This window comes from Silurus meridionalis, chromosome 27 (assembly GCF_014805685.1).
Source record: "Silurus meridionalis isolate SWU-2019-XX chromosome 27, ASM1480568v1, whole genome shotgun sequence".
Lineage (NCBI taxonomy): Eukaryota > Metazoa > Chordata > Actinopteri > Siluriformes > Siluridae > Silurus > Silurus meridionalis.
Window position 1 is genome coordinate 7,229,273 of NC_060910.1, and position 70,897 is coordinate 7,300,169.

Here is a 70,897-nt window from a genome sequence, read left to right on the forward strand (position 1 = left end):
AAGAACAGCTTTAGCTGATTGAATTCCTGAAAACAAAAAAACAACGGTTTCTTTTCTTACTCACCATTGTCCAGCAATGTTCAATGTCATATTGATGGAAAAATTTATTAGTAATTTTGTGATTTTCTGTTCTAATAATTAGTGGCAGTTTGCTCAGACAGGTTTATAAACTCAAAGAGTGCCACAGAGTTGCAGGCCCATAGCTACAACAGATTCAACTTATCATATAATAAAACCTTTCAGCTTCTCCGGTTAGGGGTCGCCACAGCGGATCCTCCGCATGCTTCATTTGGCACGTTTTTTACGCTGGATGCCCTTCCTAACGCAACCCTCCCCAATTTATCCGGGCTTGGGACCGGCACTGAAAGTGGCTGGGGTTGGTTCCCCGACCGGGGATCGAACCCGGGCCGCAGTGCCGCATCCCAACCACTAGACCACCAGGGAACCAGTCAACTTATTATATATTATTATTTATTCATTTATTTATGAATTTATTTATTTTCAACTATTGAGTCAATCCAAAATTGTTTTTTGGGACCAATGCCCAAGCATTACTGACTTTCTTCCAAGTCTCATGTTCTCAGCCTAAAATGGGTCCCCTAGAAGTATTTCCTTGTATTGTGTACTTTTTATGCTTCTTTCAGCTTCAAATAGTTGCCATTTTTTACCGATTATAAAGCATGGTACCACCCCCATACTTTATTGTAGGAATGTTGTTTTTTTAGGCATTAGGACTGTGCCTCACAAAGTGCTTTCAATTTTAGCCAAAAGCCTTTGGTCTGATTTGACTACAATGAATTTCCCACTTTGTAACTAGGTCTCACTCTCATACCTACTTTCAGAAAATACTCCAGATGTACTTTCACATGATTCTGTTTGAGTAATAGTTTCTTCCTGGCACCCTCCCACACAGGCCAGTTTTATGAAAATCTCTTACTTTGGACTGGTATACCTTTACTCTTCTTTCAACCGCTGAAGTTACTTTAGCTCATTCGAAGTGATTGTTGGCATGTCTGTGGTTTCCCTCAGGTTCACATGCTGAGTTTTGTAGGGTGGCCTTTTCTAGGCAGTATCTTGGTGGGGAAATATTGTTTTTCTTCCAAACTATTGATCCAAAAAAGCTGGAAAATGATTTTGGGTTGTACGGGCGTGCACATTTGTGTCACATTTTATTGGTCTGCACACTCTACTTTCTGATCTAATAGAAAATGTGTCCTTGTTAGAGGATTTTCATCTGTATAAAGACAAGAGCATGGTTTTTGAGCCCATTCGCATTATTTAGGCTTTGGAACAATGTAGCTCTAACAAATATTTCTTAAAAAAATAAAACACTGAATTTATTAAATATTAATACCTTTTACGGACCTTGAAAACTTTCATGGGGCGATGTATTATTAGAGCAGTTTCACTACACCTTTACACACTTTCCCAAATATTTTCTCTAAATCATAAACCCCTCAAACATCTCTTAGAGGGGCAAACCCTAAAAAACCCCTTAGGATAATTCTACCTTTTCTTTCCATGGCATATAATGAATGCCATTCATTCATTCACATCTTCAGTAATTGCTTTATCTTTGTCAGAGTTGTGGTGGATTAAATACAGTGGGTAAGGTTGAAGACTTTACCACAGAGAGGATGCCAGGGAAATATTTTCTTTTCATAACCTGTAATGGATGACTCATGGAAAAAGGTGGTTTAAGTATGAGCTGGTAAATGGATTGCACACATTGATCCAAAGATAATAAGATTTTAATGATTATATTACAAGTAATAGTGGAAGTATCCTTGGCTTGGACCATGCTCTAGATAGGTTTCTATAAATGTTTTATATTATCGATCTAAAATCTGCTCATGCGTGTTACGAAGGACAATTTATCTGTGTGTAAAATGGATTTTTGGTATTGGATTTTGATATGGATTACTGGTATTACATGGACACATGTACATGTAATACCAGTAAGACACATATGGCATCCCAATCATGAAAACAAGTATATCATGATAAACTAACACTGAATTATAAGATTATTGAAAAAAATCATCACAACGTTGTAATCCTTCACGCTTCACGACTTCTAGTAGTACCTAGAATAGCAAAGTCCACTAAAGGTGGTAGAGCATTTTCACATTTATCTCCTAAACTTTGGAACAGTCTTCCTGACAGTGTTCGGGGGTTCATAAACCCTCTCTCAGTTTAAGCACAGCTTTAGCAAGACATACACATATTACATATCAAAACCTTGTGTTTCAGTACATCTGATCAAATGCACATTATCAACTTGTTTAATATTATGAACAACAGCTATGCTAATTCCTCTCCACTGCTTTTCCTTTTCAAGGTAAAGACACACCCCACTTCATGGACTTTCAAAGAAGAAGATGCTGACCCCACAAACATCACACACTATCTAAAGACTTACCAGCGCCACTGGGATCCCATTTCGTGTAGAGTTTGGACATTGGACCTCAAAATTTGAAGGGTTTGGCATGGAGGAGTTGGTGTTGGATCTATGATGATCTCAAATGTTGAGCTATTTTATGAGTTGCTCAGTAGCTCCTGGTTCTACAAAGTCAAATGACTGAAAGGAAATAATCACACACTTCAGTACTCATGTTAGTTCTTACTCTCCAGTGTTTTGTATTGATTTATGATTTATAATCACACTCTTGATGTCACCCAAATGAAGATGGGTTCCCCTTTTAAGTGTGGTTCCTCTCAAGGTTTCTTCCTCATTCATCTAAGGGAGATTTTTCTTGCCACAGTCACCCCAGGCTGCTCATCAGGGATAAATACAAGATAAGTTCTGTAAATCTGTTCAGAGACAATGTCCATTGTGACAAGCGCTATAGAAATAAACTTGAACTTGAACTTAAAACTAAAAAACTCAATTCATTTTATTTATATAGCGCTTTTAACAAGGAACATTATCTCAACGCAGCTTTACACAGATAATGTGGTGATAAAAATGAATAAAATGTTCTTTATAAGTGTAAGTCCCCGATGAACGAGCCGGTGGCGACTGTGGCAAAGAAAAACTCCCCGAGATTGCAAAGGAAGAAACCTTGAGAATTTACCACAGAGAAAGGGGAAAAACCATCCTCATCTGGGTTGCACCGAATGTCCATTTATTACAGATAAACAATGTTGAGGTGTGCAGTGATGGATAGAAAAACTTTTCTACTTGTTTTTACAGTTTATGAAAGAACGTGTAGTTTTTGCATAAGCCGTTCTGACAGGATCTTTCATCAGGTATCTTCTTGTGTGTTTTTGGATCCCGTTCTGGATTTTCCCGTTTTATGGCTCTGGCTCTTGTACAGCCCTTTTGTGCATATCTATGGACAACTTTCTACTTGCACCGATAAAGGTGTGGCGCTCAAGGGGGGAAACGGCATTCTTCACTCAGCACAGAAGGCCCTCATTTAGTCATCAGCCTGTCTGTCGTTGTTATGCTTGTCTTTGGCACCTATACCAATACAGCGATAATGGCCTTGTGCCAGTGATGCAAATAACAAGGCAAGGAGCCATTAAATGTTATGCACTATAGCCGCTTTATGAAAGGGCACAACAACAAAGCAAATGCTTGTAATAAGTGAGCAGTGTGAGCGTCTTTGCCAGTGTTTATGTCTTGTTATCTGTTCCCACACACACCCCTTAGCAAATCAAATAAAAGTGTTTATAGTGCTGGTGACACTTTAAGTGTAACAATAATAGCAAAGCACATATTGAATAAAGACTAATGTAACAGTGCTTACTCATTTACTGTGTTATTATCTTGTAATTGAGCTCCACAGCTGTGGAAAAGCACTTTTAAAAATAGTTTGTATCAATTCAGTTCAGTTCAGTGTTTTTTTGTACAGCGCGTTTAATAACGGACATTGTCCCAAAGCAGCTTTACAGAGATAAATAGGTTGTAAAATTTCACTTTATATGTAAGTTTAGTGCCTATAAGTTTGTCCCTAATGACGGAGCCAGTGGCAGCGTTGGCAAGGCTGCCACTCTCTATGAGACGGTATAAGGAAGAAACCTTGACAGACTAAAAAGGAAACCTGTCCTCATCTGGGTGGCACTGAATGTCCATTCGTTATAGTTTTATCATTGTTGAAGTGTGTTCAGGGATAGGAACTGGAACACAGAACCATGAATGCAAATTGAAAGAAAGGTGCTTTATACTTGTCATGTGTACATTACAGCACTGTGAAATTCTTTTGTCGCATATACAAGAGATGTTAGGAAGCTGAGGTCAGAGCACAGGGTCAGCCATGATAAAGTGCCCCTGGAGCACAGAGTGTAAGGGGTCTTACTCAAGGGCCCCAAGAGTGGCAGTCTGGCACAAATAAAAGCATACTGTTTGAATGAATTACGTCCAAAAACCATCCTCATAGCTTCTGAGTTGTTTATGGGTTGATCTGATAATGTAACCTACCCCCCTAGCTACGAATATATTCCAGTAATTGATGCATTTAACTTATTTACTGAATAATACGTATTTACTCATGAATACACAACCAGACCCTAAAGACGGCGTGAATGCACGGTGCTGTGCCGCAGAGCGGACAGGTAGTGGCGCTAATGAGCAGGTTCGAAACACAGCGCGTGTTTCTGCAAGATCATTATCAGGGAAAAAAATACTGCTGCGGGACTCGACACGCACACACACACGCGAGCGCGCGCGCACACCGACTAACACACAGATGGAGTCCAGAGGAGAAAGATCTAGCTGTCTGTAAGTCTGATCGAACTCAAATCCAAACCGAGGAAATACCAAAATCTGGATATTTTTTTTGCACGCCTGCGACACAGGCCTTGCGCTGTCCGAGCGGCACTTTGGATGTTACGTTGATTTCATTTTATTTTTTTATTTTCCCTCCACCGTGGAAAAAGGATCCGCTCGATCCACCACCACCCCCCGAGTGTGGGATTCGAGATTGAAGAGAGAACCCGTGCATTAGGACGGTGGTGTATTTATATTTTTTTAACCCCTGCATTTGAACTCAGTACAAGAAAAAGAAAAAAACACATCCCTGCAGCTCGCGCCGCTTTCTGATTTCTTGCAGTGCGCCGCGTGCTGCAGCTCCGCGCGCGCGCATCCGCGCTTCGATTCCCAATCCTTCGCATCGATTGGTCATCGGTAGTGTGTTTACGTGTGCGCGCGTGTGTGTGTGCGCGCGTGTGTATTTTTTTCTCTCTCTCCCGGTTCACGCCCTTTTACCCTCCTAAACACCGTTTTCTTCAATTTGATCAGGTTGCGACGTGATCACGTTCATGTCACAGGATGGATTTGCTCTTGAGGACGTGAGCGCGCGCTTCGGAAATGGGTAAGTTTCCTCCACTGCATCGCTTTTTCTACATAAGAATAACCCTTTTTTTTTTTTTTTTTTTTTATACAAATCTCTGCCTCCAAGCAAGATCATCTGGAGGTTTCTCCACATCCAATAGTGAAATTGGTGAAATTCAGCCGGAAAAAATGTGCACAAAGTTTTATTTTTAAGGAAGAATAATATCAGGAGTAGCAGAAAAGATATGGGTTTGTGCGCGAGCTCGTGTTTCAGACAGCGTGTTTAATATGTAACAGGGAATTGGGAAATACTGTAGCATGCAAGCGCAATCCCAAACCCTGAGATTTGCATTGGTTTCTGTCTTCGGAGCATGGTGTGTGTGTGTGTGTGTGAGTGCATGCACAAAGCTGCAGTGTTTATAATCTGCCTAGGATCTCTTCGCAATTTACTGTCATTACGCGTGGGCGCGCAAACACGACACCGAGTGTCATTTCCACTCCATGCCTCAAGTGTGGGCAAAATTTCCACCACGACCCCACCCCCACCCCAACTCGTCGCTGAAGGTTTTGTTTAATTGGTGAAATGTGAAGAAATTGCGTGGAAGAAGTTTCGCCAACGATATTTTGTGGTTTGCGTGTGTATGTACTTACGAATGATATCCTGGTGAACACCTTCCTTATTGAGAGGCTTTTTTTTTTTTACGATCTAGGACGTCATAGTTTTGCCACGCCCCCTTTATACTAAAAGGGGAGGGGCCACTACCATGTGTAGGATAGATTTTCCAATCGAATGTCTTCTGATGAAAGTGTAGGAAGTGGTAGTATGCAGGTTTGGACTCAAAAGCAAATAACATTCAGTTCTGTTATGAAGCTCTATCATGTTTAATGTGGCACCCGGGTTCTGGAGGAACGTTGTCTCATTTCGCTGTGTACTGCGTCAACTATATATGGTTGAAATGACAATAATAGCTTCTTGACTTGACTTGTTCATCAGTATTCGCCAGAGTTTAAGAGTGAAGGTGAACAATGTGTATGTGCCACGGTGACCGGGGGCAAGAAAAAAACTCTCTTAGATGTTCTTCTTAAGGAAGAAACCTTGAGAGGAACCAGACTCAAAAGGGAAACCCATCCTCATTTGGGTGATCTCAAGAGTGTGGTCAGGGTCATGGTGAAATCGGAGAACACACCCCGAATGGGCTGCCAATCGCAGGACACCGTGCACACACACTCATTATTATAACATGATAGAGAAATATAGAGACCATCAAAAAGAAAACAGGCAGTAGTTCTGGACTCAGCATGCAGTTAGCAGGTGATAAGATATTCCATGCCTGTTTTCCCCTGATCTACAAGTGTTTTTTTTTCTCATGGCACAGATCAGACATGTAAACACCGAACTCGGCTTGTCTTAACACACACAGCCATCATGCCTGTGAGGTTTTGCATAATTAAGCAACAGAAGATCTCAGATCGTTAACTCGAATGAAAGGATGTTATTATCAGTTCGGGATTTAGCCAGAGCCATTGGAAAAAGTGGAATAATGGCGTCGCTCTAAATTTTACAGTTGAGCTATAAAATATTATGTAGGCATGCTGACCTAGGTACCCATTTTTTAAGATTGTGCACATTAAGTGTACTGTACACACAGGAAAATCACTAACAATACATTGGAATGCGGAAAAAAAAACTTCCTGGTTCTATGAAAAATCCAGGATATTAATGATATGAATACAACTATGTATAAAAGAGCATTCTGTGTAATATATTTCAATGGGAAATATCCAACTCAGCACCTGTCTCTGTAACGATAGCTGAAAAAGTACTTGGTACAGTTCTTAAAATAGGTATTTGCCAGTAATCATTTTCATGGGCGGTTTTATAACCTGAATAAGGCAGTAGTTTAAAAAGAGAGGGGTTACGCAGAACGCGGCCATTACGCACGCATTAACGTATCCATGCGGTAATAAAGTCGTCTCTAAAGCAGCGAATGTGCTTACTGGTGTAGAAAGACTGTGTAAAAATATGAGGCAGTATATGAACATCTGGTTCAATATTCACTCAGTGAGTTACACCAGTGTTTAGGGAACACTGTTAATTAAGCATGTGGTTAATGAAAGGCGGGGTTTTGCCCCTCAGATTGCCCCAAAGCAGCGAGAGTCCTGCTGAGATGATTCATCCTGTTCAAGTAACTAGAGTTTTATAAGCTATGGTTGCCATAGTCTTGGAGATGGAGACTAATGCTATGTATTAGCCTGGGGCAGGACTGAGGCATGCATGAAAATGATTTACATTGTTTGCCATAATTTTAGTTGCCATGACAACCCGGTTTCCTGCAGTACTCGAGGTTGGCTATGATTGGGACATGGGGGGCTATTAGTAAAGGTGATGGAGACCTTCATATTTCTGTAACCATTCTGTTTGAGGAAGACGAGTGTTGAGTGCACTGTGATTGTTAACCTGTAGTCATGAATGACTGTGTGAAGAACTACTGGAATCGATTATTAAACCAAAGTGAGATAGTTCCTATCATCAAAGTTGCTACTAGGGATGTAAGTAAATATCAATATATTGTAGAGAATGAGTAAATGTGATTTTTTTTAAAGATATAACATAAAACATAGAAAGGAATCTTTACTGTTCATTGTAACAAACCAAGCAAACATCTCTGGTTTTGATCAATGTAGCTGATGTGGAGGAACTGAGCCAGATGTTACAGAAGATGCTGAGGCCTTTCTACATCTGCAGTTTCCCCCAGTGTTCCAGGGGCACAGGGGGAGGATTCATGTTTAATTAAAAATAAACTCTAAAAAACTAATCTCTCACTGTCTCAGAGCATACGCACAGTAAATGTATATCCTAACACAGACAGGCAAAATAGTGGGACTTCATTACACACTTAATTCCTAGAGTTTTGTCCCCATGAATGCATAGCTAATAAAACCTTACTTCCACATATAGCATATTTGATTTGCACTACAGGAATGCAACACTGTTTGACTAAAGAAGAAATCCAAGTGATGTTTTATATGTGTAGATAGATCTCCCTCTTTCCTGGCTGGGATGAGTTTTGCTGGAGGACATCCAAGCCCTGACAAGAGACAAAGGAAGAGCGGCAGATATCCAAGGACAAATCTCATTTTTGGCAGTCGCTCCAAATAGACTATCAGAGCAAGAACACCTTTTGGCAGTGAGACGTGAAGGAGGAGGGGGAGGAGGATTTTTTTTTTCAAGCCATTTTGTTTTCCACACTGTGGTTGAAATTCTTGTCCCATCAAATGGAAAAAAAATCTATCTTAACAATAAGGCAGTAGTGATTCTGCGAAAAGAAAAGTAGACCACAGGAAAAGCAAGGCTTTGGCTATTAGATAATGGCACCAAAAGTAAAAGAAATAATGGCATGAAGTTATTCATGCATTGCTGGAGGTATAGAGGATGTATAGATTGTTCAGCATCACTGGATTTGTTACCAGATAATTAGACGGCAATGCTGAACAGACACATTGATTGAAATGAAGGCGCTGTTATATTTTGACCTCTGTGTCCATGAATCATTTTGTTCCACAAAGCCAGAAAAAAAATGTGGTTTTGACAGTGAACCAATTTTGCTTTGATTAAATGACTCACTATTGGTGTTTTCACTATTGGAGCCAGACAAGCTTTCTTTTAGGAAGATTTCCCAGCTTTAATTGGATGAGAGATGTTCTTGCTGCATTAGCTTGCTTGAGCAATCTAGTCGTTCATATTCAGCACTCAGTGTTCCTTCTCAGTACCATAAGCCTCTGAATAAACCAGATTTGCCAGACTGGACCGTACGTCATTTCCCCAGCCATGCCTAGTGTCTGTCCGAGCTCCAACAATGAGAGAATGTAATCATGGACAGCTACAGTGGGATATGATAGTCATGTTTAAACCAACCAACGTCATCAAGCCATGAAACCAGAGATGGATTATATGTTATTTTTCAACCTCTGACGCAATGTGTACTGTATTTAGCTGGTCTAGGCCACAGTATTGCATCTGTGATGCATTGCCTTTATGGAGGTTGAGGTCTGCCTTGAACAACTGCGGCTAAGGAGATGAATCGAGGACTATTTAATGGAGGCCTTCCAGGCATTTGTTTGGCTCCTCTAAGAGAGCTGTCAACCCTGCCACTCCATAGAAACTGAGCTCTAGACAGGGAATACGGTCAGTTCTCCCTTGGTGGTGAGCTGCGTATTCTCCAGACAGCTTCCTTTAGAGAAAGTACCCATCGAGGAGCTTATGAATATGCCATTGGGCTTGTAGCTGACAAGCGATCGAATGCTTGCCAATATGATGCCGCTTGTGATGAATAGACTGCAATGAGACAAGCAATGAAAGGAATCGTGTCTTGTCAGCTGTAAGAGGGCTTCCTGTGTTATATCATCTTTTTTTTCCTGCTAGTAGCCATCAGTATTCATGTGTATGTGCCGTCAGCTGGTAAACACTTTTGCTAAGCATTAACAAAAAGATTAAATAGTGAATTTTGGGTTGGGCTCTGGAAACGGCTTCCTTTGGCATCCTGTGTTCAAAGGATACGGTGTTACACCTCGAAGGTTTCCCCAGTATTTATTACTGCACTGGAGCAAAGTGTGAACATGTCGACTTTTTGGCAGGGCTGCCTTTTTTTTTTTTTTTTTTGCGAGTCTCTCTCTCAGTGTGCTCTGTTCATCGCCTTAAAAGGGGCTGAGTTACTGGATGGAATCTTTTCACACTCACAGTATGTGTGATAGCCAGGCCCAGGGAGGAGCAAACACTGTTAGTCTGTTTACTTAATCAGCCCAACGATCATGTTCATTCCTTTATTTACTGTCAAGTATTTTCCGGCACTTCAACATACTATTAGGTCTTACGTCTAAGCCTGATTTTTCACATTGCTGAAATATTACTCGGTGTTTTTTCCATGCTTGTTAACTCGCCAAAGCCAGAAAACATCCATCGCATAGCTAAATCGGGTGCGTCACGATTGTGCCAATTAAGGGCTGTTTTTTTGTGTTGGGAGCAGTGAATGTACATTCGGATAATTGCAGCACAAAGCTGTGATCGTCCTAATTGAGATGCGCCCAGAAAAAGAGGATAGAGCAGATCAGTGCACAAAGGCCCTGAAGGACAAACGTCTGAATCTGTTCCCTTTAGAAGCAGCCAGAGGCGACATTGCTGACACAGAACTCTTTTCGTGCAATTAGCAGAAAATCCAGCATATGCCTCTGGCATGTTTGTGAAAAATAATAAAACCTATTTTTGAACAGACTGTAGTCTTGGACAATTAGCTCGCAGTTGGTTCGCCTGCAGGGCCAGATAGAGGTTATTGTTATATAAGCTTTGGACTTAGATCTGATTGATATTCATTAGAGAAATTCAGGATTTCTGGGCTATTTGAAATGTACTATATAACGTGTATATAGTAAAGGGGTTTCTAACTATCCATTTTAATTCATACGATTGGAAACTCCAGGAGTAATGTAGAGAAGTTGCTATTGTCAAACCAGCAATAACATAACGAGTTTAGTCTGTTCTTTCCATACAGACTGTGTGTGATTGCCTGCCGTGCTGGCATCTTGTTCTGTCATATTTTTATTCAAATCCTGTAAATGCAACAGCCATCTATAGCAGGAGTCGAATAGAGGAAAACATTGCTGTGCTCTCTGGGTAGGAGGAATGTCTGTGAGGTCAGGTATGGAGAAGAGGATAGCGTTTTCCTCGTACTGTGATACACAGAAGCTGAAATTCACAAAGATGCGGAATGCGGTAGTTGAATATTTCTCTGAGAAAGCACATACTAGCTTTTACTCTGGGAATTGGCAAATGATCAAATTGAGAGAAAATAGGCACACACAAAAAATCCTCCCAAAAGAGCATGCTCACGTACACAATGACCATCATTTTCTTTTCATCTATTCATTCCTTTCAGTAACTGCTTTTCCCTGATCAGGCTTGTATTGCAATTTTAGTGTTATTAGATCCCTCGAATCAACTATAAAACTTGTTTTTTGACAAACAATACATTCAGTATGCTACTGAAATGTATTCTTTGATTTTTTTTTTTTAATCCTACCAGAACTGCCATGACTCTACAGGAATCTCCACAGTAATAGACTTCTAATGATGCATCACGACAGAAACGATTTATTAATGGCTGTGTTTGACTCATCATGAGTTGGACCAAGCCTTACACCATTACAATTGTCACCATTTGATGGATAGACAATAGATGTTTAGTCTAGTGTGGATTCAGGCACGTAGGTGATGGCTGTTGTTTTTAGTGGCTTCTCATCTGTCACCTGTCAGGCAGCCGAAACAGAAAATGACACTGAGGGCTGTCAGACACCTGGCCAGCAGCAGTTAAGCAGGATAAAAGAATGAGCTTTGCCAGTGAGAGAAGTAAAGTGTTCAGTCTTTGGGCAGTCCTCATCAATGCACACACAAAATGGGCACCACTAAAGGAATAACTTGAGACTATTAGGTACAAGTATTGTAGGGGTGGTTCGTGCAACGGTTTATTGTAACTAATCGAGCCATCAGTGAAGTAAACTTCCATGACATGCTTCTGCTTGTTGTTTGGTTTAACTCAGAACATTTCAAGATGTGGTCTTCGCTTTTTTTTTCTTCAGTTTTAAGGTATTTGGACTGTTAGCTTACAGGCAGAAGGAAGACGGCAAGATACTTGTGTGAGTTTCTGAGAAAAAATGTTTGGTAAGCCTTTCCTTGTTTCTAGGGTGGCAACTTTCAAGGATATTACTGCAGGACCTTTAGTATTTATTATCGTTTAATGTTTATCGTTAAGAAAGAAGTGAGTACGTTTAAAGCTTTATGCCAAAAACGAATTATAATCCATTTCTGAACATTATATCAGTTTTAATATCAGATTACATACCAAGGTTTCCAATTCCCACACTTTACAGTACATACATGTGTGCATACAGAATCTCTATGGGCTTGAGCATCTTCTACAGCAGTTTTCTACCTTGCAAAAGAAACATCGTTTATTTTTTTTTTAAACAAGACACGTGCAGAAATGTCTATCAGTACTTTCATTTTTCTCAGCTTCTCTGACCGTTTCTGGCTCAGCAAGCTACTGGTTTGTATCTATTCCATCACTCACAATATAATTGGCCCAAAGGAAACGAGTGAAGCTCATTTATGCTTCCCTTTTGAAGCCTAGTAGCCTGCAGCAGACATGTTGTGTTCATGCCTAATTGGGTTTTTTTTGGTCCCTGACTGTGCAGGTTGTGGTCTGTCTGAAGTCTGAGAGGTGTTTATCAGTGGGCTAGAGGCCTCATTTGTTCACTTTCACACCAGGACTGGGGTTACTCAACTGACCACCAAAGCAAATGAGCTGGTCAGTGATGTAATTATGGTATCTGGAAGTTTGCCCGGGGGTGAATGGTATTTACCGTTCCACTCATCCAGTGTAAGGTAGATGCTTGGACTGCCATTTAGATTAATTTGTTGTTTTAACACAGAGACATTTGTCTTATTAGGCTAACTGATGTTGCTTGGTAAATGGGAAATGATTATACAGTGGGGCATTTTTACAGCTGGACTTGCTAAAGCTCCATTCAGCAATGAAGTCTGTTATTAATTGCACTCATTACAGATTTGACGAGGATCTAGTCCAGTCTCTTTGACTTCTCTGGACTCACTCTTGCCTTTTTTTTGCCTTTTTTTTTTTTTTTTATATAAAAAAGGCATGTTTCAATTGCTAATTTTTGCTTTTTCTTTTTTCTTCACAGTTTCACACCAGGAAATGCATACATTTGCAAGATTTGTACGTTTCAAGGAGCAGTAGCGTCAAGATCCATCACTTCCCTTTCTGACTGAACACGATCCACTGACCCCCATTGTGTCATCTTGGCTCCCTTTTGGTTCCTGCACCTTGAACCAAGTCTTAGGTTCATTGATGGAGCAAAGGGACTTAACTCGCCCTTCGAGGCCCAAAGGGAACGAGGAGTTCTTCTCCACCGTGACCACCATCAACAGGGCTGATCTTACCGAGGTGGGCCTTCTAACCACTCCGGTGAAAGGGCTCGGTTTGGCTGGTGAGCAACAGGAACATGAGGAGGATGAAGACCTCGGCCTGGGTAAAGACATGGATGTCACTTCTAACGCGGACAGTGAGAAGTGGGTGCAGGGAGACAGCCTCGAGGAGCAGGAATTCTCCATCAAAGAGGCAAGTTTCTCAGAAGGCAGCCTTAAACTAAAGATCCAAACCACCAAGCGGGCCAAAAAGCCACCCAAGAGCCTGGAGAACTACATCTGCCCACCTGAGATCCGCGTCACTATAAAACAGCCCGGTGAGCAGAAGACTTCCAGGCATGGCAAGAGCACTAAAGGTGGAAAGGATGAAGGACCTCTTAGAAAGAGGGTGAGTATTTGTTCGTAGTATTAGTTAAAGTATTAGCTTGTTTTCTATTCTATTATTATTGTATTATTGCATCAAATACCATTTAAATTCCAGACAGAGTACAAAAATACGAGCACATGTTTTTGTTGTACCCTGTTTTTTCGGTACGTCATACCGATACTGATACCGAAATATGTAAGTTACTCACTATTAAGCATTCAAGGACGTCTCAAAACATTCAATTGTGCTCTGTGCACAGTCTTATCCTTTAGGATGTTATTGCATGTAATGAGTATCTTTAATATTCATGAATTGTATGAGGTAACACAGGAATTAATCTGTCACGTTATTGTGAAATACATCCAGGTCACTGTCATTAGCAGGACTATGTACGCTAGGCATACTTCACGTACTAAATGACTGCTACCTGATACTAGTATCGCTATCGATAACTCCCTAATTATCACCTCTGTATACATAATGATAAGCGGTGAAATTTAGTGCTCAAGGTAAAAAATTTTATTGTTCCATTGTTTCACCAGCAGTTTCAGAGCGAACATTACAAGCTGCCCTTGTTTTGTTCGCTTTTATCCCTCCACATCTCTCTGACCCTCTGCTGTGGCAGAACTCATTACAGAACAGTATAACATTTGGCTTGTTGCCAAGGCACAAACCACTGTTTTCTGCATGCTGTCATACTGTCTGTAACTGTTCAGCTGGCTGCGTGTCAAATGAAGGGTGTCCAGCTCTGCTGTGGTGCAATGCAACTCTGCCTTTAACCTTTCATGGCATTTAGACTCAATGAGTTCATTGACTTACATGTGGATTAAGTAACTGCAAGCGGGCTCTTTTTGGGGATTTTAGCCTTTTGAAATATTTATGATGTTCTGAGCTACAATTTAAAATATGCAAAGCAGAGTGTGTTTCGCATCTGCATAGTAATAGCTCTTCTTCAGGCAAGTGTTTACATGTTAAAAAAAAAAAAGTTTTAAACATTTCACTGTCATTTAGTTGGAGATTGAAACGAGCCCTGTATGTATTTTGATTAAATGAATCACTGACTTATTGGTGTGCTGGCGATTTTTGCAATAAATTGTGAGGCAGTATTTTCATATCCCCAGTCAGGGAACCGACCCCAGCCATTAGGGTTGCACAAGCCAGTGCACTCTTAGTGCTGGTCCCAAGCCCGGATAAATGGGGAGGGTTGCATTAGAATGGGGCATCCAGCGTAAAAACGTGCCAAATCGAACATGCGGATCATGAATACGGATGATCCGCTGTGGCGACCCCTAATGGGAGAAGCCAAAAGAAAGATTTTCATATGGCACATGATTTATTCAATAAAAACAAAAAGTTAAGTTTAGTGCATTTAGTTTGCTTGTACGGTTTTCCATAACATACATCATTTCTCCTCTTTGCCAAATTCCAGGCAGTAAAGTGGCACGAGTGAAGAATTCTGGGTAAAGGAGGGGAGGAGTATCTAGTGCTCTCACAGTCAGAGCATATAATTTGACCATAATTAGGGAGAAAATGCATGCTTACTGAATGAAAGTCGAAGTGCAGGCGTCAGCATTTTTCAGTAAGCAAACCACAAACTGAAATTGATTGCCTTCTTTTTTTATTCGATAATACTGAGGAACTAGTGGAGTTGAAATCTAATGCTATAGTCCACAAATAGTGTTCCTGTTCACCTATATGTGCCAGCTGATGCAAATTCATACAAGAGTTTATGGTTTCTTTGACAGTTTTCTTCTTTAATTAAAATCAAATTCAAAAGTTTCAGGTTTGACATTTTATAGGTTTTTCTGCTATAAGATCTTCGATGTGTTTTAGTATGTGGGCTGTAGGTAGATGAGTGGCGTTATAGTTATAGCCCTAAATACATGAAGGCACATGAAAAAAAATTTAGCCTCCTTGGTGGTCAGTTTTGTTTTCAAAGCATTTGATGCGCTCAGAGGGGGAGGGAAAGAAAGTGACCAAGAGGGAGAGGGGCATTAAAAAAGAGAGAAAGGCTCTAGGAGCAACAGGGGCTGGAGGCGGGAAGCCTGAAGTGCAGCTGTCTCTTTTTGGCAATCTCCACATTGACCACAGACAGAAGGTCAAAAAGGGCAGAAGGAGGAACAGAGGAGGTGTTCCCTCTAAAGGATGGCCATGTCTATAGAAAAGCGTTCCATGGAGGTGTAAAAACGCCAAGCCCCTGCCCCCTTTTACACACACACACACACACACACACACACACACACACACACACACACACAAAACCCTCCTCTCCCACAGTAGAGATGAAACCCCATTTACTACACTGACAGAGAATGAAATAAATTCCTCATTTGGAAGTCCCATCCTCGTCTTTTCTGTTTCATGGGCTTAAGGCGTAGAGGCCACCACCTCCTCACATCTCACAGTTCCAAGCTGCGTGGGGTCAGGGGTTAGTGCGTAATTGAAACCGGCAAAAGCTTGCTGAGAATAGGGCTTTACCTCAGCTCGCTTGGCGCGTGACAGCTGCTACCCGGAACAGCCTTCTTTCCCTCCCCTTGCTAATGAAATCATGTCGCTGAGGCCCGCAACCGTTACGACAAAACTAGCCCTTTTGATGAATTAGCCCGATCGGGTTTTTTCCCCTTTTGCAGGGATTACCAGTGTGAACACTCCACTTCTCTATAAGATTTATATTTATAAGAGTTGTTGTTCATTAAGGTGGATTGGAAAATGAGCATAATATGACAGAAATGTTCTTTGCACACAAAGGTGCTCTGTGAATGCAAGGCCAGGAATAGACCTCTGCTCTCGCTGCCGGCTTTGTGTAAAGCCCTGCGTCTGGATGTGCAATTAGGCATTACGAATATGCAGAGGTTGGGGTGCTCTCTGTTTGTCATTTTCATTAGCTGTGTTCCAAATGGTCTGTGTTTATCTTTATTTATCTTATTTTTAAAGCTAAGGACATAAATTCTAGCCACTAAGTGATCCTGACTATTTTGGAGAGCATCGGTTTTGGTTAGAATTTATGCCAAAATAGAATTGGCCAGTGTTTGTAGGAAAAAATAGTGTACAGAATCAGAATCACAAATCTGGTTAATAAAAAATGTATGTGGAGGTCCGGCGAGACCAACTTGTGTTGAAGTCTATCTTGTATTTGTCTCTCGTATCACCCCTGTGGTTTAACACTGTAGAGGGTTCATTGCGATGACAAGCTGGATAGAAACCAGATCGATGTGTGTGTGTGTGCTCACTATATATAAGGCGGACGGGGGGATGTTAGCCCCATTGCTGCACCGTGTTTGACGACAACGCTTTGATTGTCAGCCGTTTCTGCCACACCGCCCTGTGCTCAGTGGTGCTCATTTGTCAAGGGGAGGGTAAGATCGACGCCAACTGACCTAATGCTCCCAGGGCATTTTGATAAGAAGCTGAGTGGGTCATTTCCTCTTTCCTACCTGTCACTTTTGGGAAAGTTAGGGCTATATCATGCCTCTGAGCCGAGTCTAACACTTTTGCCAGTTAGATACAGTGAGTTCCACTTTGATTTTAAAGTTACATGGCCTGAATATATTAATGACAATGTTGACTAATTAATAAGTTTTCTCTGAATGTTTCCACTTGACATGCAGGCTAAAATCCTGTTGGATGTTTGTTGCAAAAAAATCTCTGGTATGTGGTTGATTCATTGTAGTGTCTGTCAGATTGTGTATACATTGAAAGAAGGTGGTTCAAGGCCACACTGACTCTAGGTTCCCACTAACAAGTAACAAAACCATTTATTTTCTTTGTACATGTGGGGTTGATGTTTCAGCAAAAGTGGCAAGCTTACAATTACCAGCTCTCACCTTTAGTTCAGACCTGTATTAGTTCCTAGACCTGGAAAAATCATGATCATGATAGTTACATTACTATTACTATGGATATGCAAACATCTGACCATAAGATTCATATGTGAACATTCCATGCCACTGAAGACTTCTCCTCTAACCAATGTACAGTATATTTTGTTGGAGTTCGATTTAAAGGAAGATGTAATACTACTGCATTCAAAGACCCAATTGTGTGCCTCCTAATTTGTGGTAACAGCTGGTGAACCCCAGATTGTTGATGAGTGTTTGTAGCATCGGCTAGCATTGCTAATCTGAATGCAAAGCTAGTACAAAGTTCAGCTTGTAATATATAAACCAAATAACGTTTTCACACAAGTGCATTATTTTATGTATGTTTATCTAGTTAGCTTTAAAAGCTATATAGTATATAATGTATGTGATATTCTGTTATCTATGCCAAAGCTAGAGTCTATCGATATACTGTAAACTATATACTGTCATTCAGTACTGTTACAAAAAGGAAATATAATGTTGGACAGAAAAGTGGTGTGAAAAGAGTAAGACAAACAAAAATACAGATATACAAGTCTGACTTATGAGGCTAATAGTATAAAGCTTCTGCTGGCTTCAGTATTTTGTTGCCCAATTTAGCATTTTCTGGTCAGCATTTTTCAAGTGAAACATTTCTCTAAGATTAGGCTAGGATATGGTTAGTTCCTATATAAGGACAAACAGCAACTTAGATCCAGGTGAAGGTAGTGGACAGAAACAAGGAATGATTTTTCTACTGGGTTAAATGTTTCTTTTGTGTAGTAATGGTTGGGGAGTCTGGCAGGGAGCAGATGGGCTAGCTCTCTCTCATTGTGTCTCTCTCTCTCTCTCTCTCTCTCTCTCTCTCTCTCTCTCTCTCTCTCTCTCATTCTCTTTCTCTTTTTTTCATTTTGGCTGAACTAATATGCCAGATGGTGGCAAAGAGGAAAGGCCAACAAGTGAGCCTGGGCATATGGGGAGCCTGGTTAAAATGGGACCCCACTGTGGCGGGGGATGGGCAGGAGACGTGTGATACAATAGCAGGTAATTAAGGGAGGGACTTGACTTCACAGCCGAGCCTTTGTGCGTGGAAAATATTTTTCAGAGAACCTGCCGTCAGTATCAGACAACACTGCTGTACGTTAAACGATTTCACTGATTTTGCCCAGTCGAGCGTGATTACATTCTCAACACTCACATCTGTGTTTGTCTCCTCATTAGAGAGATACCCTTTTGAACCGAAAAAGAAGTCAAAGGCTTGACAGTACAATGTGCACTGGTCAATTTTAACGTTTGGCATCCTTCTGTTGTGCAGTGCTTTAGTGGTATATTAGATATGTTTGATTTACTGTGATAGGTAGCCATATGTTTACTAGACTGGCTGGCTGGGTTTGAGTGGTTCCCTAGAATGATAATAAGATAGACGTCTGTGTGACCACAGATATGAAAACCGTATGTTCAGAAGCTGGGCGATGACAACACAACATCAAAATTGTTCTAAACCGCATTACTATACAGTCTTGCTAGTGTGATTTTTTTCTTTTTGTTATTACTTTTATACCACTTACTGAAACCACAATTGTTCATAGTAGCAAGTACTGAATGATTAATTGTTTTCCTGCTTTGTCATCTGAAATGATATATTTTGTGGAAGGGATATGCAAGACAAGTATGACCTTAAATAAATACTGTAAAATATGTATTGTATGACAAAATGAAAATAATGTAATATGCATTTAACATCTTTATATTTGAACAGAAAAAAAAAACTGAAATATAAAGACCATATGCAAAAATGACTATAAATGATGACTCACATTACAGTGATAAAGGATATGGAATTGATTGATTGATGAAGATCTATTCCTAGGATTTTTATGTTTCACTTCAGACTTAAAAAGTAATAATTACTGTAAGGTCAGTTTTAGTTGTTTAGTTATCTTCTTTCATTAGCATGTTAGTCCATTTTAACTCTGGTCAGTTCCTACCTTTTCCAAAATTCCATACAACTACATGCTGATAGTGGCATCAGCCTGATTCAGATTTTCCTTCATCAGATTGATGCAGTATATACACACTGGAAAGATTAAACTTTAATTCTAGCATACCGTTCTATTTGCCATAACAATCCAATCTAGCTTTTGATGCAGATTCAGGATACATCTCAGTAAAATGGCTTAGTATTAGACATTTAGTGCAAATGCAGGACACACATGGAGAAAAAAACTTTAATAAAGCCTACATTCCTGGTGCAATTATTCCAAGACTATGGGTTGTAAAGTTGGTGACATTAGGATAATTTGTGCATTTTGTTATTTTCAACAATCAAGGAGTCCCCATTGGTTATATATGATATAAGAATGGCAACAAATTCTTCTTTTTGCTATTGCTTCTGTAATCACACTTAAATAAGGACAGAAATTATAAAAAAAAATGTGTTCAGTGCCATTAAAACTTGAACGTGCTGCACATAATTTTAAAATGTGATTGAAACTGAATAACATGTATGTATGTATGTGTATATATAAATCATCTGAGTGATCTACTGCCATGAAATATGTATTATAATTTCTTCTGTTCTTATCCATGCCATAACTACTAATAATGCAAGGTCAACAGTAATTAGAACCAGAGTCACCAACCCATATGCATATTGCACTTTGACTCTAATTTCTCCTGCTCCAAGCTTTAGGACCTGTCTGTTTTTTATTTCCACATTACATGTTCATCTACCTCATCATCAGTGGGAGCCAAATTTAAAATCTATTTAAGCATGTGCAAGGTGCGATAAGGAAAGCCCCCTTTTAAGTGAGTCCTAGCCCTGCTGCCCTTGTACGCTGGCCGTTTTTTTTTTTTTATGTGCGCTGATGGCGTGTGGCCATGTGCTTATCTCTCCGTCGCACAACCCCTGCTCCTGAAGCGGCACTCTGCGTACTATAATAAATGCAGTGCAATCATTAAGAGCTTGTCTGTTGTAGTCAACGGAATATTAATGCAGCCACGCTCGACAGAGTCGATATGGGACTCCCACAGGCCATGGATTTGTGGTATTTATAACAAGCTATTTGTCTTTGAGGGAGCGGTGTTGGTGACTGGGGAGGAAATTGTAGGCAGTTGAGGGGTCAAAAAAGTGACCTTTGTGTGGAGGAGAGTCACCGAGCAGGGCAGTGGAATGATCTGAACACGGCCTTGCCACGCTTATTTATTACTTCCCACGGTTTTTGGTCTGTAGATTTGGGATCGTCTTTAAAAGAGGGAGAGAGCATGATTCATTTTATGTCTGGTTAGAGTAGCACATTCTGAAGATAACAAGTGCTTGTACAATTGGTTAAATCAGAAGAAAGAAATTCACAGATTTCAAAATACCTAAATGATCTGATTTATTATTTGGTCAGGTCTTTACTCTTAGACAATTCTAAACATTTCCATTCAATAAATGATTGGTTTGTACATATCAAGATACTAAAATGTAGTATCTGCATGCTAAGCTAGCTGAGTTCAAATAGAATATTCAAAACAACATTTATAGTATGTTATTTGGTTGGTTTGGTAAATTGTCAATAAAAAAATAAATTACAATTACAAAATATGACAAGCTAAATTACAACTTGAATGCCTGAATGTCCGTTCTTGTCTGTTGTTTGCCCATGACAAATGACATGTTTGCCCATGATAAATGTGAGCATTTAGTAGCTAGTTAACTAGATGGTTTGCTAATTTGACCGAGCCATCTATCCAATCCGAGAGAGCTAGCCATAAGGACATTAGCAAGTTTCCACCTGATCTATTGTTTAGACATTTCTAATAAATTGCAATAAAGATGTTTTGTATTTCACATACATGATTTCTGGCGATGTAAAATGGTTATTTGTATGATATTTACCTAGCCATATTTTTGGTGACTTCTCAGTGATGATAAGGGCAGCTGTCTGTTTGTTTTCCTCCCTGCCTGCCTCTGTTTTTAGCGGAGCCTGGCTTTATTTATTGGGCCACTGAGCTGGAAGGAGGCTCTCTTTTTCTTTTCCTCTCTGAGATATGGGGGTTAGGAAGAGAGTGAGAGAGAGGGATTTGAGAGAAATGGGGGTGTAGTGAGGGCTGTGTCTTTATGATTTACTACCGCTGAAAGACCAGCTGTCCCCCTGTGTCTGTCCAGCCTAAACCCCCTCCCTCCAAACACACACACATACACACACGTATACACACACACACACACACACACACACATGGCCTGCCCAGCTACCCTGCCATTCCATGTGTTCCTCCCATTTAAGTAGACACTACACTGCTCTGTAATAAAGCCATATCCATCAAGCCACTTCATTACCATTGGCTAAGGTGCTGAGCTTGGTGGACTGATGTTAACATGGTGTCAGCGTCTTGTAAAGGTTAGGCTGACACAGACACACACACACACACACACACACACACACACACATATACATACGCACACACATTTAACATCATATACCATATAGACACTCTACTGGCATGCACATTAATCTTTTTCTTTTTAATGATGTAATAAATCCTAATTAAAGTGTAATTATGTTAAAAAAAGAAATCAAAAACAAGGGCATCAAGTTGGCGGTGTTTTTATTTAAAAAGAATTTGAAACATTTTATATGTCATTATCCGGACAGTTTCAAAATTTGCATGCTCTGTTTGACTGAATGAAGAAGAATATTATAGAACTTTGGTTGACTTTACCACAGCCGGTGATGCAAAAATAATTGGCAAAGTTGTGGGGAATGTGGGTTGTAGTTATTGTTCTTTAAAAACCACTCAATTGACATGCTATAGTTCTGATGCCCTTTAAAAACAAAGCATTTCACTGCATGTCGTACTCTGTATGTGTGTGTATGTGATTGATTTGATTTGATTAGAAATGTCTTTAGTCCACACAGTGCAAGCTGTGTTTTTTACAGTATACATGTTTTATACAATATCCACTAACTGATTTGAGCAGATGTGCAACAATTTCTTTAAAAGTTCATCAGGTTCTTCCATGGTAATGGAGGATTTTATATGTGCAACCTTATATTTATACCTCAGAGAAACAAAATATGGTTGAAGAGAACAACATCTTATCTTAATAAAGGTATATCTTAGTTCTAAATAAGGAGTATTCATTACTTGTATTCCAATTGAGCGGTTGGTCTGATTATTACTTTCTCCTATTGCGTAAATGGAAAAAAGGGATTTGTGTTTTATACAATCGGACCCACTCGTGTTTCCAGAAAAATGGTTCAGATCATTCTGCAGAGCCTTGGAAGTTCTGTTGAATGAAGTTTGGTGATTGTGCTTACCTTAAGTCCACTTAAACCCTCTTCAAAGAACTCTCTTTAATATCTTCTGATGTCTCTATGAAGGAGACTGACATGCACAATATTATCTGTATTGTACCCTGCACAATGAGTTTCATTGAACTTTTTTGTGCCCTTCAAGCAGTATTAGCTCAGAACTAGTCTGCAGTGGGTCTATGTTGTTTATTATCTGTGCTCCATAGAGCAAGAAAGCCTGTTTGGCCAGAGCTTCAGCTAATACTGCACAGATGTCAAATTACAGTTCTGGTACCAGAGAGAAGCCTGAGGAATGTGGGAGGTTTGGTGAATTGTGGAATGTGATGTTATTGGTGATTTTAGGAGGTGTGGATCTAGTGCATTTTACCGAGGACGCATTATGTCTTGCTTTTTTCTCAGCAGGAGAAATTATGCTTAAATCATTACCTTAAAGGGAGAAAATAATGCTTTTATCAGATAAGGCAGGTCTCCAGGTAAAAAGTATGGTTGCTTGTTTATAAAGAAAAAGCTGTCATTCTTTAAGCATTCATCCATTCATCCATTCTTAGTTTGACTCTTGTGCTTGATATTGCTATGACTTGAGTGTGAACAGCTTGTTGGCTGATCTATTTTGAACTAAAGGTAGAGAACTGGCTGTAAGAGAGCACTTCAGACCCACAAAGCCCCTGTACTCAAAAGCTCGTCCCACACTTTCGTGTCGGAGGCGGCTTAAGTCCCTCCTCATTGGTCTTGATCCTGTCTCAAATCCTGTAATCTCCTGATGTCGGCCGGCTTACCAGGCTTTCCAAATTGGACCTTGCTCTGAGGGACATTCGCCTGAGCGGTGTGCGGGTCACTCGGCAGTCAACGTTGAAAAACGGTGGCACTCAAAAGCTCTCCTGAATTGCTTAAGAAAGGGTTTGCTTAAAGCCAGCTTATAACTTCTATGGTTGTCTGATTTGAGGGATGTTCGAAAAATATATCCAGGTATAGAAATGTGATGGGCTGCTCTGAGAATTTCTTTGACTAAGAAGCTAGTCTTGAAACCTTTTTACCCTCAGAGCACCATGTTTTTCATTAAACTTTTGTAAAGCATAAATCAAACTTCATCATACTCCATTTTATAATTTGTAAACCTTTTAAGTTAACTGGATATTGCTTTGTTATGCCACAACACACGAGTACTATATAACCCAAAATACACCATTAATGTTACTATCATTTCATTTTAAAACTAATAATTTTTTAATCAACATTTCATACACACACTGATTTGATTACTTATCATTAACAAAACTTTGTGTGTGTGCCAGTGTGCGTTACAAATATCATTTCATTATTTATGACTTAAAAACACCCATCTTAAAGGAAAACTAGAATATTTGTGATATGATGATACTGTACTATGTTACCATTTGTAGACCACATACCCATAGATGCCCTTGCAAAGGCACTGCATGATATTTTTACTTTAATTTACTTGGGCAAAGAAAACAATTGTGATCCTATTCCTGATGTGCTGGTGAAGTAAATGTGATAATGAAAATGATCTAAGAACTGTTTAATTATACAGCGAACGTAGCTCTAAACTGAAACTAGGAATTTCGTAATCTTTTATCGCAAATACTGTAATTTGTTGTAAAAAAAGATTTTATACAAATATTCTCTTTTGATCTGCAAATGATATGACATTTATTTGCTTGCTGTCTATTTGATGCCATGGTAATCCGTCAAGCCTTTAGGCTTCTTGGTAACTTCAACTCCACTTAATTTCTAGGGACTTTTCTTGGTTTCTTCAACAGAATGAGAACTAATGAAATATTGATAAAATCTATAGTTGTGTAATATCCTTTTCTTTACTCTCTCAAAAACCTGTAAGTTTGAAATGAGTGGCTTAACTGGGAGACATGTATGCCAAGTAACTTCCTTCCCAGGGCTTGTCAGGTTTGACTATGTCAGGACTATGGCTTGTTAATTGGCTTCCTTTGTAAGTGACAAAGCTTGGCATGTTGTGTAAATGTGCTTCCTGCCTGCGGCGCTGCCTTGTGGCAGAGGTCTCTGTTAACCACAGTCTCTCCTGTGAGGTCTTTTAGATTGGGGGGAGAAGGGGTCGACTGATTTAAAACAGCCTTTAAAGTACTTAGTTTGGTGTGGTTAGGGTTTTATGAAATTCTGTGTAACCTCACGTCTGGGTAGTCAAACTTGTACGAATGAGACACATTTGAGGACAGTTTGTTAAAAGGCTCTTCTTATTACAAAGCTCTTTTATTATCTGTAAAACCACCACATTATTGTTTATACAGTGTCCCGCTTGTAGCGTGTAGGTTCCAGACCAGGCAGCACAACTGGTAATTCGGGATCTCATTTTTCTAAAAGTTTTGTAACAGCTAATTGGCTTTTCACTTGGGAACCAAAACCTGCTGGTTGGGACACATTGGAAAAATAATGAATAAATAAGTGGGATCAGTGAGGCCAGATATCTGGTCACTGCGGATGGACCCAGCAGGCATGGGGACCATGTGGCATATTGACTTTCACTAGATCTCACTTCAAACGCAATTGAGTTTGTCAGTGAAATGCGATCAGGCCCATCAGCTGTCTCCTGGAGATGCTCCCTGCCGCGGCTGCCGAGATGTCGACAGACCCAGATACCTTTTCACCGAGCTTGTTTGTGTCTCATTCCCCAAACGAATAGCCATTGAACAGCGAGTAATTAATTGTAGCAGACACAAAGGACAGTGCCTTCCCAGAGTCAGGATGCAGGGAGTTCTGTTACCAAAATGAAAGCTGTGGGTCACCCAGGGTTGTGACAGGTAGCTTAAAAGAGGAAACATGCCATTTAAAAAACATAGAGAGTTTAGCACCTGAATGAAGCACTTTAGCACTTGTTTTCTGTATACATACTCCTGATGTCTAAGTCTCAGGAGCTAAAGAACTTTTATACTTTTCTACCATGGGGGATGTAAACTGCCTTTAAAATGGTGTCACTAGCACTAATGGATGCAAACATAAATAAATGAAAACTTTCAGTTCTGCTGAGACACTTTATATGTCAAATCTGTCCTCATAGATGATCACGTACTCGCCAACCCTAAGAGAAGGCAAGAGCTTGGTGTACAAATGGAGAGAATTGTGTTTGTGTTGGGCATTGTGTTGGACTGACACCAAGAATGACCTCCCAGAGTATTCAGTGTCAGTCCAATTGTAAGGATAAGGCAGTGAGCGCCAACCAATGCAGTGGCCCTCTCAAACAGCTCAAAGCTATGAATGAGCTCCTTTCTTCGGCAGCCCGTACCCTGCTCATGAGAAACTACTACCGTGCCTGGGAATTTAGATCAAAGATTTGAGAGAAGTCACAGCATGTTTTGATTCACAAACTGACAAAGAAGGATATTGTATAATACGGCACTACTATGTTATGATGCAATGCAGTGTGCAGACGTGTGTTTTGTCTTTCAATGCAATACAGTCTGGCTCGCGGGGGAGTTTGACCACACACAAGCACTCGAACACATAATATAAGCCATGGGAGAAAGGTTATCCGTTTACTTAATAGTATGGCTTCATCCATTCTTGCAAATCCTCCAGTCCTTGGGATTAGGGACACGAAGCCCTTTTCCCTCCTCTTTTCATTGAGCTGTGAGCTACAGACTCTGTGGAATGCTACTTTACCATGACCTTTCACCCACACACTACTGAATGCAGCAAAGTGGGGGAGGGTGTGTATATGTGATGATGTTCTAAGAAGATAGTGTGTGTGTCCATACAATGAGATTAGTTTGTGTGTGTGTGTGTGTAATATGTTGTAGGATAGAGGGGTCATAAACCTTATGAACCTTATGTGAAAGTACAGTTTTCTCTTAATAGTAAATGACACCTAGTGCTACCTCACTATATCTTCAATGATGTATAAGAAAGAAACAGAGCCCCCAACTACATGCTCACACACATATATGGTCACATAAAAGATTTATGCATTCATATTATCTTATAATTTGTGCTTGAATATGTCGATTCGGTTTTAGTAAAAAAAAAATGGCTTAACTTGCTATTTCTGTGACTAAATATTGAGTGTTGCAGTTCATTCAGTTTTTTACAATATGCAAAATCCTCCATGAATATGCTAAATAGACAGTTAAATCAGTGATTTAAAATAAAGGAGATTAGCATGATGTATCCCAATGTGAAGCATCAAAAGCACAAAACATGACCTTTGTGTATAAACTTTCAGTGGTGCAATATGGACAAGCAGTGGAAAATCATGTAAATCAGATCGTGTGTAGGAGGCTGAACAATAGCTGGTGACACAAAATTGATAGGGCGAAGGATGAAAAAGAACCGAATCAAGCGTAAATTTCTGCAAATGAGTTACAGGTGTGCCAGCATCTTCAGATAAATTTTAGCATTCCTTGTTTTGTTCGATTGCCATGGTGACTTGAGAGAAAGCAGAAATTTACCTGAAAGAATTGGTAATTTGCTGAATGGAAAAGGATCTGATTGGGGTTACTTACACTGCACAGTGACTATCTAGGTAGGTACAGTGACTACCTTTGACCTGCCAGCTCACTAACCTCAGTTTTGTAAGCCAATAGAAAATAATAAGGTGGATCTGTGTTCTTTCTGGTCAAAAAAAAAAAAAAAAAGGTTATTATTCGGTACACTTACACCAAGAATAGTCTACAGAAAGTGGCCACAAGGTTGTTGTTGTTGTTTTTTTTTTTTTGAAAGAAGATTTTTCTTTTTGACAGAAGCTAAAATGTAATGCACTCGCAAATGTTTTTATATTTGTAGAATGATTTTATTTAGAAAATACTTGTTTTAAACAAATTTTTATCCCAGTTGTGAATGTAACATGTTCAATTTGGCAACCCCCCTTGCTTTTCATCAAAATATGGCTTCACAAACACTGAATTACACAAGAGATTCAACTCATATTCACCATGCTGTTGATATCTGGGAAGGATTTTTAAATATCATTTTAATCCAGGTTCGAGATAATTCACCGTAAAGTGAATGTCATTCTGGACACGTCAGAGGAGTTGTGACCCAAGTGACCCATCGTAGAAAATAACATGCATTAGGGAAGGGTTGCCCTTGATCTCAACAACAGAAAGTTAACATTTTTTATTCTTTTTTTTTGTTTGTTTTCAAAATGAGTTATATATATATTCTGTCCACTGATCACCTCAAATAATGTATTCAAAACTCAAAAAGAGAAAGCTATCCCCTTGATTTTTGGTGAAATACATGGTGAAAGAACGAAAAGGCTGCACTTCTATGCATTGCATTATGGAGATGCATTGAAGAACTGTCATGAGATTTCCAAACTCATTAGTGATTTGTGTTTTATGTTCTTTTGTGTGGCCTTATCACACGAGCCAGGAGCTACTGGCAGTGAAACAAAAACCTTAGCATAAAGACAACATGGTGTTTTTAGATATATATGCTGTTGATGAATCAGTGTTATCATATATATTTAGGTGGTGACCCAGAAATACATTTATTCACTGATTGATCATATATTTAGTCAGAATGGTTTTGGATGCTGGTTGAAACCGAAATATCCAGAAGGTTTCCTTATCATCTGGTGAATTTAATTTGACTTGTGTCTGAAGCAGAGAGGTGCAAATGCAGCTACTGTGTGAGGTCATCGCCATGAATCAGCGGACACCTCATCCAGATTGTGGAAACAATGTTTGTGTGATGTGACGTACAGAATGGCCTCTTAGTCATCATTTGAAGGCACTCAAGCTATGGCGAAGCAGGTTGAGCATTGATCCACCCCCGCATTAGTGCTCAGAGCCTCTCTTTGGAGCGTTCAGTTTGTTGATTCAATCATGATTGTGGTTCTTTTATATCTCCTGTACTCAGAACACTTGAGAAACCATTTTATTTTGTGCAGCGGTGATCACTCTGTGCGGGCAAAATATGCGCCCTGTGTGTGTTTTTTTTATTTTAGCAACCCTTGCTTTCCCATAACTTTGTATTCCAATGCACACTTTTTTTTTTAATCCCGCATCGTTCTTTTTTTAGTCTAGATCGATATCGAGTGGAAAAACAGCTGCCTGGGAGCCAAGTGCTGCCCTTTACAAAGAATCCATTGTTCATTTACTCAAGGACCAGAGCTGAGCATTCCTTTTTAATAGTTTAAGCTATTGTGTCCCAGGTCATCTCATCCTTCCCGTTAAAGCTGGAAAAGTGGCATTTGTGTGTTTTGCTGCTACAATGTTAAGGACGTTGTTATAGCTAGTGTGTCACTCAGGGGTTTGTCATGGAGACTAAATGGGAAGTGTCACTGAATAGAGATTCAGAAACAGGAAAGACTGATGCAATCCGTCTCAGATCTCCGTTTAAACGATTACAGCTGTACTCGTGTTTGCTAGCTGCCAATGGTGAGATCTTTAATAATTACAGCAGAGATGTGCTTTGAAGCAAGCGTTTGATGTATATTGCTTGAGCTGTCAGTCATAACCTCATGAGAAATGTGGTCAAGGGGCAAGACATTCACTCACCCTGGTGACATATTTTATTACAGCATCTGTCTGACACTGTATTCTACTTGTGCTATCAGTGAAACTCGAGTTTATGCTTTGAATATGGATTACTGTACCTCTGGTTGTCATTCAATAAGCAATCTGGGGCCCTGACTGACCGTAATTCTCACTAGAGTATATTTCATATTGCTAATGAGGCATAAAGTGTCATAAGCCGTGCTCTCAGGGCGCATTTGCCGTCAAAGAAATCACTTTGGGTATTAAGTGCTCAGTCAATAGTACAGTAGATCTGTATAGCTGCCATTCATGGAGAGATAAAAGCTGAAACCTCCGGGAGAGTTTATCACGCTGATTCACAAGATCGTCTTTCAGGATGACCAAAATAGATTGCTCTTTCGACGAAGGAGTTTCATTCGTCGAAAAAAGCATGGAAAGTGAGACTTTTCCAAAATTCCTCCACAGTGTTTAGCTTCTCAGAATTCTTTAGCTGAAATTAGAACCGTCTCAAATGAATTAAAGAGGGAACGAGAGAGAAGTAGAGAGAAAAGAGCCCTGACAGTAAATTGCTTCCTGCAGTACTTCTGTAATCACGGTGCTTTAATTACACGGGGTGTTTGGCTTGTGGTGATGCATGCATTCCACTAATACTTTGTTGTGCTTTTTATTATCTTGACATTTCACTGCCTGGAGTGTTTCCACAAGCTGTGGTGACCCAGGATCTTACAGACCTTGAAACACTTCCTTTTCTAAAATGGCTATTTGGTCTTTTCACATTTTGGTCTTGAGGACGTTGTGGCTTGAGGAAAAATTTTAACTATTTTAAGTCGAGCCAACGCACTTGGCAGTGTGCATGGTAGTATGTATATTATTTAAAGTATTTTTGAAATATTCTTTTTCAAAATCATAGCTGTATTTTTGTGTCACTGACGGTGAAAACACTTTGTTTCCGCTTCTAACATCTGCCTCAGTCAATTACTTGCATAGCCATTATTGGCCAAGGTGAAATCACCGAATCATTAATCCAAATGTGTTATTAACAAAAAAAGGAGGTAATTACACATACAAAAGAAATGTAGACTTTCATTGTATGTGCTGCATTTATCAATCCTGTGGGTGGTTTTGAATGGAGGCTATTTGCACTCATTTGGTGTAAATTGCCATTTGGAGAGCTGCCACTGAAAAGTAATTATAGTTATTCGCCGCCATGTTCTTCATGGAGCTTACGCCATTTTTCAGCTCACGTCAGCATAATAGGCCTCTTGATATGTGCTGCGAATGTGCTCCTGATTCAGGCGGTGGTCATGGAGTGTCTGAAGGTTTCCGAAAAATAAACTTGTCAAGATGCCACGAGCCCCTAAACCACGTACCATCTCCCTCCTGCAGGCAGCTGTTGAATGGGAGTGTGGGTCTAGAGCAGAGTTGAATGGAGGCCTGTGGGACTGCAGAGGTGTGGGCTGCGGAACACACCCGCGCTCTAAGAGGCCCACTACAGGCCCAGCGCCATCACCCAGACACACATCAGGCCAGGAACACCTTAAGAGGCTGCCTCTTGCTGACCTACTCAATGGGCCTCTTTATACTCTCTGGAGCTTATGGGAGGGGAGATTCACGAGGAGGATTTGGGAGGCGGGGGGGATGACTCAGGAATCAAAACTAGATTTCCAACCAAGTGCCCCCCCCAACCCATGGCCCACCCCTGACCATACAGCAGCTCTCAGAGACACACAGACACACACCACCTCCCCCCTTAAGTGCCTGCTCGTTGGGAAGCACACACAAAGCCGTGTTAGTATTCATTTTGTTTGTTTGCTCTGGACCTGTCAACCGGTCACACAAAGCTAGGCCTGATCAGAGAAGGGGAGCATGCTGCTCAATGGAAGCCAAGAGGGTTTGGTGGGGGGAGGGGCACAGCGCTTCGTTCCCACAGGGGAGGGTGGTTCTCTAGCGAAAAAGAAAAAAACGAAAGAAGGAGGGGGGGTAAAAAAAAAGGCCAAAGCTTGAGGTGGCAGGGCCACAAGGGCAGGCCCAGTACTTGCTGGGGCACAAAAGGAGGGGGGTAAGGGTGAATGTTGTCTCAAAGCCAAGGGAGCTGTGTGAGGATCATATCAATCACTTTGGGTTTTGGAGGGAACGGTTATGAAAGGAAAGTGGAGAGTTTTGAGAAGCTTCTTTCTCACCCCCTCCCTGCTTTCCTTCACCCCCCAACTCTCTCTCTTTCTCCCTCTCCCCCTCTCTCTCTCTCTTGTCTTTTTTTCTTTGTGCTGAGGCCTTCCTGGACATCTGCCCAGACCTATACACAGGGAAGAATGAAACACTCAAACCACCAGGCATCATGCCAAATAAAAAGCTGCAGATAACTATTTGAAGGCTTGTGTGTGTGTGTGTGTGTGTGTGTGTGTGTGTTTAGGTAAAACAGCAAGAGAAACGGTGAGAAAATAAGTCTACACAGCAAAAACTAGTACTTTTAAAGAAGCAGATTCCTATTTCTCTTCTTTTTAAAATAAAGAAATGTCTCTGATTTCCAGTTTGGGACCACAAAGTCAATTAAATTCAAAATTCTGTCTCTTAAACCAAACAAGATGCTTGCCAAAAACTAAAGCCGAGGAATGTAGTGTGTCGTTTCAGATTTCATTTGTAAATAGGACGGTTTTGCTCCACTAACATTTTTGGCACAGATAATTCTGCTGGAAGGCTGGTCCTGTTTTTATTTTTTTTTATAAAGATTCGTCTATAATCATTTGAACCAACACCAAATTTACATTATTCAAAATTAGAGGTTCAAAATACATCAGATTTCATCTGCCACCATACCTACGTTTTTGGGGGTGGGGGAGTCTTCATATCTCTTCCTGGTCCAATGTGTCTATTGTCTGGATGCTGCGGTGGTTAATTTGCCACTTGCCCCTCTCTGTAATACGGTTTGGTTTTGGCCGGCTGTGCTCATGCAGGTGAGGGGGAGGTGAACCACAGCTGCTCCAGGCACACTGCTCTGGGCAAAGTGTGAGCATTTAACATCGCTTTAGGAATAGCTTCCACTCACCTTTTAAATATTTCGCCTTTAAGCTGGACAGAGACTGGACTATATATATATATATATATATATATATATATATATAAATGACACAATTTGAAATTAATGTCATTCACAATGTTGGTATGCAAAGAATTTAGGTGGTTTCTACATTTCAGGCTTATGTTTACCTTTTCTGTCACTGAAAGTCTACAATGCCAGTCTACAATGCCAAATGTTCACCAAAGATGGGGTTGATTTGAAGGCATATAGATTTTTCCAATGACATTCAGGGCTTTTAAATTTACTCCTTTAAATTCTTCTCAAAAATATGGCAAATATTGCCCTGTCATTTGGGTACAAAGGTGCAAATTACTACCCTGTCTTAAAGGTTTAAACACGAGACGGAAGACAGAATGCTAAAGGCAGGAGTTCTATCATTTCGTCTAGGACATAAAAAAAGCCTTCAAATAAAATATTGAAAAGAATCACAGCAATCTTGTTATCATGTCAGAAAAAGAAAAGATAGAGCTGGGCCCACAGCATCTTGTCACCCTTTATGTGCCTTTTATGCACAGTTAGGAAGTGAAGGAAGTATAAAAGGAAAATGGGTGAGGGAAAGACAACATCATTCATCATTCTGCAGGCTTGTCATCCATCTCTGCAGTCCACCGAACACACAGTGTTTATATTTTCAGAATTTTTCTTCCTCATTGAACAAGAATTCACATTTAAATGATTTACATGTTTTTTTTTTATAGTTGACTGATGCTTCAGTAGTCATGCGAAGTTATCGAATACAATGTATTTTAAATATGGCAATATGTAATTTGGCAGTTTGTCGCTGTTTACTTTAGGTTTCACAGTCCTAAGACATACTTTCTGACATACATTCCCACAGATTATTCTAAAATATAAATCCATTGTAACACGTCAGAGATTCTCTGAATCTGATTAGTAATTACATTCTTGCCAAAATGTACACATTTTTCAAGCTTTGGTCTATCAATAGTTGCAATAACTGCTTTTCTAGTCATCTAAGGCTTTGTTTCTCAACGTACAAACCAAAAAGATCATTCATTGATTCGTCTTCAGGAACTGCTTGAACCTGGTCAGGGTTGCAGAGCATCCTGAGCCAGCCTAGAAATGCTAATGATAAATCAGGCAAACACCCACTGCGGGAAGCGAGTCCACTGCAGAACACTTTGGACAGACATACACACTTATTTACACTTAAGGCAATTTAGCATAGCCAATCCACCTATCAGCTTGTTTTGGGAGGTGGGAAAAGATGAGAGAACTCAGAGTAATCCCATACAGACACAGGGAGAACATGTGCAAATCCACACAGACAGCTACCGACTAGGTTATATTGTAGCCTGAGAGACTAATGTGATGAACAAAAATTGTTTGGTGAAAGCTGAAAATGAAATATGTTTGAAAAACCTTCAATCATTCACGAGAGATTGCAGGGGTTTAAGGTCACCTCCGATCTCCAGATGTTGTGTGCATGGCAATCCAGCTGGTAACAATCAAGCTCCAGACATGAAAATGTGGCAAAAGTAAAATAATGTACACTTAGCAATTAGTGATCAGAAGAATGACAGAAGAAGCAGAATCACCTTCAGATAAGCCACGAAGAGCAACATTCACTTACAAACATGCTGGTTTTATAGAAGGGAGGAACAAGGGATTTTTTAGCAGCCCTGCACCCACTGCCTATCGACGTCCCTCCACTCCCTCCCACACACACACACACACACACACACACACACACACACACACACACACAACAGTGGTACATTCCACAAACCCTGCAAATGCCAAATGAGGGAATGCTCCATTTGTAGACACAGTGGCTCAGATAAATTGATCAATTGCAAACTGTCTGGAGCTGTAACCGATCAGTTGACTTAAGACGTGCTTTGGCATGTGAAAGGTCAGGGGCTAGATGTCCCTGTCAGCCGTGACATCATGTGAAAGCATGAGAACGCATGACGTGAAGGCAAAAGGTCATTCTGGATCTGCTTTGAAGGTCAGAGTGGAATGTTTGACTACACACACCTCTAACACATCTTGAAATATCACTGATCTCAACTTCCTCTTTCTCGAGCACAGCAGTCACTTCTGTATCGCAAGTAGTAGAAATTCGAATGTAATGGAATTAATGAAGTCGTACATTTGATCTGATGATTCAATTCAGTTCCCTTGTACTTCACCCACCTCTGAACCTGTAGACAGCTGATACATTGAGTAAAATTCCACGTATGTACCTCGAAGAACAGTTCCATAATCTGTCAACACCGATACATGACACGTACTTTGCTTTTCCTTTCATGTCTCACATTTCAAATTACTGATGACATTATTTGGAGGCAGGAAGATAAATGTTGTAATTAGATCTGCAATCTGAAGAGGTTTTCATCACTTAAAAATGTTTGACTGAGGCTAATGACCCCTGCTGACTGCTGAGATTAGTGCAGGGGAAATGCATGCTTTTGCAGTTAACATGTTGACATGGCTTTCTCAGAGCAATTTTTAGCCTGTCACTTTGTCAACGTTTCCCTGAACCCGTTTTAGCGCATTCATCCATTTGCTATAAATTGCACTATTTTTGTCTCAGGCTTTTTTGTTTGCAAACAAAGTATTTATGGATGCCCAGTTGATCCTGGCTGAGTTCTGAGCTACAGTGAGTCGGCACGCCTGGGAGTTTTCGAAAGCAAACACCCTACTTAATGTCTGATTTGAACAGTTAACTTCACAGCAGGATGTGTAGCACTGAGAGAACCTCACTCTGCCAGTTGAACTTAATGATCAGAAAAGAGACAGCCGTGAGCTGCTAAAGATATGCGACCGTGTCTGCAAACCTTGGGGTATAATATTGCTTAATCTGATTTATCCTAGACTAAATCTGACTACCTAAAACTATGCTGCTTTTGGTCTTTATCCAAAGGCAGCTGTACACTATGTTTTTTTGTGCCTGATTTTGCTGCTGCAGGCAAAACCCACACATTATAAATAAATGATTTGTTTGCGAGATCCGCTGTCTTAGTTATAGCACATAATGTGGCGGTTTTACCAGTAGCCGATGTAGTACCATTAGGATCAAAGGCAGCTGACAACAAACTGCAGAAGTGTCAGAAATATTGTAATACAATCTGAGATTATGTGCACTGCTACGATGCAGTAGCCACTAATAGGATGACGCAACAAACACCTCGCATCTCCAGATATGTTAAATGCAATGCAAGTGGACAGAAAAGTTTCCCTATAATCCCAGCCTTACACTGGAGTGATACTGATTGCGCAACCCTTATTATCTCCACAAATTAAAGACAAGCAAAATGTAGTTATTTTCTTTAACCAAAGGTCTATCATTAGAGTTTCTTTATCATATAATCTGGTAAAAAGAACACGTTTGTACACAGCCGGTTATACACGTTGTAAAGTGTTACAAGTAATAATCTTAAATGATTGTGTAAACCTTATTAGACCTGTGATTTCCACCATCTTTTGTAATTAGGGCTCGTTTTAACTAGAAATCTCATGGACTCCTTATAGAATGTGTTTATTTCATGAACCTTTTTTTTTTTTTGTGAACTTTATATTAACAAATCTCCCTTGTTTTTAGGGTATTGGTTCAATTGATCCGGCTCAAGTGGCAGACCATTTGGACTAAATAAAGATATAAGTTTGATAACGCTGGGTTGTGCTTTCCAGTCCTGTAACTACATTAATAAAATTACGACTGGAGCGCTGGGGTCCTCATACCTCACGTTGAGACCCACAGATCTAATCTACTAACCACTCTCCTGCTGTATTGGCTACAGTGCTAAGCACTGTTACAGTGTTATTATACGCTATTCCTCTAATGCTGAAGTTCCTGAAAAAGGAACCGTTAAAACAGAGGCCAGGTCTAGAAACATGGCATTTTCTTTTGTCTCTTCCTCTCTGCCACATGTCAGCCTGGCATCAGACTGCTGCTATTTCCTTTCATGCTCCATTCATTCGCCCAAGTGCCACAAATGTTTTATTATTCGTGCACGCATTCACGCAGCCTCCCTCGTACAATTTGGCCGCTCCATTTTGTTTCTGCCAGACACACTGTCAGAGCAACGGCTTTACATTTCCTTAGCTCTTGGCTCAGACGGTTTTAATGGGCTTGAAAGCACAAGCTGCCTCTTTATTTTTCTGCCTTCCAACAGTCATCAGCCAGATGTGCCTCCATTTGGGAGAAGTTGCACATATTGTAACTGGAAAGAGCCGTCATGTAGGAAGACATCTTACTGGAGCAGGCTGTGTGATCTGCTGAAGGATGATGCATCAGGACAAAATCTACAGTCACTTTCTCTTGTGTCTTTGTACATCCACTGGCTTGGTTGTGAGCTCTCGCCTGGGGTAATTTAACGCGAGCCCCAACAGTCTGTTAATCATTCAGTTCAGATAGTATGGATGAGTTTGCAGGGCCTGGTAGGGCAGCTCATTATTAATTAGTCCCGAAGGCAACAAACACCCAGCGTGAGAGGAACTTTAAAGTCAATTGTGGCAATTACAGGGGCTAATAGTATAAGGAGCTAATGAATTGCTGAGCAGAGCTTTAGGTGGTGAACCATGCAAGTTCATTTGCATTTGACTCACCGCCTCCTTTTCTACTCCAAATACATTTTCAACTAAGGGAATGGGATTTGTAACCGAATTCCCCAACGGTTTAGTCCTAATCAACTCCCAGCCACTAGCCCTCCTTACTTGATGTCACCTACCACAGACCACTATAAATTGTTATAGAAGTGAACACAGGGCCACGATTGGCAAGTGTCACTTTTATTAACAAGAGAAAGATAAATGCCCTCTTTTCACCCAGGAGGCACAAGTGCCATCTTCATGGTCAAATCAATTCTCAAGCTTGTTCAGATGGAAGCATTAATAAGGCTTCAGTTCTTAATCAGTGCTTTCTAGGACATTAAAAAAAAGTGCTTTGAAGTCTTTATTAATGAATAAATCAACACTGGTTCACTAGGTTGCAATCTTAGGATACCAGCAGCCTAAACAATGTAGAGAGGAATTAGAGCACACTTTTAATATGTAAAGCCAAAACAAAAAGGGAAAATAAGTGCTAGTTAAAGTGTTTCAGGAAGAGGTAGGTGTTCACCCATCGTTTGAAGATAGGCAGTGACTCAGCTTTCAGACATCTAGGGGAAGTATATTCCACCACCTTGGTGCCAGAACAAAAAAGAGGACAATTCTAGGACATCCTTAGATGGTTATAATATGGTTGACTGCTGACCGTGGTGGAAAACTAAATCATAATGAATTTTAGGTAAATAATACATTCCTAATAGAAGTGTTCAAGACTTACCCTTGTTTCACTGGATACTGTAGATTTGTACATAAGAACTGATGATGTAATCATATAGACTTTCATATAGTATAGTCATATTGAAAATCTCAACACATTTAGTACAGTCTGACTTTATAGCATATAGTTGTATGAGAGGGGTGATTAATAATCACATTGTTTGGTGTCACTCAGAAGACAATGGGTTTCCTTATAAATCTTTCCTTATACATTTACCATCTTCACTCTTAAGTATGTATTGCTCAGAGCTGCTTTTGCAGCAAACGGAGTTCTGTAGAGCCACTTTTGTGGCAAATGGCTATTGTTTAATGCTCTTAATAAATGTAATTAAATTCACAACAAATAGCAAAATAAAGTACATTAATAACTAATAGCCATAATATGGGTTTTGTCACGTCACAACAATAGTGTAACTGTTTGCACATGTCTCAGCTGTCAGCTCATCCTAAATACAAAGTTACAGAAACCTTTTGAAGTTTACCACAGTTACTTGTAGTTAATCGAATGCATTCAGAGATCCATGTGGAAGTGGTAATGTGGCAAACCCTGAAATCAAACGTTACAGTCATTAGACGGTGGCTGGTCAACACCGGATTCTCGAATAATAGGTGTAGTTGTTTCCTAAACATTACTAAAGATCTCGACATGAAAGTTGATCTGTCTCCAGCATGCACAAACAAAATTCAATGCAAAATCCAACTGACTTTAAAAAAAAAAAAAGGATCCACTGTCACATTTAGATTAGATAAGATAACATTAGATTAGATTAGATTCAACTTTATTGGTCATTGTGCAAAGTACATATACAGAGCAAATGAAATGCAGTTGGCATCTAACCAGAAGTGCATAAATGCCCTTTTTTACAGTAAATAGCAGGGTATGGGTCTATATGTACAGAAGTACAGGGGTGAGAGTGATTATAGAGTGATTGTACAGAAGGGTGCAGTAGGTAATAAAATATGGTATATATAGTAATATACAGTATTGACTCACATCCTTAAATAATAGTGAAAGACAGAGATGTGTGAATTTGGAGTAAAGTTGCGCAGGTTACAAAGATGATTGCATCTTAAACAGTGCATCTTCAACATAAGATTATTTGCTCTTGTATGTATACACATGGAATATCCAAAATAATATTAACACCCATTCATTTAATTAGAGATTTGTTCTTTTTATTAAATAAAGATGTATAATTTTTTTAATAAATGCATGAAAATGTATATGTAATTAATTACATTTGAAACCACATACTAATGTAACTCCAGCTTGTTTTCCTGCTCAAGTCAAACAGGCAAGAAAATATTTGAGCTGCTGAACATAAAGTAAATAATCTTATTTAATGAATTCCTGGTTGTAATAAAAGGACCAGTAATGCTTCAGATGCCGCTTGGGTCTGTACAGTATCTGCAATTGGATCATTGCCACATTGATCCTTAGGGTTGAAACTGGTTGCTATTTTGTCCAACGGCTTGAAATGGCTTCAAACAAATGCCTCAGGTAATTGTAGACAGCATTTCCAGATCAGGTGAGTGACATCCTATCCAGGTGTGTGTTACTGAAGGCGACAGGGCCGCTGAAGTGTAAGGGCTATCGAACAAGTCAGCACTGGCTTTCAGCAGAGCACGCTTTCGAAATGTTACCAGACACTGCCTTACAAATGCTGTAACTTGAGCAATTAGATCTCCTACTTCAAGCTATGCTGAGACAAAGCCCTGGACATTGGAGCATTGGGCCTACAGATACCACAGGCACATGAAACCAGTACGTGTCCTTTGATCAGTTCTTTAGCATGAGGCATCTATGTTCTTTTAATTTAATTGACAGATGTGTATTTTATAGTTTATATAGTGCTTTTAACAATGTAAAATCAGCTTGACAGTGGGAAAAGTGGGAAAACTTTCAGAGATGGCATGAAAAAGAACCTTGAGGTGAAGAAGACTCACATGGAAACTCATCCCCTGGCAGACTCTGGGTAGTGAGAATATAAATCTTCACTTTTCTAAAGATGTACACTATTGTGCGAAGTATAAGCATCAGGATCATTTGTTCATTTTAGTACAGATTTAGCTTTAAATGGACAAATTATCGGAATAGTCAGGAACCAGCATGAGTAGAACAAAACATTGTGTATTTAGTTTGTAATCTAGTTTACCAGTGTACATTTATTCATTGATAAAGAGCCCCCAAGTGAGACATAGTTCTTAGAATGTTCAGTCATTGTGTAAGTCTTATTCAGCATATCCACTCCAACCTCTTGTGTATAGACTCTGTTTGATGGCTTCAGATAAATAAAAAAAAAAAAAAGTATTTCTTGAAAAAATAAGTGAGAAAAAGAGAAAAGTGAGAAATACAACAGACGACCACGAAAGCTTTGAAATTAATAATGATTTAAAAAATGTTTTAGTTTGAGGCTCGGACATGGGGGAGAATCTCTTGGCAAATGATTTGAAGACTGCTCGTTACACTTTATATTCCATATTGACACCATGTGTATTTGGAGGAAAAAAAAAATCCAAACTTCACCTGAACACCAAATGTCAAACAAAACCTGAGAAACCCAGTGTCTGCTTTATCTTTATCATGAACATTTCTGGTTGGTTTTTTTTTTTTTTGTAATTCTCTGCATTGTCTCCATGTGTATTTGAAAAAGGTCAGAGCCTGGCTGGGGATGTTGTGTTATGAAAGAGATTTGTTGACTGCTGGACTGTTGGTCTAAAGCGCAAAAAGGCAGTGCTTCTCGTGGATAGGATTTAAGCAGAGGAAGAGCGATTTTGGCATGGTTATCAGTTGGGGAGGGCTGTGATATTGGCTCAGTACATTTCTGGCTATTTTGGGTGGCTCTGACTCATGGTATCCCTTGGTAACCAAACACTCAAAAGGCCAATGAGGCTTTGGCCAGCTTCTTTGGCTGGACAAGGGGAAAGGGGGTGGTTATAAAGTGAACAGCAAAAACTGACAAGAGACAAGAAATGAACGTTTTTCAGGAGGTGTTGAGGGTGGGGGTGGATGGGGGGGTTGCAGCAACAGCATGCCAAATGCAGCTTATTACATCGAGAGCGACTGCAATCTCAGCCGCCTTTTCTCTGTCTGTTTATGTGCTCTGCGTCTGACTCATCGCCCAGAGATGGGTTTAGAGAGAAGCAGGGGCCCCACTACGATTTTGGAGCACATAGAGCCAAACCTTCCATTGGCCCTGCCAGAACTGCCTTTCTGTCTGCCACAGATAGGAGGTCCTCTTTAGAGAACACATAAGTCATTTCTGACTGTAGTTTACTGCCGGAGAGACTCTGGGTGTAAACATATATGATACAACACGAGTGAATGTGCAGGCTCATCACAGTCCAAAACCTGAGGCAGCATCTCAGAAAACAATGGAAAATATGTATGAAAATGTTCTTTTTTTTTTTTTTTTTTTTTTGGGGCGGGGGGGTTGGGGGGGGTGTTTCGTATTTCAAATATTCCAGCTCACTATAGTCTGTGAGGGCCGTGATATTTTATTGTATATATTTCCCATCAGACACGCTTTCTTTTTGACAGGGACTCTGTCACTGCAGTGTCAGATTATGAATGAAAAGGATATTGTCAGTAAGTGGAAAAGGGAAAATCATCATCAGATAATATAAACGACTGGGATGGGCTTTACAAAATCTGTTGCTCTTCATCTCATATCACTCCCTTCACATTGATGCGGTTTTAATGGAGTTTGAATAATAGGCCTGACATCTTCAATGTAGATGTTATGCAATCCTACTGACATTGCTGTGGAAACGTCGGGTGGGAGGAATATAATGCCATTTAGACAAATTAAAGGGCAGCCAAGAGACTTGGCACGCTGCAGCCGAGACTGTATCCTGTGGGCAAAAGAGATCACAAATTCCTCTCAGGATTACAGGATTAGGAATCTGAAAGTTGATGCAGTTTCTCACAGATGGGGAAAATAAAAAGGACACAGCTGGCAGAGGGGTGAAGCACCATTAATGCATGCGCTGCTTTAATTAAAAGCTACTGATTGAACGATATCGGAGAAGATTAGACTGAACAATGACTCTGAAAACACACATCACACTACACTACACTACAAGCAATCATTGGACACTTTCCTATAACTTGCTGAGTTCATAATAACAGAGTGCGATTGCAAAAGCTGCATAGGGTAGATAAAGGTGCTGCCTGTAGTCTTGTGATGAGGGGAGGATGAGGAGTTGATGTGTGCTGATTGCAAATGTGAGGAACGGCACAGAAAGTAGTTGCAGAGAGTGCAGGAGGTTTACAGCTGGAGAATTTTTTTTGTAGGTTTTACAGATGAGCTGACAAGTTGCTTGTAGTCGGCTGCCTTTTTCTTAAGCTGATTTCGTGAAACTGCAAAACTGCAAAATCTTAGCTTGAAGATACTATCTCTCATGGTTACATTCATCCCCTTCTTCCACCTTTTATTGTGCTACATTCAGGATCTAAAATGGATTTCACTGGCGTTATGAAGTGCCACAAAATATAAATATAAAACTGTGTGTTTGGGCAGGCAGTAATTTCCAAATAATAAATGGGAGTGTTGCTTTGTTGTGATGAGCTTTTAATTTAATTATGCTCTAAGCATTTGTCATTCGAAGTCATATAATTAATATCACATGCCCCATTTCCAATTAGGCCCCAGACTTGTTAGAAATCATACCTAAATAAACAGCATCCTAAAAAGAAGCTGTTAAAAAAGATCTAGACACAATTTTGGAAGGGTACCAATCCGGTTATAGAAAATATTGTACAGCTGGAACTCTCCTTAGAAGAGGCCATCCACCAAAAGTTTAGTGACCAGTTACATTAATGCCCAGGCCTTTATCAGCTAAGCAACCTAAAGACCAGGGTAGTGTGCGAAATAATGCTACCACCACAGTGTTTCAATGTCTGTTCTAGGAGGTAAAGTTCTAGTGGCTGAATACTTAGGAAATGTACTTTATTTTAAGATTATAATGCTTTCATCTCTTCTGGTTGTCACCTCTGAAGACTCTGAAAACAAAAACATGGTTTTACTCTCACAAGCATCAGGCTTCAGGCTTATCAGTGCTTATTACAGTGCGAGGACTTAAACACCCGAGACTCCACAATACTAAAGGATACTCTTATGTTGTAATCGGAGCAGTGCCACAATTGACTGTGCCAAAGATTTGAACTCATGATGTGTAATTTCACTTCACAAAAGACTCTTTGAGGAGCTGTTTGTAGCTGGAGAAAGGCGAGACACACTTTTGCCTTCATGTTTGTTTTTTAAGCACTATCATTTTTGCACCTGGAGGATTGACAAATAAAGTACTTCAATGTTTTGAAGAAAATACAGAGTTTGTTTGAGTGTTTTGAAGGGATACTGTAAGACTGTGAAACCCATGTGACTTTAGATGTAAGTTAATCTGTAACCACAATACAGACTGCTAGATGTCAGCTGCAGTAAAATGGAAGCTGACCTGCTGAAAAACAAAGTTGTGGTTAAACTTCTTTACCGCTTGTAGCTGTTGGCTTTGAAAACAGGATGGCTTTACAGAACATATCGTTGTATCGATGCTGATCTTGCAGTGCCTTATTTTTTTACCAGCCCAAACCACAAGCTCTCAGAGGCTTGCACAATAGTTCACACTATATATGTATATGCTTTTCTCTAGGTGTGTTCAACTAACAGATAAAAGGGGCGATAATGCACTAGTTGCTTTTGCTAGTTACATGTGAATAGTATAATTACACCAAAACCATGCTATTCATTACATCAGAATTTATTTTTGTATCTATTATAGTTTTTGGCAATTTAATATAATATAATTTACATTTGAGGATGTAGAAATGTAAAGGCTTTGTAAATCATGTATTATGTATAAAATATTTTCCTCTTTTGTTTCTCATTGCAGACCTATGAAAGGCCTGTCAAGGTTGTGGCTCAAAATGACAACAGAATGATGGATGTGCCTGGGGAGAACCTGAGACCAAAACATGAGCCCAAAACTGACATCCACCAACTGGATTGGACAAAGCCAATATTAAGAGAGTCAACATCCCATGGGGATCCAGCGAGAGATCCGGAATCAAAACAAGAATCAACATTCAATAACAAGAGCCTTCTGTTAGAGGTCAACACCCCCTTCTCAAAGGCACAAGTTAAAAAGGTCACGGAGGGTTCATCTGGAAGTCTGTTTTCCTCGGAAATGACTTGTCCTGTTACTGACTCACAGGCTACTTCTGCAGCTGATATAACAATGAATGCACTAGCAGAATCGAATGTGTTGATACACTCTAACCCTCTCCACTCTATAAGCAAAGAAAGAGGTTTGCAGGAGGTCACTGAGCAAGTTTTTGGGAACATCAAAAGGAAGTATGGTCGAAGGGTACTGATCACCCCTAATGGAGACCTGCCCTGGGCAAAAAAGACTGACAAGGAAAGTCAGAAAACAGCTCAAGACAATATAAAGAATAAACTGTTTAACTCTGAAGAAACTTGGAGTCAGAGGGATGAGGTAGAAAAATCAATGAAGAGATCAGTAGATAATTTCAGAACAATATCTAACTGTGTTCAACATCACACAGATGAACCTAAAAGCAGAAAGAAGAAAAGCAGACGATTAACTGAAGATGGCAACTTTCTGGAAGAAATGCAAACCACACAGACAGTAGAAATGAAAGATAAGGCTGACCAAGGTGCAACAAAACCTAAAGTAGCAGGGATGAATCTAAATGTAAGCAAAATGGAATTGAGTACAGGAAAGCAATTTGGGGTGGATTCACAGAAGCTTGGGGAAGAGAGTGCAGCAGCAGTGCCAACTGTGGACATTACTGAGAATAGGCACAAGAACCCAGTTGGGAGACCCCAATCATTGATTGCTCCAGAGAAGCAAGCAGATGGGAGGCAATCAAAGTTCAAGGACAGATGGGTTTATTTAAAATCTAAAAGCTCTGCACCTCACAAAGACCCTAATCCAGCAATGCTCATTGAAGAACCACCCTCTGCTTTCCCCATTACGCCATCCAGCCCATTATACACCAACACAAACAGTCTGACAGTCATCACCCCCATAAAGAAAAAACGTGGTAGGCCTAAAAAACAACCACTACTTACTGTGGAGACAATTCATGAAGGAACATCAACCAGCCCTGTAAGTCCAATCAACCAAGATTCACCTAGCATTTCAAAGAGGAGGAGGAAGAAACATAATTTGTCTAAAATAATGCAACAGGCCTTAAATAATTCTCCAGCTTTACCAGAGGCAAAATGCAAAAGAACAGGCCATGTTGGTTTCTTTAAAAAGAAAACAACTAAGAAAGTGAAACTGGTTAAAATGCAGAACATTTTGAATGAACTTCTGTCCTCTTCTAACACTAGTAACCTGGCTTTAAAATCCAGTTTGCCGGTTTCCACTGCCGTGTCAACTGTGGCATCGACAATTGAAGCCCGTTTAGGCAAGCAAATCAATGTCAGCAAACGTGGTACTATTTACATAGGCAAAAAACGAGGGAGGAAGCCCAAAGCTGAGCTTCACACTCAGCAAGATGAGCACAAAGCCAATGATGAGCACTTGTTGCCTGTTTCAAGTACGTTCGAGAACCTTCTAGTGCCTTCTAATTCATCATCAACAGCCAGAATGCCTTCTCCCAGGGTCATGCAGTCTTTTTCAGCTCAGTCATTAGTAGGTGGACCAGCACATCATGCCACCACAGAAACCAGCCAGCATGACCTGAAGACCATGCCAAATCTACAGCCTATCAGTGCTTTGCCCACAAAAACTCAGAAGGGCTTGCTCAGCAGTAGCTGGAAACTCTCTCCTCCAAGACTTATGGCCAACTCACCATCTCATCTTTCTGAAGTGGCATCCATCAAAGAGGTCACCCTCTCTCCAGTGAGCGAGTCCCACAGTGAAGAGACAATCCCAAGTGATAGTGGCATTGGTACTGACAATAACAGCACATCAGATCAGACTGAGAAAGGTCCAGCATCTCGCAGGAGGTACTCCTTTGATCTTTGCGGTTTCGAAGCAGCAGAGGCTGCTGTTTTGGAAGCTACGAATAAAGCAACCCGAGCGCACTATCAGAAGCATGCGACATCGGTTGCTATGGAGAATTTCCTTGCGCAAGAAAGCCTCAAGAAACAGAAACATCGACGTAAGCGAAAGGGCCTAACTAGTAGGGATGATCTTCAGTACCGGGCCGACCTTGAGGAACTCATTAGCAAGTTCCAGGTCTTTCGAATTTCTCACCGCAGTTACAAGTTTTACCATGAGAACTCTTACCCCAGTATTTTCCGTCTCAATTTTGACCATTACTACCCAGTGCCCTGCTACCCCTATGATCCTGTGCACTATCTTCGCAGGAGTTCTGAAAAGTCAAAGAGAAGACGTGGCAGGCCGGCCAAATCAGCTGAACCTATTACAAAGATGCCTTTCATTCAAGGGTTCGGCTATTCGGCAGCCAGTGGCAATTACTATGCACCCTACGCAATGCCTTATACAGCCATGCCTCTTGCCACTAGTATGATGAACATGGGGTATTATGGGCAGTATCCTCCTCCTTTGTATCTGTCCCATGCACTCGGATCTTCAGGCACTCATCTCATGCGGCCTCCAGTTCCTCCACCAAAGTTCCACTCCAGTGGGTTGTCTAGCATCTCTGCTAGCAGCAGACATAGGATGAAGAACATGCCCCATGAGATGTCTTCTCCCAGGATGGGTGACGCTCACCATCCCTCAAGTAGCTGCTTGGCGAGTGTCTGTCTCCACAAACGCAAACACAAGCATAAGCACAAACATAAGGAGGACCAGCACTCAGTGCCACAGAGGGAGAACCTCGGTGGACTCTTTAGTGGAGCTCTGCCTCTTTCTAAGATAAAGGACAAGCAGAGGAGCCAGCAAAGTCTGGGTACTTCATCCAAGACATCCAGGAACTACTTTGAAGTAGACACACTCTCATCGTTGTCCTTATCTGACTCTCAGAACTGTAAACATCCTCGAGAAGAGCCACTGAACAACTTCCTGAACATGTGCACTAAGCAACCACACGAACGGCTACGAGCCAACCAGGACAAGCCACTGGACCCATTCAAGGGCCAGCACTTACAAGATGAGGGTTCTCACATCCGGAGTAGGATGCATAGCTTGGAAGAGTTTGCAGCATACAGTGAGGGGAGCATGGCACCCTTCCAGAGTGACACTGAAGAAAGAATGAAGCAGATGTACCATTGCGGTAACGCAACCATCGCAGGTCAGGAAATCCTTTTTTTTTTTTTTTTATTAGACATGAATATAAGAAAAGAAGTATGTGATGTTGCGAATGTTAATGCAAATTCGAACCGAGTTGTAGATTTACAGAGTTGTGATGGGTTAAAAAAAGCCTATTTGTATTTGGTAGTTGGAACATCTGGTGAGGCAGGCATAATGCATGGATGGAGACAACTATAATTCACAAATTTCTCCTTCCTCCCTTTTCACCTCTGTTGCTTGCCAATGGTTTTCTTAGAAATATATTATTCACACATTTTGATTTACTTTCGACTGACATGCAATAAAAAACCTCTCCTCATATTAAAAGACTTGGCTAGCAGCCAGCGATTTAATGAATCCAGCCTACTCCAGTAGAGGGGAATTGCAAGCCCAAGGCTCAGTTAGATTACATTTTTGCTCCTTGGGGAAAATAGGAGGATGAGTCACATACTGCCTTGCCTGTACTACCATCCGTTTTGATGAATTAACACTAAATTTCATACACCTTGGAGCGGTATTAGAGCACGGAGGTGCACATCATGCTCAAGTTTACATGTGATTTGGTTTCTGAATGTGTTTTAGTGTGTTTTGACAGTGCAAGCAATTAATAAACCTGCTTTTGTGTGCCTTGACATGAGCAATACCAAGTGATGTTTAGTCATTTATATAAACAAATTTTCATCTATGTTCACCTTGTAATTAGAATTAATTAGGTATAATTTGCCACAGCTTCATAATATTACTATAAATTCCCTAGTAAGACAGTCAATCATTTAGACTTCATTTCTAAGTAATTGTGCTTAATCTGAATTAAAAGCATTGGTGAACCCACCTGCGGTAAACCAAATGCCACAATTACTACTAGAGTGTCTTTAGACTCGGAGAAGCAGGTAATTTTCATGTTTATTGGTAGCTATAATTGTACATAAAACACCCATGAGCATTTTACTGCCTGACGGCTTTATGTAATTTCATGTCATTTTTTGCCAGTAACGTGCATTAAAAGTTTGATATTTGGCAAAGGAAACTAAGTGGATGTAGTCATTTCAGTTCAGTGAGAAATATGAGCTGCTGGCAAGCTCTTGAAAGCCTCCTTGTGCCTTATGTAGCATTTTTCACATATGGCCCAGGCTGAGCTGATAAATACTGAATGTAAAGATCTTTCCATATACTAAACCCTACCTACCAAGGGCCTGCTTGCTCTTTTAACTTTATGCATATCCTGATTTCCTTGGATGTGAATTAAGCCTGTCCTCAGCAGTTTTTTACTAGGTGAACAGTCGGTATGCGCATTGCAGTTTAGTGGCAATCTTATTTCCTTCCCCTGGAATTTTGTAATATTTATTCAACACATTACTCTTAACCATTTCCTATTTCCCTGCAACAGTGCTGCAAAATCTACAAGGAAAAGCAAAGTTATCGATGTTACACTTTGTATAACTTTTTTAAACACATTAAATATATAAATAAATGTAAAAAAAAAAAAAAAAAGCATGCTGCAGGGAATGGGGCCTCCACCAGGGCGGTGAGGCCGGAGTTGCAGGACAGCAGCAGGGTGAGGCCATAAATTGGTTTCGCTAATGAAAACAGTGTGTGCAGGATGCAGGTAGAAGGTTCAGAGGATAAATTAGTTGTGACCCTCCCTTTGAAAATGAATGTCTTTTTTTCCTCCCTTTTTGATTTGTTGGCATTTGGAGGGACACACTGAGGTTCCCAGTGATAAACCAAGGCCAGATAGATTGGCTTTGCCATTCATGTTGGAAATGTATTACTTCATGGAAACCAAATGAGCAGTCTACTTGACGTGGGGTTATTGACCCTGAACAAGGTTTCAACATTCTGCTCATTTTTTCATTTTGCTTTTCCAGGTTTTAGTTCATTGAATTTCAATTTCAAGGACGCTGATTGTATTGTGAGGACTGAAAGTGAGAGTAAACCGATATTAAATACTTTTTTTTGTGTATTTCTAAAATGTTGTATCTATTCTATTTTAAGTGAGTCAAGGGTTTCAGGTTTTTTTTTTTAACATGGAAACAAATAGATTTGCACCGATCCCTGTCCAGCAAAGCAAACCACTGGTAAAATATCTTCTACAATTGTCTTATTTGGATCCTTGGATGCCTAACCAGATGGACTGGCATTCAGTACGATGGAGAAAAGTAAATGAGTGTGTTCTCCAGAGACATACGGGTCTAGGGGAGATTTTTTGATGCGGAACACACATTTTATGCAGCTTTATGCTGTCTGAACTCATTTCAGACGAGGCTGCCAGAAACCCAACATTTCCTGTGCTCTGGGCTTCCTTCCAGGACTCTGACGCAAAGTGGAGAGGCAGTAGATTAATCACTGATGTATCTGAGGCCACCTAGTTTATTACTCACACTTCCAGAGCTGTCTCTTCAGTACAGAGGTGAACTCTGGTTGCTTGCAAAGAGAGAGAGAGAAATTAGAGGGACGGCTCCATGCACGCTAATTAAACGCATGGATGTTGTTATGCACAAGTCAAGTGTTAAGTGCTTTGTAGAGCCATAATTCTTTCTGATCATGGGATGTAATTTAAATGTATCTTTGTTCTTTGGTCATTAGGATAAAGTCTGCTAGTGAACAGCAATTTGGATTATTTGATCTGCTGGCCATCATTTGATCTGATATTTGTTCTATTATTAGGGTTTTAAGATCGTTTCACAATTTTAACCATCACTTTTATATTCAAACAGAACTGGGCTCTTGCAAGAAAAGATACAAGCGGAAGGAGATTGAGGAGATGCAAAGTGACGTGCGGAGGAAGCACGCATTCTCCAAGATCCTCACCAGCAAAAGGAGCCTGGACCATGTGAACAAGATCCTGAAGGTCAAGCGCCTCCAGCGGCAGGCCAAAACGGGCAACAACGTGGTAAAGCGGCGGAGGGGGAGGCCGCGAAAGCAGACACTTGCCCACAACGAAGGCTTCTTGCCTCAGATGCCCGTCCTGGAAAAGTGCATGAACTTTCCAGGCAAAAGGAACCTTCACAACTTCCCGATGCTCACCCATCCAGAGTTCTCCAGCCATGACTCAATCTCAGATGCCATCGAGGCAGTGGTACACCAGGCCCGGGCACAGCCCAATCCACAGACACCACAGATTGGGAAGCCCTACCCTAAATATCAGCCAGAGGAGCAGCTAGAGCGGCCAGTACGGCGAGGCAGGGGAAGCAGAAGGAATGAACCAGCTTCTCATTAAAAGTTTCATTAAAAGTGCACTGTGAGTTTGACTTGCACTCCGACCTTTGGATAATTTTTTGGCATTATGGTTGTCTTTTCTTTTTAATCAGCTCTGCTGAACTTTACATCATGGGCATTCTGTGAGAATCATGAATGTGGTCTAAAAAGTGCCCTGATTTTACTATACAGTGTATGTATATGCCATCACTGCAAGTTCTCACTCGCTTTCTTTTTTTTATTCTTGTGTTAAGCTTTTTGCTCTCCCAAAGCCCATAAGGATTTTGAAACAATGGCTGTCGCCATGATCTTACCAGCAAGTGTAAATGAATTGTTTTGAACTTCTAATACAGTACTGTGCACTTTTGGGGTTTCTTTGCCTTTTTGGTTCTTTCAAGTCAAAGCACAGTGACTACGATAAAGATCAGTGTTATGAAACTGGTCAACTCACACACACACACACACACACACACACACACACACACACACACACACACACACACACACACACACACACACTTGCCTGCGCTCAGGTTTGTTCCGGGCATGAACTAATGGCAATACCCTTGAATTGAATGAGACTCTTCTACTATCTTCAATGGCTATAGTTTAAGTGTACATAGAAACGTAATCTTACAAACATTACAAAGTGAAAGTATTTTAGAGTTACCTGTACTGTCATCATATCAACTAGAAAACTGTACAATATTCAAATAATGTTTTAACCAAATATTAGAAATAGATGTGACATACAAAAGCTTGTGTTCAAATGCAAAAATGAAACCCACAGTATTTAATAATCACACCATTAACGAAGTGGATGCATCACAGATCGAAGGATTATATGACAATGGCAGTGTGTAAAAAGTCAAATCTCTCAAAAACCTTCGCTTATATACATTTTACAGTATACTCCGTTCATTGTGCATGGGAAAAAAAAGAATCCTATTCTTGCATTTAAAAGCAACACAGCACTTACTCCAGTCTCCTTATACATATTACAGATTAGTATTACACATTCTCACTGAGTATTTTTTATTCGAATAACCAACAATATCTGGAATCATATTTTTAGTAATACTAGTTAATATCAGTGATTTTTCAGTCAGTTACTTGACAAACATGGTAACTGAGTTGCCTTTTCCAGAGTCTATTTGAGAACGTGCCTGCTCATAGTAGTAATATAAAAATAATAATGTTACTTTATTACTTACAAAGTAATAAACAAATATATATTGACATGACAGTCAGTATTAGATGTCCACACAACCAAAGGTTCGGTCGTGTTGTAGTTCATATTCTAGGTGGATTTTGGTTTAGAAAAGTGTAACAGATGGGTATGTGTGGATCCGACATGTTAGACTTCATTATTGTATACAGCTTAGCATCTGAAACCAGGCTTCAGTATAGTGCAGTGTTTCGACGCTCTTTTAGAAATGTATATTCAACCGGTCGTAATGCAGAAAGCGATGTCGTGTGGTTTAATTTCTCGGTTGTTTCATATATGTGCCTTATGTTTGTCAATAAGTCCATAACATTTCAGCTACAGGGAACTATGAATGGCAAGAAATAATGTTGAATTCTTACATATATTATTTGTATCCACAAATTGGTCATGAATGTACATATGCCTGCTCTTCTTTTCTCCTGCTCCTTAGATCGGTCCCCTTTTAGATGCACTTACGCAGATAAGATCAGAGAGGGTCTTATTGAAACGATCTGCTTTCTAGGTAGCTTTTTCGGCCGTGACATAACAGGATTGATTTTGAATCAGAACGCTGTGTGTGTAAAATGAAAAAATAAAAAATAAAAATCAGACGTGCGATGAAAAACTGTGCTTGTGACAATTTCAACAAGACTACAACCACATTTAAAAAAAACAAACAAACAAAAAAACCACACAGGTACCAAATATCCAATGTTCCATTGCTAATGTTCCAGCACCGGTTAAGGGTTATCATGATGTGTGACGTGTTTGAAATTTCTATGCATCGGGTTCTACCTGCAAATTGACAGAAAGAAATAATGTTTCAAGGCTTTTCTTTTTTCCCAATTTAGTTCAGTTTATCAAAGTGGTCTTACTGATAATAATAATATTCTGTAACCTGTATTTTTTTTTGCAAATAAGTGACTATCTGCCCTTTTTTTTTTTTTTTTTTTTAGTTATCAATATTGGAGCAAATCTTAATGCTGCATAGGGCAGAAAAAAAATCAGCCTCTAAACAGCAGAGCCTTAATCATGTTACATTACATTAACAAAATAAACCCTGTAAATACTATAATCACCTGTCTGTTACTCAACAGCGTTCAGTGTGAGACTAGCTCTTCTTGTTAGGAAACATCCAAACCGTAGCCCAAAGCCTAAGACTGCGCAGCTTAAATGATCATTTTGTCAGAGCAGAACATGGAGGCTGAGAATGACTTATGGTGCATTCGAGCCAAGTCAGATTTGGCAGCTATTCCCTTCTGCCTGTGGTACTACATTGGACACTTCAGCATGTCTCCTGTTTAGGACTGGCACCTCAAACTACCTGGACACTTTGCCAGAAATTAAGACATCAGTCACTCAGTGCTAAAGTGGAAAAATAAAGAAGTCAAAATTCTACACAGTAGCAGCACTCCAAACCAGTACTATCAGTCTTTTCAGTTTATCATGGAGGTGTTAATAGCAAGGTGTTTGGCAGCTCATATTTTCTCTACCAGCTGAACAAAAATGGTGCCTTGTGAAATTAAGGTGTTTATTTATTATATTTTATCCCCCTTACATGCTGGCGGTTCGACGTTAATCATAATTCATTAAGCCGTTTTGTGTCATGTAAATATTGTGACCTGAGTAGACAAAGTTTTATTCAGTTGCTATAAATTCATGATCAAAATTGCATTTGTCGAACATCGATTTCGTCCCAAATATTATCCACTCGCTTATGTGTTAAGCTCTAATGCTATTGAAGAAATTCCAGTGTAAATGAAGTATTAATTGAAGGGTAATGTACTCAATAAGGGCACAACAAATAGCTAAATTCTGCTTCTTCGTTTCTTTTTTTAAATGGGTATTATGACCATTTTGATAATGCTTTACATTTTCTGAACCTGCATGCTCTGATTGTATGCACACACATTTTGAGGAAATATCGAATTTCAATTTGGAGATCTTCTACATTGTTTGATAAGTTTTTTGAATAACTAGTTTTTAATTCATAAAACTTTTTTTTTGTAAATTGTATGAATATGGAAAAAAAAGCAATTAAAGGACATATATAGCAAAGAATAAAAAAATATTGATACGCAAGCATATGCATTGTACATAATTGTATGTAGGAATTACGCCTCCATGTTTTTGTGTACCTGTGTATACACATGTTTAAAGATATGTATACTGCACTGTACATATGTATATACATTTAAGCTCGCATGTGTTTGATCATATTTGTTGTTCATGATCTTGTAGAGGTTTTTTTTTTATTATTTCTCTTTCAAGTTCAACTTTTTGTGCAACCATCTCAGTGCAGTATTGAGCACTTAAATACACTTGATCTTGCTCATGTCATTCATTGTGCAAAAAAATAAAAAAATAAATAAAAAGGAATTTATCAAATTTATCTGGTTTTTTTTTTTTCATCTTTAAACCTAGACCTAGTTCTCCAGTATTTCATTTATCATAAAATAACAGTCACCAATCACTATAGTGGGTGCCCTGGATAAGCAGATATTATATTAGGTCATAAATGCATTTTATAGTTGCATTCAAGACAAAGTAGGTTTAACAACTGGATTAAAAAAACGAAACATCCAATTTCCCACTGACTTAAAAAAAAGAAGAAGAAAGATTTCATCTGGTATGTAAATTGGAACATAATGCACTTCAATGTAACGATATAGTGTTTCTGCCTCCCACTGCATTTCTCACACATTCATTTATTGGCAAAAGAGATTTCAGCCAATACCGTGCATGGATCGTAGCCCTGACATTCTGAGAACAAGAAACAAATAGCATGTGATTGGCTAAATAATATTGATAAACTAACAATGCGAAATGAAGCACACTGGCAGCTAAACATTTCTGCTAGCACAATATGCAATAATTATAGAAATATAATTCTAATAAATATATATCAAAAAACAAAAAAGTCACTAGTAAAAGTCCGAAAATATCTTGTACGCGCAATGCGAAAAAACATCTCGTAGTGTAATAAAAGATTGGCGACATCTTTCTGTCGAGGGACCAACACAATCAGATACTTGTTCATTTTCATTACTCTGTATGAATTCATTCAACTAGCAAACTAGCTCCCCATATGTTATTATATTATGCTCCCTCAAGTTAAATAGATTTCTGGGCAGCCAGAATATGGAGCTGGTCAGGACACTGGTGCTTCCAGTTTCCCAGTGGGTCAGCTAATAATTTTTGGATTCCAAACAAGTTCATGACAATAAAATTTGCATTAATTTAGAATGAGTAAAAATGAAAACATTTATATTTGTGATAAGAATTGTCCATTTTGTGTAGATTAGATTCAACAAAAAGCACATCACCGGCCTGCAGATGACAGTAATAGATGCACAATTTTCTAATTTATTCTCGAAATGAAAAGGAATTCAAAATGAAGCTATATTGTGCCATTTCATCGAGTAGATCAGGCTTGTGTCAGTGTAATCTGTAGTGCTGGGCAGTGTAGTAGAGGGAATCCCCACTCCCCAAGGTCTACGCCTCATGCACTCCCCGTCATTGTATTACTCCAACACTGCATAGGAGAGATAAATGGATTGGGCCGCGTCCCAGCCGTTGGTTGGTGGAGGCAAAGTGAAAAGTGCTTCACCATAGGCCTGTGCCTCTCTGTAAAATTCCTGTTGCCATGGCAGCTGGGTGAACTGCCCAAATATTCTGGTGCAGTGCTTGGCTCGGATAAAATGTCTCAACTCAATCTGGTGACTGCATAAAATTAAAGCACAGAGAAAAGCGAGCTGGTGCTCCTGCGAGGGCTGCGGATACAAACTTGCACTCGACAGCAAGAATAGCATCGGGATTGAACAATTTGTATAAGTAAAAAATAAGAACACAAAGATAGATAATAGGAATGATTACTTTTATTGCCTCGTTCGATTGACTGATCTAAATGTAGATATAATTAATATTTTAATATTAACACAGGTTATTTGGTAATATTTTGTAAAACAGGCAACTTTAAATGCACTGTACCCCTAAACATTGAAGTGACCAGCCAATTATGTGACAGCAGAGCAGCACATAATATGCAGACACATGTCAGGTTTCTGTTAATGTTTATATCAGAATGGCAAGAACATACTCACATTTGACCATTTCATGCTGGTTTGTGCCAGATGGGCTGATTTGAGTATTTCAGAAACTGCTGATCGCCTTGGAATTTTAAGCACAACAATCTCTAGAGTTTACAGAGAATAATGTGAAAAACAATCAACCAACAGAAAACATTCAGTCAGCAGCAGTTCTGTGGGCGAAACACCAAACTGATGAGAAAGTTCAGAGGAGAATCACGAGGCTGGATCGAGCTGACAGGAAGGCTATGATAAGTCAAATAACCACTCTTTAGTTCAAGTTTAAGTTCAAGTTTATTTCTATAGCGCTTTTCACAATGATTACTGTCTCAAAGCAGCTTTACAGATCTTAAGAATTAAAGTGAATGGTGTGTATTTATCCCCGAGGAGCAGCCTGGGGCGACTGTGACAAGGAAAAACTCCCTTAGATGTTATGAGGGAGAAATCTTGAGAGAAACCAGACTCAAAAGGGGAACCCATCCTCATTTGGGTGATATCAAGCGTTTACTATCCCGAGCTGAAAAGCATGACAGGACATCACACGTTAAGCTACAACAACAGAAGATTCAATTAAGTTCCTCTCCTGTCAGCTACAAAGAAGAATCTGAAGGACACAGCTCCACAATTTTCAGAGAAAACTGGATATTTCAGTATGATTTTCATATCTATTTATGCAATTTATTTAACTAATGTTTTAAAGGAAATGTGTCATATCATGGACTGTCAGAATCTCTGTAATATCCTGAGGCTCATGACCATGTTTAAGATTTTATCATCAATGAACAATTTGAGATTTGAGATCACCTGAAACTTTCTGGTTATTGTGTTAGCACAGAGAGAGAAAAAAGATATATGCTCACTTTATTAGGAACACTGATAGTTACAGTGTAGCTGCAATGAGAGTGTTTAAAACTAGACATTAGTTGATGGGGGGAGTTGGGGGTGTCAATATAAAAACTGGCCCTGTAGTGCTGCTGCTCAAAAAATTTATTTCGGGTTTGTTTGTTTATTGCACCATTCTGTGTTAACTCTAAAGATTGATATGCATGACAATGCCAGGAGATCAGCAGATTATAAAAAACTCAAACCAGCCCATTTGGCACCAAAAAACCTGCCATGATTAAAGTCATGGAGATCATATTTCTCCCTCCATTCTGAGGTGTGATGGGAACATTATCTTGCCCTGAAGAATAATCTACATCATTCCATGCATTGTACAGCTGACAGATAACTGCTGATTAATATATATGCATGAATATACAGGTGTATGGTTTTCCTAATAAAGTGAACATATATAGTTTTGTTCTTTACTCTGTGGGAACACACTATAGTCCGAAAGCATTGGCTGATCTCATACCAGATACTGTGTGTATCTTCATTGATGATAAAATCTTAAACCTTTTCATGAGCCTCAAGATATTATAGGTCACGAGTATCTATTATATGACATATTTCCACTAAAACATTGCTTATAGATGCCACCGTAGGCTTAGATTGTATTTGAATTTGTAGATAAATTAAATATACTCAGATAAACTACTTTTGCAGCTTTATTTATTAGAAATATTTATTACAGAAGTACACATTATGTCTAAATTTGAGTATGCAAATTAAGCAAAGGCTACAGTTACATGCAAATGAATGTGACCTTTGTGGCCTTCATGTATGACATGCTTATAAGGTCTGGAAAAATAAGAATGGAAAAAAAAATTCTCACAGGCCTGCGATCAGCCAAATCAGAAAAGAGATGCTTAAATGCATTTGCTTTAAATTTTGATTTATGACACTTGACTCAAACATAATCGCAGGAACATCTACTCCAAGAGCAACATAATTAATTATAGACTAAAATACTCAGGTTTTGACTTGCTTGGCTTGAAAACAGATAGACCCACGAGAGTCTCATTGATATGCAAATATTGCAACAAGCGCTGACAGAAAATCCCTTCACGAAGAAGAAATATTCCACAGTAAATCATTTCCTCTTCAAACCCCATCTATTAACACAGCTTGTGAGGAGTGCAGCCTTCCATCTCCACCCTCTTATGGTGCTCCCATTGACTCGTGCCCCTCAAAGCACCACTTGCTGTTTTGGGCGATGCATAGCAATCAATCGGTTTGTGTCACGGGACAGGAAGGATGCTATTCGTTATTGACAGCAACTGGTGGAGCGGAGGCTGCAGTTGCTACGGTGACAGTCTGACTTGTGGCAATTTGATTACTGAATGAAGCTGTTAGCAAGTGGAAGGCTATGGAAGGTGTGTGTAAAATGGTCTCCCATCAACAACTCATTCTCTTTTCTGATAGAAGGGCCGACACAATCAGAATATCAATTTTCTTCTCCATTCTGTTTGATTTTTTATCTATCTCCCTATTTATTTATTTATTTATTTATTTATTTATTTATTTTATCACATGCAAGATAAATCATAGTTCTTGAAAGTGCTAGGCATGCCACACATTTGAATGAGCAGGCTATGTGGGGGGAAAAAACACTCAGCTAGTTATATTTTATACATATATTCATGGGCACGTCTCCATAGCTTTACCTGTAGTTTATAAAAAAAATTTACTTGCATTCGGGTCACCGAAAATCACAGCTGTCCTCCTTTGGAAAAGTAGCTCCACAATGATATTTTTGTAATAATTGTGAGATTCTGTTCAAGCATCTTCGAAAATGAAAAAAAACTTTGAAGGGTGAGAAATGTATTGCTATAAGGATAAATTCCACCAAGCTTTTTGAAAATGTATTATTTTTTTTTTCCTTCTTCAAACCCAATTGCACTTCTTTATGGTGCTCTCTTTAGGCTTTCGCCTTCCAAGACAAAGTTGGTGAAAACCGAGCTTTACTTTCTCCCCTACTTATTTCTGTAGCTCCAGGTGTTTGATAGATCTTTCCAAACGCTACTTACAGGAACGCTGTCTCAGTGGAATACTCCAGTTACTGTTTTGTAAAAAGGTGCTTTTATTCCTTGTAATTAGTGAAGCTAACCCAGGACTCCAACTAGGCATGCAGGTTTCCTCTCTCTCTCAGAACAGAAAGAGGATTGTGAGTCTAATTTCTCCTGCAATGAAATAAGACTTTTCCCCGAGACCACCTTTTAAAAACATAACTACGCTATTACGGAATGGCGCTTGTCAAATTTATTTTGGAGCACTGCGTTTATTCCCCATGTCTTCCATACCGGATTTGAACTTTTACAAGTCTCCTTTCTCTGAAAAACACTTATTGCAAAAAAGGAAAAGCAGCATAACACTTACTTCTAAAAACTTATTATATATTATTGTATATAGAGAGAATTTTTATCAAGTTATATTGATGAACATGGTTAATATATGATGTGCATAAACTGTAAAGCTAAATCTCATTCATGTTCCTTCACATTTGCCCATGTGTGTTGCTTGGTTTGACATTATTCCCTCCAAAGAGAGCAGTTTTTTTCTTCCTTTTTCTGTTTGTAATTCAAGACCTCTCCAGGCAAATATATTGTATAACTGTTCAATTTTTCCATGTGAACTCTGGCACTATTGCGAACCACAGGCAACAAAAAGGACAATAATGTGGAATTTACAAAGAAAAAAAAAAAGAAAGAAAAAAAATCCAAAAATGGCACTGATAATGAAAAGAGTTTTCAGTTCTCCCTTTGGGTGCCTCTGATATTTCAACTGTACCAAAACTGGTCCTGACCATTTGCAGCTGGTTCAGCTTTCCCCTCTCCTTGAGAAACTGCACCCCTGTGCCCTAGCTGCAGCACTTTATTGTAAACATATAATTTCATCATGAACGCAGCTCAGGTTGTTGGCTGTTTGCCGCCGTTTCATTTGGAGTAAATCTGGGGATGCGGCCAACATCTGGTCTCTGTCAGAGCTAAAGGTTTCTAGCCGTTGCTCGTCAAAACCGGACTCCACTGTCAAAGAGTGGATAGAAAGCAGATCGGGCTTAAATTAATCAAAGGTTGAGCATTAATAACAGGGCCCCATTTTCAAAATATCCTGAAATAGGCTAGATTAAAGAGATGTGGTTTAGGGAGACACATTTTACCTCAGTATACGGTGCTTTCCTGAGGTGAGAGTGATGCATGCACAGAAAGTGTAAAAAAAAAAATTGATTACAGGTTTTTTACACAGGGCCTGCATTTCCTATAGCTCCTGATAATTACCCTGCTGTAACACATTATGTTATCCAGAACAACTTTTCATTGAGCTCTGAATTAGTCTTTAGATTCCTGCTGTGAAATCTATTAGGACAGCCCGACTTCCCCGAAGCCCAGAAGCCCTGACCATTTTATGAATGAAAACTGAAGGTGCAATTCCAGTAGCTGAACAAGTTTCTGTCCTGGTGCCTGGATGGATGGGTTCAAATAACAGATCTGCCAGAGACGCACTGTGGGCCTTTGAGTAAAACCCTAACTCCTAAGAGTATTATGTTCTTAACTTTAAGTGTCTTTGGATAAAACTACTTGCTAAACCAAAAACTACTTGGGTTCTTGGCTTTTTAACTGAAACAAAAAAAAAAATCCACAATAATATTAATAATAATAATAATAATAATAATAATAATAATAATACAGAAACCATTCTCAAATATTTTGAGGGGGGGAAATGGGTAGAGGAGCTAAAAGTCTTAGAAGGCCCTCCAGCAATAAGGAAGTTGCTGAGATAAACAGTGTGTCAACTGACCATATCATGACCACATTATTCTTTCACTCAAATGACCTCAAACAGACAGCAATAACAGTTAACCTACACCTTTCAGGATGATAGGCTTTATATCTCTCCCATAATAACACTGCACTATAGCTGTGAAGACTCACAGTTAAAGTCTTGCTAAAGTACAGTCAATAGTTCACATCTTACAGAGATTTATTCAAGACAAACTGGCTTTTTAACTATGGATTGTAAGAATACAGTAATTAGAGGATCTGATTATTATATTTTAGATGTTATCGAACTGATTCTACTGTTATTCAAGAATGAATGTTTGCCACTTAATACAATTTTGACCCAAAAAACAATAATATAGGCTATTTTCTAACAATACGCTTTTTTTTTCTCTAAATGTGCAAGCCCTTGGAATTTAGCTGAATGTAACCAAATGACATCTGTTTCTCTACACATAACTGTTTGATACTTTTAATGTATGAATGAACATTTGCACTTTTGGTCACCTACTGAAATCCAAATCTGATTGATCATTCATTCATTCATTCATAGATTCATTCATTCATTCATCCATTCTCTTTCTTTCTTTCTTTCTTTCTTTCTTTCTTTCTTTCTTTCTTTCTTTCTTTCTATCCACAGCTATACAATTATACATAAAAAAGTGATTTTGACCAGGCAGTTACTAAGGATGAATGCATGAACTCTGAACATGTCATGTTTGTCCCACAAGTATCGTATTTCACCACTCACCCACATAAAAGTAAAACTTGCTGCTTGAAAAAAAATTTTCCTTGCATTCCACAGGATTCCAATTCTGATGCATACCTTTAGATGCCCTGTGAACCTTCCTGGCAAGCATAATAAAAACCAAAATAAATACATAAATATATATTAATAGTTCGCCACCAATTCATACCCAATTTGTAATATATTTAGATTTGGTTACATCCCTACCTGAAAGGAACCTGCACATAGAGGCCGATTGAAAGTAAAATGAATTTGAACAGTTTTCAGATTAAAACACACTGCCTTTTGGTCAACTTTGTGGGGCGAACCAAAAAAACAAAAATAAACCAATTATTGCAATCACAGAGTCATATTTTTTCCCCTCTCTTATACAGGACGGCAGAGTATGTTATTATTATTGCAAACCTTTCTGTGTGAGTTATGGCACAGAACATTCCCTCCCTTTGAGAATTCGCTGGCTGTGCGCCATGGCGGCTGGAAGCCATCACAAACTCCAATTACTGTCTGTCTGTGTCAACATCTGGAAACCACTTCTGCTGTTTCGCCTGTCTGAATCCTCGTGTGAGGAAGGTTGTTGGCCTTATATAGCCAACCTATTGTGCGTGGAATGTGGGACAGCGATGTGCAGACAGGCAAGTAGGTGTCTTTTTTTGCTTGGACTTGCTGGTGACTAATGATCTCACAGGTTTGTCTTCTGATGAGCCGCACACTGTAATTAAGAGAGATGGCAGTCAAAGTGGTGAAGTTCGGTCTCTGACTGGGAGTGTGTGCACAGGCATTGATCCCAGGTGTAAATAAGTTCAGCTAGATCTTCTTGGAGCTGTGAAGTATAGATAGTGGAAGCCAGAAGAGCTGGATGGGCCAATTCTTTCATCAAACGGAGGATCAGTGGTTAACTCAAGCTGTTAAAATAAAACACTGGCAGGGCGTTTCGTCATTTCTGAATTATTTTCTTAAATTGCACTTAAGTGTTTACAGACGATGAGCTTAGAGGGATTTATTTCAGTTATATGTCAAAGAAAAAAAATCTGTGGCTAATTTTCCATTTCAGTCACGCCCTCTTTCAAAGGGTTTATTTTTCTCATGTTAGAAAAACCAACTAACTCTGATGTGTTTAACCCCACCCATCCCCCCTCACTGAATGGTTAGAGTACGATTATTAAATAAATGATATGATATACACAGTTGACAGATATCAATACAATCGTCCACCTCTGGGAGATTTTGTATTGACATGCTATACGATGCTCTCCACAACAATCATCTAAACACCTAAGGGAATATCATCCCTCCAGTTTAACTGCAGAAATGTGTTTAATCTGTGTCCAGGTACATTTAAGCTGTTTAAGTGACTTTTGATGATCAACACCTTGCTAAGATATTTTGTCAGGGTTTGCTCTCTCTCTCTCTCTCTCTCTCTCTCACACACACACACACACACACACACACACACACACACATATATAGTAAAATATATATTATATATAATTGGCAACATATTTTTCCCCTGTCAGTGAGGGAGCTGGAATTTATTTAATGACCTGGTTTTCTCCATGAGCCAAATGGTCTGAAATGATTAGGTGATGAGACTAGGAAGGGAGATGTAAGCAACGGTGCTGAATTATGAACCAAGTAAAACAGACCTCTGCTTGAGAGAGCTTGCTTGCTAGACAGAATATTACTGTAATTGCTAGCGACACGTCCATATGGATAGCTCATCAAGCTGTCTGCCAAGTCCTCTGTTGAGAAAGGCAAAGCTGCATTCTTGCATTCGGGAGTCATGATGTATCAAGTTGGTCTGACTTTGGCAGCGTTTAGGGAAACACAGATGGAAAAGGTTCTGCACTCACATTGTTCCAGGACCAGCTGCACTCATTGGCCATAGCTCAGCGGTTAAAACTTATTAAACTCTGAAAGGAGAAACCAAAGAGCAGGAAGCATTTGCCACCAAAATGGCTACACAGAGGACATGCAGTTTACATCTGAATAGCTGATGCTTTCTTACTCAAAATGTAATTATTTCCTTTTTTCCTGTTTATTGGGGTGTGTCAGCCTGTAATCAATGCTGTTATATATGTATAAATACAGAAATCATGTATTCTGCATCCACCTTATGCTGTTACTCATATCTATAAATGTAGACATTTGGATTTATAATCAGGCAAAAGATAAAGTTTTTCAGATGGATCTCTACTGACACCTGGTGTTCATACTGGCGATAAGCTTTTTTCTAGTCTGGTGGTTTACAGGACCACTGTCACAGCGAGGGGAGGGACACTTTTGGTCCAATTAAAATGGTGGTTTTAAGGCATAAATGATAACAGGCAGCAAGTGCTTCTTTTCTCACACACCATGTTCAGTGTCAAAGGGCAGGTATTAAGACAGCATTGTGATTAATCTTGGAGACTGCTAACCAACATAAAAATACATAAAGTTACAGGAATATACTGTAGGTATGAAAACACACACACACACACACACACACACACACACACACACACACACACACACACACTTTGCAATACCCTATATGGCCAGAGCTTTGTGGTATGCCTGACTATCACAACCATGTATTCTTGTTAAGCATCCAAATTCAAGATTGAGTCCCCACTTTGTTATATGCTATTGTTATATAGAATGTGTATTGTGTATTGTGTATTGTGGGGTGCAGTCTGTCTCACTTCATCACAGTGGTGCTCGGTGGGGATAAAGTCAGTGCTCTATGCAGGTCACTCAATTTCCTCCACTCAATCCATGGCAAAACCATGTCTTTATAGTGCTCTGTACACCCAGTTATAATTAAAGGCAAATTGTAATGTTACAGAATAGAAAGACTGCTTATGTGCGTCCAACTTCCAACTGCATCTGGCAACAGTTAAGCAAAAGGAATACGAATAGGACTTTTGGCAAAGCTTTGAAAAACAGATTCAGGAAATTACACCACAATAGTTGAATTTGAAAGTTTTTTTTTTTACTGCCAGGTAATCATCTGCTTTCATATGGTTAGGAGACTAGATCAGTGCATACTGCAGACCATAGCTCACTGAAGTCTACACAATCTGGCAAACATAACAACGCATAGAAAGTTCTGACTCAGACAGTAACCAGTCGCCTGTTGCGTAAGCGTGGTATTTTTCCACCAGCTCAGACAATCTATTCTGTCTTTTCCTAAGCTGTAAAGGCAAACTCTGTTACACAGTTGAACTCCACACACTGAAACACATAATGAAACACAATCAAGAATGACATGTATGCAAAAACAAAATCATAGCTTAGAAATGAACATATCTTTTGTAAGGACTAAAACATGACAATGTGGTGTTATAGAAAAATAATACCCGTCATGAAGGAGTAAAACCCTGTCTGAAAATATTTTGTTAGTGTTACATCAAAACCATTTTCCACTGATTAAATTAATGATTAATAATTAATTTTTTAATGTTATGCAAAACAAATTAGTTCCTCTTATAACTTATAGCAGCTATAAACACTCAAGACAAAAAAACTGAACGCACAAATTCCTCTTTTTGTTTACAATGAACGACAACTTACTGTGTGACAACACATGCATGCTGAAGATTCCTTCAATAAATATTATATAAACTCCTCCTAGAAAAAATCTTTCCTAAGCTTTTTTAAATCATTTTCTTATTTGTCACTTAGACACCTAATGTAGATCATTTACTGTTCAAGTCAATCTGATATGAGACTTTAACAGTGCTCTTACTTATCGTATACTATAACAATTTATACGTTTCAGTAAGGGTTATGTCTTATTATTAATAATACAATTGCACAGCACCAAACAAGCAGTTCCATAGAATTCTGGTAATGCTAATAAAAAATAATAATACAATAATAATAATCATAATATAATATTACAAACAAAAACAGACTGTAATGTCTAGCCAGTCACTGCCATCTGGTGGTTGATTGGATTAACATAACATTTTAAACCTCAAAAACGTCCCTTATTTCTTCACTTGTTGTCCGATCCTATATGTAAAACCTAGATCCACTAATAACCTCTGGCTCTGATAGAGCAAATCTTTTACATTTATTTATTAAATTAAAGGTACTAACTCTTAACATTTAACCAGTCATGGACATAGTTGATTTCAAAAAGTCCTTAAAATGTAATCATGGTCCCTATCCTGTGCTGCTCATAGCACCACTTTATATTTTTTTTCAGAAATATAGTGGACACAGGATTTAAGGATTTTTCTATGACCTCAAGCCTTCACCACTCTGTTGAAAATTTAATTAGCATGTGTAAAATTCCACCTCTGTCAATACTAGAACCTCAACATGACCAGTTTCTACATCTCAGATCCTGTTCATGCAAACTGTCATGAACTAAAGGTATAGTGAGAGTGTGGAAAAATACAAAATGCTTCAGGCACAAGGCGAAATGCACCAGTTGCATGCGGGCTTACAGTGGAAGGTTACTGAAACCGAGTTGCTTAGCAAGCCCACAACAGCTGTAAATATCTTTCAAATGCTCTGTACTCATGAATTTAACTGCAAAATAACTCAGATTCTGATTTTTTTTAAATAATGGCCATTTTTCTTCCCTCCTTTTATCACTTTTTTTTGGGCCAAGTATTCCTACTGTAATATTTCTTTTGCAACCAAATCATTGTAAGCCTTTTCATTTTTGCTTGTATTATACAATATATTTATATATTCACATTCCTCATATGTACAGATAGACTCAAACCAAAAAGGTTTGTATTTCAAGCAAAAGGCACTTTAACAAGGTTATTTTCTCCCTAAATCTTCACATAAAAATTACATGATTCATCTTGGTTTAATTTTTACATCATTGAATATCTAAAGCGTTCCCAAACTTCTTAAGCGAATGACCCCAAATGGACTCTGGTGATGAAAATGAATTGAGGCCTTCACTTTATTTATTTGAAGCTCCTAATTATAGCTGAGAACTATAGTAATAATTGGACATTTTCATTACATAAGTAATGTACATATGTGTATGTGAACATGACCAATTACAAGATCCAAAGTCCTGTTCACCAACACATCTATAGGTACACTGAGAGTGTGGAAAAATACAAACTGCTTGAGGCACAGGACTAAATGCACCAGTTGCATGCTGGCTCACATGGCTACTGAAACTGAATTGAGTTGCCAAGCAAGCCCACTGCGGCTTTAAATATGTAAAAAATGTACTGACATCTGTTTGGGCTGATCCACTGCATTCTATATACAGTGCCCTCTGAAAATATAGTTTAACATCAAAAGATAAATGAGACTAAGAGCAGCATTTTAAACATTTTACCTTTTGTAAAAAAACATCTATTTACAATTACAGCATTTAGCAGACACCTTTATCCAAAGCGAATATAGATAGTCATTACATTAATGCAATTTTGGCAGATGAACTTATCCAAAGTGACTTACAATCATCTCATTTTTATGCAGTTGAGGAGTTATCAATTATTAAAGTGATTAAAAAAAAATATTACAACATGTTACTGACATGTGCCCTGTTAGATTCATTGTCATAGCTGTGAGTGACTATTCTTGATCTCTTTATTTCTTATGTGAAGACTGTATTTGTTGTTAAAGAAAAAGGATAAAACCACATGAAGACCAAAAAGCTGTCTATGGGAGAAAAGCAAGCCATTTTGGAGCTGAGGAACTAACAAGACCATGAACATCTTGGCCAAAAAAAGCAGTTAATTAAAAACACTGAGTAGCTATAGATTCTGTCATTTCAATCATCAGGAATGAGAAATTAGTCTCATATTCATTCACTTATCTCAAAACCAAAAGTCTTCAAACTAACGAATATAAAATAATTGGTTTTTCAGTTCCAATAGTTTTGAAGGAGAAAGTTTTTTTTTTTTTTGCTTGATTTTATTTTATCTATAATTAAGTTGAAATATTTTGGAGTTTTGCAGCGGTTTTAAGAATTTTAGCCAATAAATGCAGTTTGTTAGAAGGCAACATATTATAATCTTTAGACTAGAGCTGTATGTGTACTTTATATGTATATTATGTAAAGTTTATGAAGAAGCAACATGGGTAACTGTTCCAGCCATCCATGAATCTTCTTGAATGCTGAGATTGATTGAAAATTTTGGTTCGGAAATTGTGCTATTTGTAAAAGATACTCTGACTAATGCTTCTGTTTTACAGTTTAGCAGTTATTTAAACACATTTGTTCAGGTTTTCTGAATTGTCCTCTTTAGTCAGTGTTTATTGTACTTTATCTGGTTTAGCATATTTATTGTATATTTGTCCTGACTTTGCATCTGTTTAAAATGTTAACACTTTTTTTTTCACTTTATGTAGCTCTTTGATAAGCGCTCCAGTGTTGTTGTTTTAGATTATGGTACATTAAAACAATAATGTGCGTATAAAAATACGATGAAGGTAAATTTGCATTGAATTTGTCATAAAATTCAGATTCACTCTCTGTATTTAATGACTATGCTAAAAGCAAACCTCTTGACAAGCACATGGCCAAAAGTTTGTGGACACTTGACCGTCACATGCATGTGTGGTTCTTTCCCAAACTGGTGTCAGAAAGTTGGAAACACATCATTGCCTTAAACATCTTTGAAAGTTACAGCATTACAATTCCCCTTTACTGAAACTACGAGGCCCAAAACCTGTTTCAGCATGACAATGCCCCTGAGAAGGCCATCAAGACATTTGTCAAGGTTAGAGTGGAAGAACTTGAGTGTCCTGCACAGAGCCCTCACTGCATCCCTACTGAACATTTTTATTATGAACTGGAAAGCTGAATGTACCCCAGGATTACTCAACCAATGCCAGTGTCTGACCTCATTAATACTCTTGCGAATCAATAGGCAAATAAATACAGCCATGTTCCAAAATCTAGTGTAAATTCTTCCCAGAAGAGTGGAGGCTGTAAAAGCAAGAATGGGATGGGATTTAAAATGCATGGTCATAAATTGTAGAGGTTATTTTTAGAGGAACCAGTGACGTGCACAAGAAATAATTTTACTACTAATGTGCACTAATGTAGTCTTTATGAGAATTTGTAAGACAAATGGCAAACTGGAAGAATATACGATTTTTTTTTTGTGTTTTCACGTCTGAAATACAAACCAGTTTCAGCAACACTTTACAATTGTGTAACATTGTTTGGTGTGGAAAACGGACCATCACATATCATATAATGTGAGATATAATATTAAAAGTCGGACATCCTAAAAACAGTAGGTATTGCATAGTAAGCATTCAAGATATGCAATAATCTACAATAGCATGCAACATCTCTGCTTTTAAGGATGCCTGATCTCTACATTTTGAGGAATGCTTGATCTTGTACGATCTTGGAAAATAAACAGGGGTAAGCTAGGGGGAAATGGGGCGGAGATGTCGGCTTGGTTACTGATCAGAAGGGCATGTTTTGGCCCTTAATCCTTTGTACCCTGGGATACCAAATATTGACTGATCCTACGCTCTGACCTTAAAATCCTAAGAATGGGATATGCAAAGGGAGGCATTTACTGTGCTTAATGTACAAATAACATTATGTAAAAGCAATGACAACGTTTTTTATCATTATTAATTTGAAATGACTGTTAAATTATAGCACACCTTGTATCTGTATCCCATGTTTTGTGACAAGGTCTATTGTTAAAATTGGCGAAACAAAAACAATTGAAACATAGATCAGAATTTTAGAATGATGCCAACATAGATTATGGATTATCCAGCAGAACGATCCAGTCCATACTGAAACCTGGACATGACCAGTTTCCAGATCTAAGGTAGTGTTCATGCAGACTGACATGACTAACTGTATAGTGAGAGTGTGGAAAAACACAAATGGCTTCAGGCTAAATGCTCTAATTGTAAGTTGGCTCGCCTTGGCAGGCTACTAAAAGTGAATAGAGTTGCCAAGCAAGGCCACTACAGCTGTAACGATGCACAAAAAAACTTTGCATGAAATCCAGTAAAGTGTACCAATGCAAAACGGCATGCTAATATATTAATATTATAGATTTTTGTTAAAATCTGTTTGCTTTGTGAAACATATGATATGCTGTAAGCTAGAATTTGAGCAATATGTATTAAGGTGCGTCAATCAGAATTGTGAGGTCAACAGGATCTCCATGCCCTTCGAACATCTTAAATAAATACATTAAAACCAGTTTAAATAGAATGCATGAAAGCACCAAAGATGTCATGTGTTTTCACTAAAGCCATTTAAGCCTGTCAATCAGGCCGCTGCTATTGTAAAAAAGAATGTCACATATGCGCTATATATATTCCCCAGTATGGCTTAATCCAAAGAGTATGCTTCTAAAGACAAACTTACAGGTCGGCTATATGCACAAAGTGACATGACCTTTTTTTTATGCAATAACACTACAGTGGATTATCATTGTGTTGAATTGGTATCTATTTAAATAAGCATTAGGTGTGCTCACCAAACAAATGTATAAAAGGCACCTGAAACAAAAATAGATCCTGTTAGACCTTCAATATTCAAAGTATAAATTAAAATGATCACGTGTTCTGTCGTGTAGTAACATTAACTTTCAAAAGCCGCTTTGATATTTGGATACATAATTTTATATGTTTGAAATTTATTAGGTGCACGTTGAGTGTTTCCACAAATCAAACAAATCAAAACCTTTTTTTTTTTTTACATGGCTATTTATTAAACGTGTCATTTTTTCCTGACCAGAGCATAAATATGTATACATCAATGTAAGCTTTACACATGGTCTCTCTATAGAGGTGGTTTAAATTATGATCATTCCTGGCACATAAATATTTTAAAATTTGTATATTTAAACATAAGTAAACATCAAACACTCTGCATTTATGTTATTAAAATGTTTCTATTGCTTCTATTGTATAACTATAAATATTTTATATATATATATATATATATATATATATATATATATATATATATATATATATATATATAGTTCTTTATAATAAATAAATAATATATAAATTTGAGTAATATAAATATAGATATAAATATGAATCTCTATGAATATGAGAATCTTTGAATATGTTTTATACTCAAAACTTTAGATTTTTTTTTTTGGCAAATTATTGCCTCGTAGCTCCAGTGGTAAAGACGTCAGTTGTATGTGATTTATGCAACTGCATTTTTGCTGCACCTTCTTCTACTCTTTATGTAAATTTAGCATGTATTATTATGATGAGGATGATGAGCATTATTGCAGCAAACATCTAAATAATCAGTTCAGTTTTGTACTGATTAATTTATAGCCACTAACATTTATATAGTAGTTTAAAAACTGGACTACTGCAACTCACTTATAGCCGATCCACCTTTTCTTATTTTACCCTCACAAATTCTCACACACCACCCCTTCGCTGCACTTTCTCCACTGGCTTGAAACATTGATGCTTGCCTACAAAGCCAAAAATGGACCCTAATATTAAAGCACTTATTGGACAGCACAATGCACTATACTCCTTTAAATCCTTTAATACTAGTTGGTTGGACCCATCATCTCTCAGGGTACAAGGAAGGCATGCATTAAGACTATATATATGGTACCTAGGTGGTAACTTTCCTGGATTTTTTAACTGCTGAGCCCCTAGCAGTCTACAACTAAGGATTTAGGTCTCCTATGAGGAGATTTTGACACTCTGGATAAGGACATCTGGTCTCCACTCACATGTGAATGTCAGGTAAAATTGGATTATTAAAGATTAAATAAACACAGACCAAACCTAGAAAAATATGTTCACATTAGCAAAAATAACCTTTTTTTTCCCGCTGTATTGTGTCTGAAATGTTAGTTACTATATAATAAATGCTTGTATACATCTATGGCCAGAAATCCATTACAATGCACCTTACTGACATATGCACCTCATATGTGCCATGTGTTATTTTGGTTTATCAGCAAGACATCCATGCAACCATCCATAAAACCAAATTGGTAGCTCTATGCAACTTAATCAGTGTATTAACAAAATCAGAACATGCAGAACCGTGTCTGAGCATTATAGGTTTAGTATGGAGAGCCTGGAGGACATTTAGGCGTTATCTGTCTTGTTTCCTAATTTGCATTTGTGTTGGAAAAGGAGGAGCTTGCATTTTACAAGCACAATATAAAGCCTGGTCAGCAGCTATTTCACAGTAACTGATTT

At 39.0% G+C, this 70,897-nt stretch overlaps 1 protein-coding gene across 1 annotated transcript; it reads left to right on the forward strand.

Moving 5' to 3' along the window:
* Positions 1-4,614: 4,614 nt before the first annotated feature.
* On the forward strand, positions 4,615-53,639 carry setbp1 (SET binding protein 1). The gene is made up of 5 exons (XM_046841655.1): positions 4,615-4,726; positions 5,246-5,318; positions 13,031-13,662; positions 43,511-46,847; positions 49,564-53,639. Exons 3-5 carry the CDS (start codon positions 13,198-13,200, stop codon positions 50,064-50,066), a joined length of 4,305 nt encoding a protein of 1,434 aa, XP_046697611.1. The 5' UTR covers positions 4,615-4,726; positions 5,246-5,318; positions 13,031-13,197; the 3' UTR covers positions 50,067-53,639.
* The last annotated feature ends 17,258 nt before the right edge of the window (positions 53,640-70,897 follow it).

Excerpts from the sequence above, each read along its gene's own strand:
- setbp1 (XM_046841655.1), top strand. The coding sequence starts at position 13,198 with ATGGAGCAAAGGGACTTAACTCGCCCTTCGAGGCCCAAAGGGAACGAG. Across the intron at positions 13,663-43,510 it reads AAGGACCTCTTAGAAAGAGG|ACCTATGAAAGGCCTGTCAA; the intron begins GTGAGTATTTGT and ends TTCTCATTGCAG. Across the intron at positions 46,848-49,563 it reads CGGTAACGCAACCATCGCAG|AACTGGGCTCTTGCAAGAAA; the intron begins GTCAGGAAATCC and ends ATATTCAAACAG.